At 40.4% G+C, this 71,130-nt stretch overlaps 6 protein-coding genes and 1 pseudogene across 9 annotated transcripts in view; 2 read left to right on the top strand and 5 right to left on the bottom strand.

Annotated features, from left to right (window-relative positions):
* Positions 1–196, bottom strand: part of LOC118241524 (globoside alpha-1,3-N-acetylgalactosaminyltransferase 1-like) — a 6,136-nt gene extending 5,940 nt beyond the window's left edge. Inside the window, exon 1 of the mRNA XM_081720134.1 lies at positions 50–196. Coding sequence (XP_081576260.1) covers positions 50–111 — 62 coding nt within the window. The 5' untranslated portion in view covers positions 112–196. The remainder of the gene's footprint in view (positions 1–49) is intronic.
* A 1,606-nt stretch (positions 197–1,802) lies between these two features.
* On the bottom strand, positions 1,803–2,913 carry LOC113569053 (globoside alpha-1,3-N-acetylgalactosaminyltransferase 1 pseudogene; annotated as a pseudogene).
* Positions 2,914–3,278: 365 nt separating this feature from the next.
* Positions 3,279–6,928, bottom strand: LOC113569052 (globoside alpha-1,3-N-acetylgalactosaminyltransferase 1-like). Its single transcript, XM_081719434.1, has 7 exons — positions 6,717–6,928; positions 5,884–5,919; positions 5,710–5,754; positions 5,445–5,489; positions 4,967–4,999; positions 4,732–4,866; positions 3,279–4,413 (listed from the first exon to the last, which is right to left on the bottom strand). The coding sequence occupies exons 1-7, from the start codon at positions 6,782–6,784 to the stop codon at positions 3,723–3,725; spliced, it is 1,053 nt and encodes a 350-aa protein (XP_081575560.1). The 5' UTR covers positions 6,785–6,928; the 3' UTR covers positions 3,279–3,722.
* A 12,962-nt stretch (positions 6,929–19,890) lies between these two features.
* Positions 19,891–31,941, bottom strand: LOC113567860 (globoside alpha-1,3-N-acetylgalactosaminyltransferase 1-like). The gene is made up of 7 exons (XM_026995980.3): positions 31,539–31,941; positions 22,124–22,159; positions 21,970–22,014; positions 21,733–21,777; positions 21,609–21,641; positions 21,243–21,377; positions 19,891–21,005 (listed from the first exon to the last, which is right to left on the bottom strand). The coding sequence occupies exons 1-7, from the start codon at positions 31,610–31,612 to the stop codon at positions 20,315–20,317; spliced, it is 1,059 nt and encodes a 352-aa protein (XP_026851781.2). The 5' UTR covers positions 31,613–31,941; the 3' UTR covers positions 19,891–20,314.
* Positions 31,942–32,152: 211 nt separating this feature from the next.
* LOC145659045 (arf-GAP with Rho-GAP domain, ANK repeat and PH domain-containing protein 1-like) lies at positions 32,153–51,491 on the bottom strand. Its single transcript, XM_081719814.1, has 27 exons — positions 51,286–51,491; positions 51,073–51,158; positions 50,772–50,879; positions 50,258–50,327; positions 49,904–50,024; positions 49,391–49,578; positions 49,176–49,279; positions 48,787–48,983; positions 48,498–48,583; positions 48,165–48,183; positions 45,380–45,469; positions 43,163–43,298; positions 42,956–43,058; positions 42,311–42,485; positions 41,524–41,733; positions 41,050–41,262; positions 40,477–40,582; positions 39,969–40,116; positions 39,575–39,643; positions 39,327–39,410; positions 38,654–38,765; positions 38,167–38,280; positions 37,526–37,656; positions 37,214–37,296; positions 36,689–36,724; positions 34,304–34,367; positions 32,153–34,174 (listed from the first exon to the last, which is right to left on the bottom strand). The coding sequence occupies exons 1-27, from the start codon at positions 51,298–51,300 to the stop codon at positions 34,154–34,156; spliced, it is 2,889 nt and encodes a 962-aa protein (XP_081575940.1). The 5' UTR covers positions 51,301–51,491; the 3' UTR covers positions 32,153–34,153.
* A 2,664-nt stretch (positions 51,492–54,155) lies between these two features.
* On the top strand, positions 54,156–61,134 carry LOC145659096 (DNA excision repair protein ERCC-6-like). Of its 3 annotated transcripts, none has more exons than XM_081720073.1 (4): positions 54,156–54,382; positions 55,488–55,529; positions 55,798–57,541; positions 58,093–61,134. In XM_081720073.1, exons 1-4 carry the CDS (start codon positions 54,354–54,356, stop codon positions 60,373–60,375), a joined length of 4,098 nt encoding a protein of 1,365 aa, XP_081576199.1. In that variant the 5' UTR covers positions 54,156–54,353; the 3' UTR covers positions 60,376–61,134. The 3 variants fall into 3 exon arrangements, with proteins under 3 accessions (XP_081576199.1, XP_081576200.1, XP_081576201.1); XM_081720075.1 differs by lacking the exon at positions 54,156–54,382 and adding an exon at positions 54,408–54,685; XM_081720074.1 differs by lacking the exon at positions 55,488–55,529.
* A 4,968-nt stretch (positions 61,135–66,102) lies between these two features.
* LOC145659116 (globoside alpha-1,3-N-acetylgalactosaminyltransferase 1-like) lies at positions 66,103–68,239 on the top strand. 2 transcript variants are annotated; one of them, XM_081720144.1, is made up of 5 exons: positions 66,103–66,156; positions 66,614–66,658; positions 66,874–66,906; positions 67,026–67,160; positions 67,371–68,239. In XM_081720144.1, exons 1-5 carry the CDS (start codon positions 66,137–66,139, stop codon positions 68,074–68,076), a joined length of 939 nt encoding a protein of 312 aa, XP_081576270.1. In that variant the 5' UTR covers positions 66,103–66,136; the 3' UTR covers positions 68,077–68,239. The 2 variants fall into 2 exon arrangements, with proteins under 2 accessions (XP_081576270.1, XP_081576271.1); XM_081720145.1 differs by lacking the exon at positions 66,614–66,658 and having other exon boundaries at positions 66,122–66,156.
* The last annotated feature ends 2,891 nt before the right edge of the window (positions 68,240–71,130 follow it).

Here is a 71,130-nt window from a genome sequence, read left to right as displayed (position 1 = left end):
GATACAGTCACCATTATTCCAGTAGTGTCAGTAAAAGGTAATTACATACCCAACCAGCAGCAATCCTACCAATGACAGGACAAACAAATGGGAGTTCTGTAGCAAGCGCATGGTGATGATTTTCCTCTGTGCAAAGCATAAAGAACAATGAAAATGAGAGACAGGAGTTATCCCATCATAATCAGAATAACATCATGGTGCAGGGGTGTGCAGAACTCCTCTTTGAAAATACCAATCTGTATTAGGCAAACAATATATTTAGTCTAAAGAACTCCACTATGCTACTTTATCTAATTATAGATGACCAACTGAAATACAATGCATGGAATTACTAGATACAGAACCATTTTCAAATGAATAAGTTTTGAATGACAGTTCTCCACCCCCGCATTTTGGACGGTCCCATGTTGAACAGGCTCTTACTCAGCCTGTTGAAGGTTGTGGTAGTATGTATTTAAAGAGACAGTAACCAAATTAACTAGACTAACTTTAGTTATGACTATGAGTATGCCTAGATAGTATTATTATTTCTATTTATTTATTTAGTTTGCATATGTCATGCCCACAAAGTGTGGTCACATTTATGTTCACATGTTTCTTTTATTTGCATTATTTAGTTACATATTTTTTTTAATTTCAAACTGTTATTTGAATCTGTTTCTTTAATTTTATTATTCTGCTACATTTTAAAATTTATTTCAATCTGCCATTTGAATCTGTTTGCCAGCGCACTTTACTCCTAAGATCTCCAATAGAATCCAAGTATACATACTGTTTGCTGGTGCTACCAGTAAGTGGCAGGGCAACTCTGGCTGTACCAAGCATCTGTACAATAATTTTAAATATGAAAAAGTATGGAAGCCCCCAAGGACTCGTCTTCTTTACCTTTAATTAACATGTGGAACATACTTGATACAGTTTTCAATGAATTTATATTTTTTAAGATATATTGCTTTCGCTCTGTTTTGAAACAAATTAAGTCTTTAAAAGATCTATTGAGGTTTGTGATTTTAAATTTTGGATGTCAAATTGGATGTCAGGTAGTGCTTCTCTGCTGATTCTGGGAATCCCTTCAGGAACTGCATATATATGAGGAATTGGGGGAACAAGTTGTCATTAATTATGTTAATAAGAGTTGCAGTCATCTTAGTCAATGATAACTTGATAACCAAACTATAGACCACATTAATTTGCATTTTTGTCGAGTGTGACAAGGGTTAATATAGTAACAACCAGCTTATTTGTCATTTTGTCCAGAGATGATCATTTCCTTAAAAAGTTAATATCATAGTTACACACCATCAGCCTGTGATAAGTACATATTTCCCCAGTGCAAACACAATATATAGTTAGTAAGAACCAGCTTATTTGTCATCATTTGTCAAAATGGAGTTGTCAATTTTTTATGATAATAAGTTTCAGTCCCCAGACAGTTTGTGCTTTTTCAGCAACTGGTTTAAGTCTGAACTTTGTAAACAAATTCTAGATTATAAAAACATAAACAATAGTACTATATAAAATAAAAATTATTATTTATTAACACACACACACACACACACACACACACTCACACACACACACACACACACACACACACACACACACACACACACACACACAAACACACACACACAGACAGAGAGAGGGAGAGAGAGAGATTTATTAGGGGCAAATCCAACATCAGAGTCGTTGTAGTAGTCCAAGGTCATATTACTAATACGGAGAGCACGGGATACATTATAAGCAAACAAAAACACACGAAAGCAAACGGGAAACAGGCTATAACAGATTCGAGGAAAAACTGGACATTTTGAAATAACAACTTAGAATACAACAATAAATCTGGCAAATACCTCACAAATCAACTTAAAAATTCGAAAAGCATGTGATTCCATTATCAAGCTAACAATTAATAGTATAGTCAATTCCTCATGTCTAAGTAGTCAATTATTTACTAAGTAACAGTTGATGGATAATGAGCAGTTAACTCACATAATAGTTAGCTGCCAGTAGTTAACATATATATATAATGTTTGATTAATGAGTTATTAATATGTAACTGATGATTAATTTGGGATCCCTGCTCAAAAGTATAGATCTTGATGACTTGAGAGAAGCGGCTGATTTTTATTTCATGAGTTTTGGATTTGAAGTCCTGCCAGAGGTACTCAGGTGACAGGATCTTGGTGGGTTTGTTGTACAGGAAGTACTTGTTCAGGTGAGACTCCTCCTGCCACGCTGCTTCAATAGAATTGGCCTTGTCCAAGTCCAGCTGCATGCGGCAAGTTTTAGCGAGTTTGTGCACCTCTTCCACTAGACCACCAATCACCGCACCACCATAGTAATAATCTCCCATCCCCTGAGGAATGTAGGCCTGTGACTCAGGCCTCCTCTCATATGGGAACTCATCACGTGGTGTACTGTAATAACCAGGGTGTATCACAGCAACAATATCACCCAGAGTCTCCGCCCCCCAGTGATCAGAGAATACGGTATCCACGTCGAGGTTGAAGATGTAGTTGACCTCATTGTTCAATTGGGTCTCAGTGAGTTTCTCGAGCTTCTCCATCTTGAGTAATGTGAGCTCTTGCCAGCGGTTTGAGCTTGGAAGTTTCAGTGTAGTCAAACTACGGTTGGCACCCAGTGTTAACATAGGAACTGCCTCTAGCTTGTCTGTAAAGATGTAATAATGTACACGGTAACCCTGCAGGTAGTGCTTCTCTGCTGATTCCAGGAATCCCTTCAGGAACTGTATAAGCAAAAACAAGCAAACAGTCACTGATCCTTAACAGTTTCTAAGTTCAACACAGCTCTGGTAGTCAGTGGCGCAATACGGGCGGCACTTGGCTCACACTCTTACTGTGTTGTCAACAGAGGTTGGATTCTGGATGACTGCTTACCACCCGTTAGCATAGACTCTCAAAAATGTCGCGGTGTCTGCTGTTGGCCCAAGGAGGATGGGCCACCCTTTCTTCCTTGTGCTCTCAGGGAGTTTTTCATTGCCACTGTTGCCTTTGACTTGTTCACTGGAGGCTTGGACCCTGACACATGTAAAGCTGCTTTTTGATAATGACTGTTGTAGAAAATGCTATATAAATACATTTGACTTTCAAATAAACTTGCCTTGCCTTGCTGGCTAACCTCAAGGCACATCAAGCTCAATAAATCACCCATAATATACATACATTCAAATATGACTATTCTTAAAGTATACAGTAATGACAAATCTATGTAATGATGTAATGTTAACAATGTAGCCAGACACTTGTGGATAAAAGTTGAGGCAGGTTTATTGTCAGAAGGGCAGTCCAAAATTGTAGTTATAGACAAAGCAATGGTCAACACCAGCATCATGATCACAGTGAGAGGACAGTCTAAGAAACAATAGATCAAACAAAAGGAAGGTCTATGTATGGTTATGGTGTGTCAGGGGAAAGCTCTCTCTCTCTCTCTCTCTCTCTCTCTCTCTCTCTCTCTCTCTCTCTCTCTCTCTCTCTCTCTCTGTGTGTGTGTGTGTGTGTGGGAGAAAGCTGATTTTGAGCAGCTAGAGATCAACCAACTTCTACTGGTTATATACAGGAAAGATTCTACTGAGACATGATGTTCTACTCACGGTCAAGATTTTACATGAACAAGAAGAATGTTATTTTTAAACCTGGAGAGAAGATTTCAACCTGATATGCACATTGTGACAATGCTGGGTGTAAAAACATGATGACTGATCAGGGGTTGGGGCGCACCTCAGCATAGTTCTTGATGACTTGAGAGAAGCGGATGATTTTTATGTCATCAGTTTTGGATTTGAAGTCCTGCCACAGGTACTCAGGTGACAGGATCTTGGTGGGTTTGTTGTACAGGAAGTACTTGTTCAGGTGAGACTCCTCCTGCCACGCTGCTTCAATAGAATTGGCCTTGTCCATGTCCAGCTGCATGCGGCAAATTTTAGCGAGTTTGTGCACCTCTTCCACTCGACCACCAATCACCGCACCACCATAGTAATAATCTCCCATCCCCTGAGGAATGTAGGCCTGTGACTCAGGCCTCCTCTCATATGGGAACTCATCACGTGGTGTACTGTAATAACCAGGGTGTATCACAGCAACAATATCACCCAGAGTCTCCGCCCCCCAGTGACCATAGAATTTGGTATCCACATCGAGGCTGAAGATGTAGTCGACTTCATTGATCATTTGGGTGTCAATGAGTTTCTCGAGTTTCTCCATCCTGCGTAGAGTGATCTCTTGCCAGCGGTTTGAGCTTGGAAGTTTCAGTGTAGTCAAACTACGGTTGGCACCCAGTGTTACCATAGGAACTGCCTCTGGCTGGTCCGTAAAGATGTAATAATGCACCCGGTAACCCTGCATGTAGTGCTTCTCTGCTGACTCTAGGAAGTCCTTTAGGAACTGCACATATCTGAATTAGGAATTGGGAATTCGGATTGGGGAAAAGAGTTGTCAATAATTATGCAAATAAGAGTTTCAGTCCATGTACAGTTTTCTGTCTGTTCTGCCACTGATTTTACTCACTGAAAGCTTACTGCAGACTTATAGTTAACCTAATAGTTTGCCTTTTTCTTGAGTATGACAAAGGTTTATTCAATAACTACCAGCTTATTTGGTCAGCTTAGTTGGCGTGAGAAGACGATTTTCTCAAACATTTAATATTATAGTTACACTCCACTGTTCACCAGTAAATGTTCTTAAACACCAGCATACTGTGATAAGTACATACTTCCCCAGAGCAAACACAGTGGTTGCCACAGTGATGTTCTGCATTTTGTAGAAAGAGTCAATCAGACTTGTGTCAAATGTTTCCTCCCACACCACTGGGGCTAGCCATGGGGTCACCGTCATGACATCTTTCCTTCTGTTGCACAAACATACGTTTGAATACACATATAAATAAATACATATGCATATACACGCACACACAGACACACATACTTACTACATCCATATCTACGTACCCATTTAGAACACTAGGCTGCTTGTAAAAAATCCTAAAACATATAAAAGAAAATTACATAAATGCCAATTAACTACAAATTAAGTAAACAAATTAAAACTAGATCAATAGTAACTAGATTTGTATTTCCTGAAGGAAATATACAATGCTTGCAACAAGCTGAAAGTAGGTGGTTGCTACATCATTGCTAGTCATTGCTAAGGTATTCTAGTTTGTTGCTATGCTTGTTTAAAGCAGTTGCTAAATGGCTGCTACAGTGGTACAAAACGCAATTTGAATTAAGTGGTTGGATCTGTATTAATTCCAAAAAAGTGGAGAATAAGTATAAGAACTATGAGGTATAACTATACAATGCTTTTTAAGTATTGTAACTAATCAGCAGTGAGTGTGAGTGAGTGTGTGTGTGTGTGTGTGTGTGTGTGTGTGTGTGTGTGTGTGTGTGTGTGTGTGTGTGTGTGTGTGTGTGAAGTTGTACATACGCCTGAGGGAGGAGTACATTCCTGGTTTTGTGCTGTTCTTTTTCCCTTGTGAAGTAAAAAACAATTACAAACCCAGAAAAGCTGATGAACCAACATGAAATATTGATGTTATTTTAAAATGACTGTTATGACTCTTTATTTATAACAGTAATAAAGACCATTGTTGTGACACCATAGTAAATCAGAACAAAAAAAACAGAATTTGGAACGTGTTGTCCTGGTGAAATGTGTGAATGTAAAACTCTGTAAATGTAACAGTACTCACTTCGCACTCAAGTACAATTTGAGTTCCTCTAGTTCTACATTCACACTATAAAACATAAAACATATATATTAGTGCTCGTACAGATTGTGTGTGTTTGTGCACGCATGTGTGTATGTGTGTGCGTGTGTATGTGTATGTGTGTGTGTGTGTGTGTGTGTGTGTGTAACAATTCACCTAAGCCAGGAGGAAGTGTAGCCCAGGTAAATGCACCTGATGAGAGAGAGGATACAGTCAGTAGCTGAACTGTGACCATTAACAGCATTGTGCATAAATTTCAGATACGTACACCAAAGTTGCACACTGTGAGTTGGACAACAAATTAACTTGACATGGGTGTGTCGGCAGTAAACCAACTACAATGGGTGATTCCTGCCTTACTCAGATGACCTTCAGTAAACTGCAGAATTAATCACTGTGTAGTTGCATTAGTAAATACAAGTATTTATTAGTGAACCAGTACAAGAAATGCCAAATAGTCTGAATTTCTGTTCCTACTGAGATTAATCCCATACTGTCCTACACAGACTAATCCCACACAGTGCTTTAATTGTATTCGTACAGCATATTTACTCAGTAACAACAGTAGGACATTTAAACCTCAAGCTTTTGTTTTTCAAAATTTTTTTTCTGTAATAGTCTCAGAAAATGTACACATTTTTAGTTGCTCATTATTCATGGTTGAATATCTCTCTCTCTCTCTCTCTCTCTCTCTCTCTCTCTCTCTCTCTCTCTCTCTATATATATATATATATATATATATATATATATATATATATATATATATAATTTTGATCAGAGGAGGCAGGGCCTCTAAAGTAATTACAGATCATTTAATCTAACATTAAAAAGTTTAATATTATCACCAACTGAAACAACAAAAACATTTCATTATGTGTCCTGAATCTGCATTCAGTTGGAGTAATTGTGAATGTATCAGAATAGTCAAAATTTCTATTGATTGTTAATCACCATCAATCCAGTAATGTCAGTAAAACATATTTACATACCCAACCAGCAGCACTCCTACCAGTGACAGTAAAAACAGGTGACAGTTCTGTAGTAATCGCATGGTCATATTTATTATCTGTCTTAGCTGGACGCCACTAGAGAAGTGGCAGGCAGGAGCTGTAGATAATCCCAAACCATCATAGCCATCAGAATGAAACCATCTTGGAAGGGTGTGCAGATCTCTTTTAAAATCATGTATGCTTAATGGTCAAAAAATTTATTTGCTACATACAGCTCAACTGAACTTAAAAAAAAAAAATTATTTAAAGATGTATTACTAGTTGAAGGACATCACATGGAATTATTAGATGTAGAATAATTTTAATCAACAACTGGCCACCCCTACATTCTGGACTTTCTTGAAACCCCGCTCTCAACCATTAGGGAGGGTAAATGTGTTTAAAGAAACAGCAACCCAATTAACAAGTGTAACTCCAGACTACAGATTAAACAAATTGATGAGTATGATTACAGATTATTAGTTTATTATTAATTTACAGTTTATTATTGTTGTTGATCATTGATTGATTGTTTGGTTAGTTATTTTATCATGTGATGATATTCTACACATTAGGATATTCCCATTCTCATGTAATGATATTCTTTACAGTGAAGTATAATCTTCATTCACCTCTCACTTAAAACATATTGATGTTTACCTCTGATGGAAGAAAATTCTCATCCAGTTTTAATATTACATTGGTTGTTGTATTATGCAGTTTCAGGGAACTGATTGGACTAAATAATTTGAGATGTCATTACTTTATCTTGAGCTTTTTGAATTTCTCTGTGAAGTTGTTTAGACTTCCTTATGTGTACCCAGTGCTGTCAGGATACGCTCTGCCCTCCCATGACCCTGAACTGGATTAAACGGTTTACAAGACAAATAATAAAAAAATGTAAAGGGTATTTGAAATGTGTGCATTTGCATGCGTATGTTGTATGCGCATACCTGCAGATGTGAACGTGATTAATGATTTGGAATGATTTATTAATTTTTTTCCCTATTTTAATTTTCAAGTTATATCTGAACATGATTACCAAAAATGCATGTTAATTATGGTGTAAATAGGCCCTTTGAAATATGTTGTTAGTGCTTTGTTTGTGAATGTGTCATGAATGACTGTGGTTACTGTTAACTGTTTATTGTTACTGTGACGGAGTTAATTCCAGACATTTTCACAAATTAATTTGTCATGAGCATTGCTGTGTATTAGATTCAGGCATTGAAAGACAATTGTCTGAACGTCATGAATGTAAGTCAGCTGAAAGGTACTGGCGTTTCAATGGTTGCTGCCATCAGATACAACACAGGCACTTCAGAGGCCTCTCCCCACCACACCCCAGAGAACTTGCCTTGCAAGGTGGTCAGCATTTAAGCAGACTACCATTAACCATTCACAGCTGTGAGCATTCTGAATAACCTGCTGGTTCAGCTGCCTCTCTCCACCTCACAGACCACAGAAATAAGCAGTGGATGCTTGGGCTACAGAACCCATGTGTTCACCTCAGAGAACTGATGAGCACTACGCAAAACTTCAGTTGACACTCTGAAAACATGCTGGTTATATATGTTAGATATGTAGATAAATATGGAAGTAACATGCAACACAAGGGCAAGAGCCATTATGTGAAGTCTCATATTTCTTTCAGAATAATTCTTTAAATATATACTTTTAAATAGTGTGTATATATATATATATCATCATATATATATCATCATATAAATATTGCACAGTCTCTTTATTAAGATACAAATATAAAATAAAATAAAGCAAATATGTACACAAAATTTAAAAATCCATAATTATCAGAACCAAATGGCTTCTACAGGTAAAGGTCAGTATTTGCTTTGGCACTAAGTTTATATTGAACTTTTTTGGGGAGACTGTCCTGAAGTTATACCAGGCTTCTTCCAGCCCTTCCCAGAGTCCATCTTTAGAATCCGGCTGTCTTTTCCTATTATTGCTAAGTATGAGATGAGGTCACACTAAATCCCACTGTAATCTATAGAAGCTGTTTTTTTTCCGATTTCTAAATATATTTGATTGATAATCATATTCATAATATATTTATATATGTATATGTGTGTGTGTGTGTGTGTGTGTGTGTGTGTGAGAGAGAGAGAGAGAAATCAGCATTTCTAAATGTATGACATTTCTTTCCAGTGTCTATTGAATTCCAACACAGTCACTACTGACCAGAAGAGTGCAAAAGAGTGTTATGCATCTATCCACCACCCCACACCCTGACCCCACCCCAACGCTTTTCTGCCTCTTAGTAGCAGCCATTACACATTTGGCATTCATGAGAAAAACCCAAGCAATATCACATTCTCAGTTGGGCAAGTCCAAATGAACAGTCGGTTCAGATGCCAGATCCAAAATGACATGAAAAGCCAGATTCCACAACAGTAACAGTTCTGTTTAGGCATGATTGCACAGCAAAAAGCAGAGACGTTTACACACCAAAGACAGTGTAACACCACAAGTCCAACCTTTCTGACATATTCCCTTTAAACTACAGACAGTGTTGAGACTAAAGAACTGGTTGAGCTAGACCTTTTCCATTCGAGATGCAACTCTGTGTGTGAACCCAGTCGTGACAGTGCCTAAGGACACTGGACCCATATCCAGTTCCTCCAGTTGAATTGTTGCAGTAGATGAATGGTTCTGTGATCTTCAATAGATTAAAACCTCAAGTGGGGGTATCACCCATCTGGAGGCGACCCCAGAAACCAGAGGTATCACGCAACGGTGCTGACAGGTACAAGATGCTGATTTTCAGATCGTTCATGACCAGAGGCTGCATGCTGTTGTCGACCCTAAATCCCCAATCAGCTAGTTTTAAAGTTAAACTTTCAAATAGAAAATAAAGATGCAGAGTTAAGAATTATTAGAAGAGAATAGCTGGTCCGTCCTTTATTGCAGGTTAACATTAACAAGCATTATTGGGCACCCTCCAGAGAATGTCTAACAATCACACAAAGTACCCACATTTTGATACATTTGTCATAAGTGATTATGTAATTACACCACCTTCTTTTACATATTAGTGTTTACATTCGCTACCATTACATCCAACCCATAAATTAGTCAATATAGGCAAAATTATGTATTCACCCACACCAGTTAGAACCCGTTAACACCACATTCCTAGAGAAGACTTCTCTTGAGCTCATCCTAAAGACGAATGTTTTTATATACGGTCCTGAGCCTGGTGGAAAGATGCATCTTACAATGAGGTCTGCTGAAGCCTACCCAGGATCCTTTGCACAAGCATGCAGAGGTCTACAGAGGCCTCCAGCCTGTACACAAATCATTCTGAAAGGACTTAGAATCACTATACTGACTGTTATTTTATATATATATATATATACTGTTATTAATATGTCTAATTCAATGTTTCAACCTCTTTCCCCAGTTTACACTATTTTTATTACCTCACTTTCTTCAATAGGTTTTACAGCTGTGAACTCACTCAGAATGGAGAAAAACGTCAGTTCACTGTGGACAAGTTAGTGTTCATGGGCATTCTGCTTTCCTGGAAAAGTGTTGGCCCTACATCTGAAAGAGTCCATAAGCTGCTAAATGTGTCCATCAGAATACCTGTTCCAGCATTATGCCTGACCATATGGCAAAACGTGCCTGCTGCATTGTGTTCTCGCAAATGTTCATGTCATGCCTATGACCAGCTGTGAGGTCAGCAAGGTCCAGACCTCGGTCATTTTAGAGCTAAAATATAAGATACAAAAACTGGATTTAAAAATCAGCAAAAATGACAACTTCTCTGATGAGACGAGTGCAAGCTTAACCTGGTTGAGACATTTGTTACTGAGTGTGTGCTGCATGTGAGAGAACGTGAGTGAAGTCCCTTGCATCATCACCACTTCCACTCACAGCAGCTGTAGATTACACAGCTTGTGTGTAACCTGGTAGGCATCAGAATACAGAAAGGCAAAGAAATGATTCTTAGGCCATTATCTGTAAGAAACACTCAAAACAGTAACCTGGCACAGTGTCTGGAATAAAGGCAACTGTGGGAAACATCATGTTAAATAAGCGAACTCTGCCCATGATGAAGACTAGGCTATTTATTTCATAGTAGTAGCCTAGCTAAATGAAAAAACAGCTTCTATAGGTGACGGTAACAATAAAAGTAGGCTTACAAAACATTTCAAGGTAAAATTTAAGTGTATAATGATTTTAATGTGTAATGTTGTAACACTCAAGCTTTTTAAAGTTCAAGCACGTAAACCTTGAAAACTTGGTGCAATTGTTGAAATTTTTCTTCTTCTTTCTCTTCTTCTTTTTCTTGGCTAAAACACAATGTACAGCAAAGACCATAAAGCCCAGAAACACTAAACTTGGTAACAAGGTACAGCGGGTGTGAAATAACATCAAGCAGAACGTCAAACTTTGCATGGGAGGGAGACGCGATTGTTGCAATGGAGTTTCTTTATTCTCCATAACAAAATTAAGTAGCTCAGTGTCGACTGTGCAAAAGCAAATAACAGAATGCAGAAGCCAATGCGCTGGCAGTACTGTCTCACAGTGTGACAAAATGGGAACACTAGTCTTGGAGCTGTGCCCAGCAAGCGTAGATAAGCGTCTCTAGGCTTTAAAGAGGGAGTAAGGCACAGGTGAAGGTGATAAATAAAATGAGGATTATGAATGAGGTAAGCGGGGCTGTCATGCTCCCCAGGCAGAACTCAACTCCCAGCATTCACCTGTTGCTTGCTCTCCTGTCACTCAGTCTGGTTACGTCAACCATCACACCCTCATCAGATCTGCATCCCCGGATAACTGGTTGTTCTCACCTGTTTCTCATTACTTCTGTAAATGTATACCTATCCATTTTCCTGTGTTCTTTGCATACCGAGCATTATCTCTCTCTGTCTTTTCCTGTTTATGACTTGTTCTGTTTTTGATCAACTTTACACTACTTCATAACGTTACACTACTTCATAACTTCATAAGGCTTGAAGTTAATTTGAAGCTTGACGTCTATTGTAACATGCTGACATGCTGTCGTCTCCAAGAGCATAACAACCACAAGAAAAATCTCTTGACATGAATCAGTCAGTGGAATATAGGTCAGTGCTGATAAATGTAGTCACATTTAAATGTTGCCCTTTTAATCACTTAATCCATTGAAAATGTAACTTTACACATTTGTCCAACATATCAAGTTGAATCCCTCAACTAAGTCTGCAGGGTATGAATCAATATGATTTAGGGTAACAGTGGAATTTAATGACATGTTATTACATTGGGCTTAATCTTTTTTGTGACAGTGAAACACAAAATACTAGAGCAGCAGCAGTAGCAGTCTAAAACTTTTAACACCTTAAAATGTCTATAAATTTGTTGCAAAGTGAAGGACTGCATGCATCTGGCACATATCTGACCACAAGATAATTTTACAACGCTAGATAAAAACAGTTCTTACTTCAATCTACAGTAAGATAGAGTTCCCCTATTTGTACATAACAATCCACTTCTTATATGTCAGTTATGCCCCACTATAGTGGTCAGTTTGATTAATCCCTAGTATAGTGGTCAGTTTGATTAATCCCTAGTATAGCGGTCAGTTTGATTAATGACTAGTATAGCGGTCAATTTGATTAATCCCTAGTATAGCGGTCAGTTTGATTAAACCTTAGTATAGCAGTTAGTTTGATTATGCCCCACTACAGCAGTCACAAACAGGCTTGCACTGCTTCTGCATATCTGCTGTGAACTGTTGATAGACAACTGTTGATAGACAAATGTTATATGTGCCATCAACTCATTCAAATTCGCAGTGCAACAGCAAAAACACTGAAACACCTCCCCATTGTCATGAAACCTCTAGATGAAATGGCAGACAAAGCCAGATTGTTGTGCATGCAGAGTGATTCATGGCTTGTCTGACTGTGCTTGGACCATGAATTGTTACTTGGGGATACATTAATATATTATTATTGGTTTAACTTTTGTCTGTGTCAAATATGGGAACAGATGTTAGATTGCTAACCTTAGCTTGCTGATTTTCTCCTTACTCACATACAAAAATACACACACACACAGCCAAAGACCCCCATCCAGATACAGAGTTAGATTTTCCTCCTCTAATACCATGAAAACTCAACACAACCGTTGTGGAAAATAGGAAAGAAAAAGGATAGGTAAAAGAAGATACACATAGAGAGAGCACAGAGTATCTGTGTGAAACATTTTTAGTGATACTGAATTAGTATATGAAACAGAGAGCAGTTGCCAGCTTGCTATGTATAACCTCCGAAAGTTATTACCCTCAACACCACTACACACACCACTTCCTCTTGCGCCTTCACACCTTGAATAAACACAAAGCAGGGCTCTAAACATTTTTACTTCAGCGCCACAGTGTTTCAGTGGGTGCTGAACTTCCCTGTACCAGATATATCTGACATACTTGTACTGCCTGCCCTTCATCTGGCTTGTATACCTGCACACACACACACACACACACACACACACACACACACACACACACACACACACACACACACACACACACACATACACACACACACAATCTCACAGACACACACACACATACACACACACACACACTCTCTCTCTCTCTCTCTCTCTCTCTCTCTCACACACACACACACACACACACACACACACACACACACACACACACACACACACACAATCTCACAGACACACACACACATACACACACACACACTCTCTCTCTCTCTCTCTCTCTCTCTCACACACACACACACACACACTCTTTCTCTCTCTCTCTCTCTCTCTCTCTCTCTCTCTCTCTCTCTCTCTCTCTCTCTCTCACACACACACACACACACACACGGACGATTTGGATGGACCTCCATGCTGGGTGAGGGAATGGGAGGCAGAGCTGCTACACTTCACTCCCCTGTGATGTAAATATTTAAATATTGTAACCATCTCACAAGTGTTCTAAAGTCCCAGTAGCAGCAGGAGAAGGTGTTTATGGAGTCAAACTGAATGAGAGTTTTATAGGCTGAAATATCTTGTTGGATGAAAATGACTTGTATGTCAACATCTGTTAATCAGACCCAAAGAGTCATTGCATGTACAGATTAGTATTTGTATGAACACAGTTCATTTGTATGAACACAGTTGCATATGTATGTATGTTTGGTGTGTGTATTTATTTGGAATTCTGAGTCTATGTATTTTGACTGAATAATATTAAAAACAATTGAATATCAGCAACAGGAAGCAGAGTCACTGTCACCTCTGAAACTCCCTTATCACACCCCCCAACACCGTCCCACTTCACAGCTGATTAGATACATGATAGGTAGTAACTGCTGTTATAATGTAATAGAGAGTAGTAAGAGATTGGACACTTGCTTGATGCCTCTTGTGGCAATCAGTGGTACTACATTTTATAGCCTCCTATTTTCCCACGGAATTTAGAGTAGTTCATAATTTTTATTTATTTTTGGGTCTCACCTCACATACAACAGTTAAAACAGAAATAGAATATAATATGACTGACAACGAGGAGAGCATTCAGTATTCTGTAGCTGTAGTCTTCCTGTGTACACACTATCATGCTGTCACAGAACACTTGGCTCCCGCGAGTCACAGGGTTTGGCCCGCCACGTGACTTGGGAGGATGTTTGTGGCCACGCCTGCACACACCTGCACCTTGTCTTGTCTGTGTATTTAAACCCGTGTCAATGTGTCCTGAGTGTTGGTCATTGTCAGTGTAGCGTGTTTGTAACTATGTATCAAGTCTTGACTGTTTGTTTAATATCGTGTTAAATGTTAAAAGTCGTTAGTGTTTAGTGTGTTCATGTTCATTGTTTTCACGTGAGTGCCACATTTGTCCTTTATGTTGTGTTTGAATAAATGTTCGGCCATGTCGAGGAAGTCTGTACATCCTGCTCCACGCCCTTCAGTACTCGGGCCTCCATGTTACACACACAGGTCAGTCTTATTTTCAGGGTGATAGCTGAATTTTGGAGGTTATTCATATCAGCCTGGGAACTACTTTGTTTCTGATACTAAATCAAATTTACACATTCAAAATGTGTAGAAGCAGATGCACACACTCACAGACAAGCATATGTCACTCTGTTCTCACTAATGTTGATGCTCATGTGTTCCTCCAGTACATCTTTTGGTCTTAAAGCTAGTTGCACCTCTGTGTGGTTAACATGGCATCATCCCTGCACGTAAGATGCTGAAAGCCAGAGAGAGAGAGAGAGAGAGAGAGAGAGAGAGAGAGAGAGAAAGACAGCCTTTCTTTTTTCTGCTGAGACATTGTGACAATACTGCAACGCTGTTAAAGTATAATGTTATTAACCTCAGCTCAGTGAAGGAAACAAGCTTATATATGCACTGATCATTTCCATCCATAGAGGGTGACATCAGACCACCAGTCCTAGTCAATCTGATGAAAGTGTTAGAGTTGAGTTGTTTTGTTTTTTAGGGATCAAAGTACTGAAGCTGTGGAAACTCTTGTTTTGTTAGGATTCTTAGGGTACAAGCTGTTTAGTGCTTGGAACACTTTTGTTTTTTAGGTTCCAGCATGTAGCACTAGGAACACTTTGGTAATTGTAAGGTTTTTTCTTATTATTTGTAGAGTTTCTTATTAACTGTTGTATTTCATTAAGGAGTTGTTGATGATAACAGAGATAAAAGGGAGCAGATCTCCGGAGATCATCTGGAACAGAGTAGAAGGAATGGGACATGTAGTTGGATTGCTGGAAGGCAGGAGATTATGAATTTTGTCTGAGGAGGGGGGAGAAAAAGAAGCGAGAGAGTTGGATGTAGGGGAATGAACACTGGTTGGAAGAGTGGGAAGAGAGGAAAAGCACTGGCAGATTGCTGCAACCTTCTCCTCAAAGAAGGTGATAAAATCATCACGAGTAAGATGAGGAAGGAAGGGAAGGATTACAGAGAAAAGAAAAAATAGTGAACTTGCATGGATCATATGCTGATGATTAAAATTTTCCTCTGTAGTAGGATGATTTTGCAGATGTTACTTCCAATGAGAACTTGGAAAGGAGCGACTGGTATGAGCTGAGGTCTGATTCTAGGTGAGTTTTCTCTACCACCTCTCTGCAGTCCTTAGTTCTCTTCTGTGGCAGCGGACTGTTTCTGTTAGACAGGGTTAGGTGTGGAAGATCTTGCAGGTCTAGAGGAGAGAGGGCACAGAAGATTCATTGATGGGGTGAGTTTAGAAAGTAAAGTATTTGTAACTGTATCCAGAGAGAGAGAAGACAGAGAGTCAGAGTGAGGAAGGGTGGACAAAATAGTAGAAGTAAGGGAAGTGGGAGTTATGGAGTACAGATTGCAATGGAAGGAGGAGGAGGAAGATGTTGGAGAGGTATGGATGGAAAGAGAAGGGAGGGAGAGAGAAGGATAGATTGTGATGAAATGAGAGGTGGAGTTGGGGGACTGCGATGTCCAATATTGTGGTGGTCCGGGTGAAAATCAGGTCCAGAACATTGCCCCTCTGTGAGTCGGAGGAGACTGCTTGAGGTCAAATTACGTCAACAGCAGAAGGCTGCAGCAGGAATGTAGCTTGTCTGATGGAAGGTTGAAGTCAGCAAGGAGAATGAATGGATTTCCTTGAATGGGAAATAGACTCAGGAGGACATCAAGAAGTTATTTAGGGAACCTGGAGGGCTGTAGATGACAATGATGTGAAGTTTGGTAGGCAAATACAGTATAATAGCATGAAATTCAAAAGAGGAGATGGAAACAGCAGAGAAGAAAAGAGGGGGGAAAAACGCCACTCTCGAGACAATAGTAAACCTGTGCCACCACCCCTGCCGAGATGACTTGTAGAATGTGTGAATGAAAAGGCAGAGGACAGGGCAGCCAGTGTCGCAGAGTTCTTAGGGGTGATCCAGCTCTCTATTAGAGCCAGGAAATGTAACGAGTGGAGGGATACTAGGGCTGAGATTAAGTCATCCTTCTGGACAGCAGATAGGCAATTCAATGTGATTGTGCTGAACGTTGGGAGTAAATGAGGCTGCCGAGATTGCAGCATCTACGATGATGATAGTGTCTCGGAGATCTGTGGGATATATAGACAGGAATTGCGAGACACATTTCAGATTGGAAAGATGCCTGGTTTGTAGATGTATGAGATGAAAGTATGAGAGAGTTTGAGAAAAAAGATACTTAGATGAGTTTGCGAGGTCCAGTCTCAGTGTAGATGAGGAACTAATTGAAAAGCACAACAAAGCCTTCTACGGGTGTTGATCACTGCTATAGACATATACGTCTGAAGCTAGAGTGGTCCTAATTTAACAGGTCAATAAGTGCTGAGTCTGCCCCCAAATTCACACTTATGGCCAAGGCGAAACTGCACCTACAGCGAGTGATTACAGCTAACAGCAAACAAGCAACTAGGTTCGGACAAAAAGCCCTGAATTATTTTGTGTTTGACCCTTTTCTTTGCCCAGAAATGTGAGTAAGTTCTTAAAATATAAGAAAAATTGCATACAATAACAACATAGTTGTTCCTCCAGAGTAAATCAGATTGTAAACTATAAAAACTCTTAACTCTAAAAAGCAGGCAAAGTTTGAAAATTCCACACCAGACTCCTATGCAGCCAGCGAATTTCAAACAAGACCAAACAGTGCAAGACAGTGCAAGGTTATATGCACCCAGTCATGGTTGCCTGGAGACGACTTTCCAATTAAAAGCCCTTTTACAAGGATATCCCAGCATTAAATGCAGCAATGATTTGAAGTTGTGACCAGCAATAGCTATGTATTACACATGTTTTGTGTGATTTCAGTGAGTACATTGGATTTGACAAGAAAATATCTTTGAGATAATGTAAAATCTTGAATCATTCCATATTTTTTTAAATATTGTTTTATATGCAGGAGTTGGAAGCATATTTTACCAGAACGGTAACTTTAGTTTGTCACAAGATTGATTATATGTGGAGACACAATCAAGTGCTTAACGTATTACTGTTTATTTGATAGCAAGCGCCTAGAGGTTAATGTGTTACTGAGTGGTGTTATTAATAAAGTGATAAGTTTGTGTGAGAGGGGCAACATGTTATAGAGCGAGTGCAGGCTATAAATATTGGTAGATGGGGTGAAGCACGAGATTGTGAATTGCTAGTGGACGTAGGCCGTTAACTATGCTGAGACCAGACATGGTGTTGTACTCTGAACGTAAATGGTGCCAGTGGCTTTACTCATTGGGGAGGCCAGGATAGATCTGCTGTGTTGGGGAACACTTGCTGATATAATATATATGTGGAACTGGTGGCACTGAGTACACAGTGGATGTGGGTATGACCTTAGTTGCTGGGAAGGCCAACATGGATTTTATGGGTTGTGATAGTGACATACTACGTAAAACTCATATGGAAAATGAGCATACGTGAACAGTGTCAGTGGGGCTGGGTACGGCCTTAGTCACCAGGAAGGCCAGTTTTGGTTTATGTTTAAAGAGGTGCAGCTTGGTTTAAAAGTGAGTTTTGAGGGGTGTGAGACTGCAACACCAGAATTCACTGTTGAGTCTTCTGGAGGTGTCATGTGCTTAATTTAACAAAACACAGATGAAGGGAGGTGCCCACCTTATGACCTCTGAGAAGAGTTTGAAATGTTGTGGTTGCTGGAATGAAGAGAGGTGGTAGGGCCCTATATGAAGTTCTACTGGATTAACATAGGATATTTTTACATCTTATCCTGTGTAGATATACAATGTACAATGCCCCAATTTACATCACTGAAAAGAAACAGTTACAAAAGAAACAGTTTTTATAAACCCTATTTTTAAATACTTTACTTTTCTTTACAGGTAGCATATACATTGTTTACAACCAGATTTTAAGCATCAAAATCAGTTATTTAAGTATTATATAACCACTATATGCACATTAGACCAACTTACCAAAGATGTAATCAAAAAGACATTCCATACCAATATATACCAATATATATCAATATATATTTCACGGTGTGCTGGTGTACCCAGAGGAATACACACACACACACACACACACACACACACACACACACACACACTCTCTCTCTCTCTCTCTCTCTCTCTCTCTCTCTCTCTCTCTCTCTCTCTGCGCTTATTTGCTGAGTATTTACTGCTGTTGACTTTACTTTCTCTTTTTAATTTCATAGCCAGCTTACCACTGCGCTCTTGTTTTGTATTGTTTTTATGCACTGGCTTCTCGCTCTCTCCCTACCACTGTCGCAAAAATATAGCAACATTTGTACAAAGATGAGCCTGTTCATTTATAATGTGGGTCTTATGCAAGAGCCACTGCATATTGGTTTCACCAATTTACCATCGTGCATTTACCATTTTTTCTCTCAGCATGAACAAAATTTACAATGGGTTTACAATGGGAAATTTACAATGGGAAAGATGTGTGTGTGTTTTCCAGGTTCACTGCCGGGATTTTCCCCCATTTGGGACTCTGCCCCATTTCTCATTCCTTTGTTTGGTACTTTGGTGTTAGACACTGGTGGTAGCGAGTGACTGCCATTTTTGCTGGGTGTGGGTTAGTGTGTACTTTTCTTTCATTAGTGTGGGTTTTGTTTGTTTTGGCCTGGGTCACTCCTGAAGACATTGCACCAGTAAGATTGTAGATAAATAATATCCTCGGTAAAATACACCAAAAACAAGAGACTTCCTTTTTGTGCTTCTGTTTTGCTGCTGTTCACGTTTCACAACTTCCATTACGTCAGCCGTTTGCACTCCTTTTTCCTTGTTACGGCCTCGCAGCCTAGACGGGGTCGTAACATGGGCCCAGACCTGTCATAGCTAATAAGTAATGTTGGCCTAGGGTTAGAGTCAGGGTTTACTCTGAAATAAAGTAAACCCTGATTCTGACATTAGAGTACACATTAATTACAACATCAAACATCAATGCTGTTTCAACATAACATGACAATATATCAACACTGGATAATATTGTTCCTTTACTCCAATTACTTCAATGTTATTTTGTTTATTCAGAATTTTTCTTTCAGATGAGTCAAAGTTAACAACCTCATAGCTATCTAGTTGGTGTCACTCTCTAGTCACAGCATGCCTTTCTTTTGCAGGTATGCCTTCTTTTTAATATACTCACCAATGACAGCATTTTTTTGGTTTTTATTCATGTAACATTAACTGAGAGAAAAAAGACCAAATAGATGAGGAAAACAAGTCTAGATCCCTTTAATCAGTCGACTCAAAGGACACAATCTTGCACATAAATGTACATGTTGACATTGTCAAGACACAGCAATGTTGAAACAGTGCTGCCATCATGATTTCAGTGTGATCTGAACGCTGAGTTCCTGCAGGATTACAGGCATGTGCTGAATCCTATGGCACAACTGTACAAACTGGCTTTACCACAAAACAAGCAGAAGTTTAAAAATATTATACACAAAATGTTTACTGCATGAGGCAATTTAATAAATATGTAAAAACCAAGAAAAGAAAAAATATTAAGAAAAGAAAGAATAATTAGAAAACAAAGAAAAAGCTTTAAGGGGTTTAGTGGATTATTTACCAATAAAAAAACGTGTGTGACTGAAAACAAGAAAAATATTACAGCCCACATGTGGTCTGATCAGGGGTTGGGGCGCACCTCAGCATAGTTCTTGATGACTTGAGAGAAGCGGATGATTTTTATGTCATCGGTTTTGGATTTGAAGTCCTGCCAGAGGTACTCAGGTGACAGGATCTTGCTGGGTTTGTTGTACAGGAAGTACTTGTTCAGGTGAGACTCCTCCTGCCACGCTGCTTCAATAGAATTGGCCTTGTCTACGTCCAGCTGCATGCGGCAAGTTTTAGCGAGTTTGTGCACCTCTTCCACTAGACCACCAATCACCGCACCACCATAGTAATAATCTCCCATCCCCTGAGGAATGTAGGCCTGTGACTCAGGCCTCCTCTCATATGGGAACTCATCACGTGGTGTACTGTAATAACCAGGGTGTATCACAGCAACAATATCACCCAGAGTCTCCGCCCCCCAGTGACCATAGAATTTGGTATCCACATCTAGGCTGAAGATGTAGTCGACTTCATTGATCATTTGGGTGTCAATGAGTTTCTCGAGCTTCTCCATCCTGCGTAGTGTGATCTCCTGCCAGCGGCTTGAACCTGGAATTTTCAGTGTAGTCAAATTGCGGTTGGCACCCAGTGTTACCATAGGAATTGCCTCTGGCTGGTCCGTAAAGATGTAATAATGCACACGGTAACCCTGCAGGTAGTGCCTCTCTGCTGACTCGAGGAAGTCCTTCAGGAACTGCACATATCTGAGGAATTGGGGGAAGAAGTTGTCATTAATTATGTTAATAAGAGCTGCAGTCCTGTAACAGTTGCTTTGTTTTATCAGCAGCTGGTTTTAGTCAATGCTCCTCTAGCTCGTCCAGTGCTGCTCATTTTTTCCTCGCTGCTGCAGACTCCAAACATGCGCTTCCATCTTGCTCACTCCCTGCTCACGTCACATTCATATTATAGTTACACACTATTGGTATATGAAAAGTACATACTTCCCCAGAGCAAACACAGTGGTTGCCACGGTGATGTTCTGCATTTTGTAGATGGCATCAATCAGAGTTTTGTCAAATGTTTCTTCCCACACCACTGGAGCAAGCCATGGGGTCACCGTTATGACATCTTTTCGGCTGTTGCACATACATACGCACATCCATACACGCATGCACACACACAAACACACAGACACACACACACACACACAAACACACACACACACACACACAAACACACACACAGTATCTTGATTAAGTTCAGTAACAGAAATCAGCTTTCTATAGACCATTCTCTCACTCTCTCCTTCCTGCCTACACACACACACACACACACACACACACACACACACACCAATATGTACTTACCCATTTAGCACACTGGGCTGCTTGTACAAAATCCTAAAACATATAAAAGCAAATACATTAAGTAACACAAGAAGTTGACCTAGTTAACAGTGTGTGTGTGCTGTTTGTGTGAGATTGTACATACGTTTGTGGGAGGAGTATATTCTTGGTTTTGTGCTGTTCTTTTTCCCTGATGAAGTAAAAATTTTACAAAACCAGAAAAGCTGATAAACCAACATGATGGTTGGTTATTGATGGTATTGATGGTAATAAAATGACTATTGTGTCTTTTGATTATTAATAATAATAATACAAGGCACAGACCATTGTTGTCCTTGGGAAATGTGAGAATGTAAAACTATGTAAATGTAACAGTACTCACTTCACACTCGAGTAAAGCGTCAGTTCTTCTAGCTCTACATTCACACTATAAAATGGAATCATATAAATTAGTGCTAGGACATATCAAAATAGGTATGCTTCTCTCTCTCTGAGTGTGTGTGTGTGTGTGTGTGTGTGTGTGTGTAACACTTCACCTAATCCAGGAGGAAGTGTAGCCCAGGTAAATGCACCTGATGGGAGAGAGGATACAGTCAGTAGCTGAACTGTGACCATTAACAACATTGTGTATAAATGTCACATATGCCCTTGTTCAGATGCTCTTTCGGCATGAAGCTGTACTTGCAGAACATGCACTAGCAAAAGATGTGAGGGTGTGGTCTTGCGGAATGAGGGTGTGGTCTTGCGGAATGAGGGTGTGGTCTTGCGGAATGAGGGTGTGGTCTTGCGGAATGAGAATGTGTTGATGGAATATTCAGATCCTCTTTTTACTATTACTTCTGTTCTCATTCTGTCTTTATGATACTCTCTGTCTCTCTCTCTCTATGTCTCTCTCTCTGTCTCTCTCTCTTTCTCTGTCTATCTCTGCACATCAGCAGCCCTTTTTTGTTTTTTTGTTAGTTGGTTTTTTATTTTTATGGCTCATTGTTGAATGTCGAACCAGGCTTTGAATTTCTACTCCTTCAGCTGAGCTTTTTAGAATACGTATTAGAGTGATCTATGATAATATCTAAGCGGGGGGGGGGTGTGGACAGACAGCTGACCTGTGTGTGTGCGGGTGTGTGAATTTGATTGTGTGTGGGGTATTGACGAGGTGGATATTTGTTTTTGTAGAATGCTTTTAAATGTGGTTATTCATTTGCTGGTGTTCATCCTGGTGTGTAATATTATACATAGCATTAGATGAGCTGTGAAAGAGAGCAAAAAAGAATAATAGTGTAAAAATATCAGTATTTTTTTTTATCAGACTAACATTTGGTTGCAGACACAGTGCAGTATGTGTTCTCTGAACCAGATTCTAGAACTGGATTGTAGTCCAATTAAAGGAATAGACCATAAATAAAACTGTTACATTAATTGCCTCTGATTCCCTGTCACTTGCTGAAGAATGTCCAATGTTAAACACACAGTTAATCCACAAAGTCAAAATATGTTCTATTCTTTGATCGTTCCTGTGATAAAAATGTGTTATGACTGTTCCTGCAATATCGGATGGTTTGTAAAGGCAAAAGACATGAACTTTTGCCTGTCTGCATAATGCTTGTGAAGTCATTTCCATGGGAGTTTAGTCAAAGGGCTATCCCAGTGCTTTCCCTGACCAGCAGTAGCCTTCTAACTAGGCTGTTTCTGCCAACCATTACTTTCTATCAATTACTTGGGAACTTTCTGCTTGCCAGATCGCTAGCGTGCCACTGACCGGTTCATCCAGTTCATCAGAAAAAGTTAAGTGGAAGTATTTGTTGACAAACAAATAAGTTCTGAGGAGAGTTCATTAGGAAAGATGCCTAAAAGTAACCATGATAAGGCACGACAGTCTACTGGGAGCAAAAATAGAGGGATGAATGAAGGGAAAGAAGCACAGAGATCAACCCAAGAACATTGAAGCTGGATCGGTTACAACATGGAAATGGGTGATAGGCCATGAAAGAGAAGGCACTGGATAGGAACTTGTAGACAAACTGAAGTCCTGGACAATCTTCTTCTATTGTTCTCTAAAAGACAGAGAACAATAGAAGAAGATATAACAGGTACAAAATGTGTGCACGCTCAGTTGTTTCGCTCTAGACCCAGCACTAGTTGTCATTAGTCTTTGCTCGATATGGGTGTCTTTTCTCCCTTTCCCTGTAAAAAAACCCCCTTTGTTTTCTTTTTGGAAATTTTAGACATCCACACTGTTTACTGATTATACTGTTGCATTTGTTCATCACTTTAGGAAAAATAAAACGTCATTTGTTCGTCATCTGCCTGACATTTACAGTAAGTTGTTTGAATATGGCTTACTTCTCAGCACCTACCTGTCAACTAAGGCTTTGGGGAAACGGCCACATCAGAAGCATCTGCATAACATACGTCTCACATTAATTTTTGTCTCAGAAGGTTAATCAGGTGTGATCATAGATTTATATGCCTGGGTTAAAATGGGCCCACAGGCAACTGCATGGCTGGAGGACATTCTTGTCTTATCATGTGTCATTTTGCTTACACGAAAATAAAGGGCAACTGGGGCAGAGACAAGTGCTGGCATGAGTCATCTAAATTTGAGAGCAGCACATGATTTCATAGGCCAGTACTAAGGTTGAGCAGCAGCTCTGGCACTGGAGGGGAAGGCACCACAAGTGCTCATGGCTCTGCCGTTGGAGCAGCATGACGACGCAGCACGACGATGCAGCACGAAGACGCAGCATGAAGACGCAGCCCGATGACCCTTGTACAAACTCTCTTTGCTAGTGTCTTGAATACATTACTAACTGGATGGGCCAAAACTTTCCTCAATTGAATAATGATAAAACAGAGATTATTATATTTGGGAACAGCAATTAGAAGCACAGACTAGCTGCCTTTGTGGATTCTTGTGGATTAAAATCTAAATAGGTGGCTCATAACTTTGGCATACTAATAGACTCTGATCTCACTTTTAGTGGTCACATCAAATCAGTTACTAAATCAGGATGTTTTCATCTTAAGAACATCAACAAGATCAGAGATTTCTTGACTAAACCAGATCTAGAAGAATTCATACATTCTTTTATCTCTAACAGGGTTGACTACTGTAATGGTCTCCTAACAGGACTCCCAAAATACCCCAATCAGTTTCAGTTGAGTCAAAATGCAGCTACTAGAGTTCTCAGTAGGAGAAAAAGTCAAGAACACATCCTGTTGGAGTTCCCTACAATGTGTCTCCTATTTCTGTAAAGAAATCTTTTAATCAATAGTGTTACATTTTTCTTTTGCTCTTATTTTTGCTATCATCTGTTTATTTTTAGATAATTGATAAGCCATGTCAAATATGGTCCAGAGTTGACAATAGACAAATGTCTCATTTTAGATCTGCATATCATATCATGCCTGACCATGTTGTACTTGCTATATCATTGACAAATTTCCAGTCATTGTATGATTTTGTTCTCTATATATGCACATGTATCTCTGAATAAAGTGTTTGTGCTTCTCAGCATCTCTGACTCTGTCACTCATTCTGAGAAATGTGCCCTCAGGGCACTGAGGAGGAACAACCAGACCCAGGCGAGGCTGACGGTGGCAGCAGAGGGACAGATTAAGGAAAACAGGGTATTTTTCTTAACAAATCCCCCTTTCCGAAGTCCTCACATTGGCTACAAGTATATTACAGAGTTGACTTTAAGGTATTATTGGTCGTTAAATCACTCATATGGTATGTAGCTGTGTTATATGACCTCTCAGCTCATTAGGAATTAGTCTTGCCAAAGGTAAAGTCTAAACATGGAGAGGGAGCATTTAGCTATTTTAGAGTATTTAAATTGAACCAGTTATCAGAGGATATTAGAAGAGCCCCAACACTAGATGTTTTAAAATCTAAACTAAAAATGTTCTTTTAGGCCAGTGTTGTACCACTCCGCGTGCTGCAGGGCCCGGTGTAGGACGCACAGTCTCCTTCGACGCAGGCAGACGTTTATTTACATATAACGCAGAAAACAGTGGCACTCACACAACGTAATCAGTGAACATGGATACACATAACCATCTCGATGTGGATATTAACAAGGCGACACGAACACAGACGTTTAACATAGATACTCATCAACACGAACAACGACCAACGACGAGGTGCACACTGACAGCGGTTTAGTCATGCAAACACTTCACGTCTAAACCCCGTGCAGGTGCGCACCCTCACAGAGGGCGTGGCTACACGTAAGGGCGAACCCCCCTGCACGCGGCAGGCCGGGCAGTAGCGTCCCGTGACAGCCAGCTTTCAACTCAGGTTAAGCACTGTCCCCACAGACAACTCGTATGCACTGTGGTGCTTTTCTATTTCTTTTAATCTTAATTTATGATGTCTTTATTTTCATCTTTATCTCAACACTTTATATGCACTGTACGCACTTTATATGTTTTATTAATCTTATTTTAATTCAACATTTATCTCTATTTAGTTTTTCATTTCTATACATCTAACTGTATTTAGCTTTATATTAATACATTGGTTTTGTGATGTTTTCTTTTTATTTTTGGCAAAAACCCTGCAGAGGTGATAGATCTCACGATGTAATTGTCACGGCACGGCCCCCTCATCCCAGACGTCTCCCTGTGTGTGTTTGTGTGTGTGTGTGTTCGTTTGCATGGCCAAGCCCTTCCCGTGTATCACCTGTTCCTCGTTTTACATCGTTACTGTGTATGTATATAAAGTCCTGTTTAGGTGTTGGTGTGTGAGCCCATATAAGCAGTGTGGTTCATTGTGCTCAGTTCAGAGTTCGTTCGTAGCAGTCTTCGTTGTGCTCGTTTTGTTAAGTGTATTAAATAAACGTCTGTGTGCGACACGGCTCATTTGTCCATCATGCCTCGCCTCCGGCGTCACAGTAATATGTTTTACTATTTTGCTATGTCTATGTGACACAGCACTTTGAATTGCCACTGTATATGAAGTGGCTTGCCTTGCCTATATATTGCACCATTATCTGTTAAGGTAAAGACACCTGCAGGAAACTTTGTAATCATTAAATAAATGACAACATCCTAGTTTTAGCATTTTTGACACTGGTTACATGGACATTTAGCCAGCACATAATCTAACAATCCTTTATTAGTCACAGGTTGATAAGGATAAAAGCAGAAACCCTTAAAATCGTAGCCGTGACATGGAAGAAGAGTCAAAAGATATCTTTTTTTTTGCAAAAGATGCTTTTAAAAAGGCTCACATGCATAAAATGGAACAGCATCTAAACAGGGAATAGGAGAAGCTAACTACAAAGACAGACATGAGGAGGCTGACAATAAACAAATGCTAATAACACTGAACTGAATATACAAATTCACACACAAATCAACAAATTCTAAACAACATTTAAACATTCACTGTAAGCTAAGTACAACGTTCACCATCTCTCTGTCTCTGGCAGTAGCCGTCATAATATAAACCTTGCATTCTTCCATTTACCTGACACTTATATACAAAATGACTTACAATTATTACCGAACACAACTTTAGGAATCAAGGGTTGAGGGTCCTGCTCAGGGGACCAACAGTGGCAAACTGGCAGTGGTGGACTTGAACTGGCAAACTTCAGATTACGAGTACCGTAACCAGCTAGCTTCCAATTACAAGTCGAGTATTAAGTCATCAGTGCCCCCACACTGCATTACATAAACACTGCACTAGAAGTACAACTCTGTTGAAAATACATACAAACAAACAAAGAAAATGTCCCACAGGGTCCTTCCAGAGCACATTTGGCTAAGAATGAAATATTTTCAGATATTATAAAAACACAAGCAGGTTTTGGACAGATTACGGTTGTTCAAGATGTACACGGATACAGTCAGAAGACTACTGTGTTTATGGTCCATACAAAGAGCTGTCTGTACACTTTACATCGGAATGGTCTCCTTCAGGCTGACAGCAGTCTAATGATGTGGGCCAGAAATGAGGGATTTGTGTGATGCGTCATCCTTTTTCATTTTTCCTTTCCTATTCTTATTCCTATCAAAATAAAAGTGGTATTGAAAAAAACATTTACAAGTATATTACAGAGTTGACTTTAAGGTATTATTAGTCGTTAAATCACTCATATGGTATGTAGCTGTGTTATATGAACTCTCAGCTCATTAGGAATTAATCTTGCCAAAGGTAAAGTCTAAACATGGAGAGGGAGCATTTAGCTATTTTAGAGTATTTAAATTGAACCAGTTATCAGAGGATATTAGAAGAGCCCCAACACTAGATGTTTTAAAATCTAAACTAAAAATGTTCTTTTAGGCCAGTGTTGTACCACCCCGCGTGCTGCAGGGCCCGGTGTAGGACGCACAGTCTGCTTCGACGCAGGCAGACGTTTATTTACATATAACGCAGAAAACAGTGGCACTCACACAACGTAATCAGTGAACATGGATACACATAACCATCTCGATGTGGATATTAACAAGGCGACACGAACACAGACGTTTAACATAGATACTCATCAACACGAACAACGACCAACGACGAGGTGCACACTGACAGCGGTTTAGTCATGCAAACACTTCACGTCTAAACCCCGTGCAGGTGCGCACCCTCACAGAGGGCGTGGCTACACGTAAGGGCGAACCCCCCCTGCACGCGGCAGGCCGGGCAGTAGCGTCCCGTGACAGCCAGCTTTCAACTCAGGTTAAGCACTGTCCCCACAGACAACTCTTATGCACTGTGGTGCTTTTCTATTTCTTTTAATCTTAATTTATTATGTCTTTATTTTCATCTTTATCTCAACACTTTATATGCACTGTACGCACTTTATATGTTTTATTAATCTTATTTTAATTCAACATTTATCTCTATTTAGTTTTTCATTTCTATACATCTAACTGTATTTAGCTTTATATTAATACATTGGTTTTGTGATGTTTTCTTTTTATTTTTGGCAAAAACCCTGCAGAGGTGATAGATCTCACGATGTAATTGTCACGGCACGGCCCCCTCATCCCAGACGTCTCCCTGTGTGTGTTTGTGTGTGTGTGTGTGTGTGTGTGTGTTCGTTTGCATGGCCAAGCCCTTCCCGTGTATCACCTGTTCCTCGTTTTACATCGTTACTGTGTATGTATATAAAGTCCTGTTTAGGTGTTGGTGTGTGAGCCCATATAAGCAGTGTGGTTCATTATGCTCAGTTCAGAGTTCGTTCGTAGCAGTCTTCGTTGTGCTCGTTTTGTTAAGTGTATTAAATAAACGTCTGTGTGCGACACGGCTCATTTGTCCATCATGCCTCGCCTCCGGCGTCACAGTAATATGTTTTACTATTTTGCTATGTCTATGTGACACAGCACTTTGAATTGCCACTGTATATGAAGTGGCTTGCCTTGCCTATATATTGCACCATTATCTGTTAAGGTAAAGACACCTGCAGGAAACTTTGTAATCATTAAATAAATGACAACATCCTAGTTTTAGCATTTTTGACACTGGTTACATGGACATTTAGCCAGCACATAATCTAACAATCCTTTATTAGTCACAGGTTGATAAGGATAAAAGCAGAAACCCTTAAAATCGTAGCCGTGACATGGAAGAAGAGTCAAAAGATATCTTTTTTTTTGCAAAAGATGCTTTTAAAAAGGCTCACATGCATAAAATGGAACAGCATCTAAACAGGGAATAGGAGAAGCTAACTACAAAGACAGACATGAGGAGGCTGACAATAAACAAATGCTAATAACACTGAACTGAATATACAAATTCACACACAAATCAACAAATTCTAAACAACATTTAAACATTCACTGTAAGCTAAGTACAACGTTCACCATCTCTCTGTCTCTGGCAGTAGCCGTCATAATATAAACCTTGCATTCTTCCATTTACCTGACACTTATATACAAAATGACTTACAATTATTACCGAACACAACTTTAGGAATCAAGGGTTGAGGGTCCTGCTCAGGGGACCAACAGTGGCAAACTGGCAGTGGTGGACTTGAACTGGCAAACTTCAGATTACGAGTACCGTAACCAGCTAGCTTCCAATTACAAGTCGAGTATTAAGTCATCAGTGCCCCCACACTGCATTACATAAACACTGCACTAGAAGTACAACTCTGTTGAAAATACATACAAACAAACAAAGAAAATGTCCCACAGGGTCCTTCCAGAGCACATTTGGCTAAGAATGAAATATTTTCAGATATTATAAAAACACAAGCAGGTTTTGGACAGATTACGGCTGTTCAAGATGTACACGGATACAGTCAGCAGACTACTGTGTTTATGGTCCATACAAAGAGCTGTCTGTACACTTTACATCGGAATGGTCTCCTTCAGGCTGACAGCAGTCTAATGATGTGGGCCAGAAATGAGGGATTTGTGTGATGCGTCATCCTTTTTCATTTTTCCTTTCCTATTCTTATTCCTATCAAAATAAAAGTGGTATTGAAAAAAACATTTACCTCATAACTCTAAATTTTAAAAACAGTATTATTTAGTTATTTTTTTGGCCAATTTTTTCCCCAATTATTTATTTTTTCCAATCAATATTCATTTTTTACAATCAATATTAAACTCTATTTATTTTCTGCATTAGGAAAAAGGAAAAAGCGTAATAAAAACAAACAGTGTTTGGGTTTGACTTTATAAGCGTTATATGCAATTAATCATCACAAATACAGACTGCCACTATAAGACACTGACGGGAAGGCACAAATTATCTACGGTGATATTTCCACCAGAATTAACTTATGGGTATGTGGGGGGTGGATTATTTAATGTTGGACCTTACTTAATACAATTGTGCTGGAAAGGAATAGCTTTTATCTAATGTTTACTATATGTGCAACATTTTGTGACTCATATGATTATATGATGAGACATTTCATTAAAATGAAAGAAATATTAAAAGAAATATTTGACTCACATGATACAATATTTGCATGCTCATCTTTTCTTAGAAATGTAATTCGCTGGATCTAATGGTTCAGGACTAGTGGTTCAGGAGTAATGGTTCAGGACAGATCCAGAGCTTTAAAGGTTTGGTTAAAGCATAAGTAGCAGATAATACTGCAGTGTTAGAAGGATCAGTATTGTGAAATAGAAGTCCCCAGTTCATGACTATGAATAGAAAATAGAAAAACTAAACTCAAGCAGTGAAACTTAAATGATTGTTGTCTGCCACCATTCTACCCTGATTTTTGGAATTTGTCATACATTTTCACTCTGTGATGTAGATGGCAGATACATGCTTATTAATAAACTTTAATGTTAAACTTTAACAGTTACTGACACAGTGGGTGTAAGGTCAGGTTCTGTAAACATCACCCTCCTTTGCTTACTTCTTCAGAATACGTTTATAGCACACTTTGGAAAGCCACATGGGAAACAACTGTACTACTTGTCAGCAGTATATGTCAGTACTACTTAAGTTACATGGCTTCTTACTTCTGGAATGTAAATGTGTCATTTTTAAGCATATAATAATAAAGGTTCAACATGATTAGGCTTGAAGCCACCAGTATTGACTTATCCAGTTTATCCGGGACAACACCCAGCACTGAGTGCCATCCATGTAGGAATACAATCATTCACACACACTTTTGCAACAGGCCAATTTTTACCTAACCTTCATGTTTTTGGACTATGGGATGGAAACCTGCACAGATACAGGGAAATGTTGAAATTCCGCCCAGCTGGGGACAAAAACATATTAACCACTAAGCCCCATTTGTAGGACCCTAGAACCTGAAGCTCTTGATCATAGCTTTTCTCACACTTCTGTACTGCCTGAACCTGTTGACTCTCACATGTGCAATCTTGTCCAGAGCAACTTACAAGCCCAATCATATTACAGAGGTAGACAAACAGGGTTAGGGGCCTGACCAGTAACTGCTATTACTATACGGTGATACACTAAACACTCTTTTGTTAGTATGAATGAACAGAGAAGGAAATATAATTACATACCCGACTAGCAGAACTCCTAGCAATGACAATAGAAACAGGTGACAGCTCTGTGTGGATCTCATGGTGATGATCATTCTGCAACCCGTGTTGAGGCATCTTGTAAATAATCCCAAACTTCAATCGTCAAAATAAAACCATTTGCGGGGGGGGTTTGCAGATCTCTCTTTTAAAATTATGTACGTTCAATGGGCAAACAAGATATTTGCTACAAACAGCTCCACTGTAAATCTTTATCTAAAGATATTAACATTTGAAATGCATCACGTGGAATTTTTAGATGCAGAATCATTTTAAATCAACAACTGTCCACCCCTACATATTGGACTTTCCCAGACTGTATCCCAGGCAGTAGAGGAGAAGGTGGGAAAAGAGTGGAAAAGAAGAAAAAAAGAGAAAGTGTTTAAAGAGACAGTAATCAAATTAATAAGTAAATCGAGACTAGAGTTAACTGAGTTATGAGTATGATTAGACATAAGCTCAATACTTTTATTATTTGTATTATTATTATTGTTATAATAATGAATAATAATAATAATAGTTATTATAGTTCTAATAATAATACTTATTATTATTAATGTTTTATGTAATACCAAGGACAGAGCAACCACAGCATTCAGACATACCAAAGCAAAAACTTGAGAAAACTGACAATGTACAAACAAGACATAAATGCTGACAACAGCATGCAAAACGCAAAGTAAAAAAATATTACTAATCACAAAATTCAAAAGGTAATACACTAAAGTGGAAGTGGAAGGAACAGAAAGAGGAAACCAGTTTATGTTCAAAGCAATAGATATTTATATCATAATGTTTACACTCTTACAACTTTAAAACTCCACAAGACAAAATGTTTTTTGTTGAATGTTGAAGCCCTTCTAAGAACTTCAAAACCTATATAGTGCTTTCACAACAGATGTAGCTGATCTCTGAATGTTTTCTTTCACTGGTAACATTGTGTATTAAACCTGACAACATAAAGAATGGTTATATCAGTGAAAAATGACTAAAACTAAAACCTGCGGTAAGGTCAGTACCAGTGACCTCCAGGCTTTCAGTTAAACTGCCGTCAGATACATAACAGGCTCCACAAACCCAACACATTTAAGCCTGACGCCTTTCTCCACCACACCTCAGAAGACTCACTTTGCAAGCTGTTCAACAGACTACTGTTTACCATTCACAGGTGCAAGCAATTTGGATAACCTGCTGGTATCGCCACCCCACAAACCATGGAACTAAGGAGAACACACTCAGGCTACAGAACCCCAGACCAGACATGTCCCCCTACAGGAACTGCTATGAGTGTGCTTCCAATCAATCTGTGGTATGGTTATGTATGCAGCCCAATGACAGACAAAAATGAGTATAGGATCTAAATGCAAGTTTAATCCAAAATCAGGGTCAATGCACAGTGTATTGTTCAAAAGCTAGATGACATGACAGCGTTTGAGGGAACCAAAATAGGAATAACCTGTAAGACAAACCCATCAACAGCAATAGATGAGATAACACTATGATAGCAAACAGGTCTAATGAAAACAGCAGGTGATCTGAGTTCCAACAGCGAGGGACAAATACAGCTCTTCTGAGAACACATGCAACTGTGCTCAGTTGTGTCACACCCAACTCGTGACCTCTGTTTTGACCTTAACATTTTTATGACATCAATGAATGCCAATTTATTCCTTTTTTCCTTTTCTAAAGCTCACATTTAAATTTTTTTTTTTTATGTCTGCTTTCATCCTTGCCAACATAAAGCACTCTTTTTTTGCGTGTGAAATGTATGCTGTAGGCCTACAAATAAATTTGCTTTGGCTTATGTATTGTCCACTAAGCTCCTCCGAGTACAACAGACATTATTGACAAGATTTTTAAAAGTTAATGATTCACTTCCACTATAGCCATACTGCTTTTGTCTATCTGCTGACATACATTATGATACAGGTAAGAGTCAATAGGCAGGGCAATCCCTCTCACTGATAAACCAGAGCGACTGCATGAAGTTCAGACATTTTCTGTCACCATCCATAACCCAGCAGCCACACTCATGGCCTTTTTTGTGAAAACAAAAACAAAAAAAAAACAATGTACACAAAAAAAAAAAAAAGGTTTAATGAGTATGACTGTGTGGGAAGGTCATTATCAAAATGTTTTCTGAATAAGAACAATTACTGGCATCAAAATGGTAAATCCATACATATACTGTAGGAATCCATTTCAAACTACAATCTTAATGTGTGTAGCTTTCATTACTGTTAGTGCAAACTAGTATGTGAAGAATTATATATGCAGTTATTTAAAGTTTAGCATTTGTGCATATTTGTGATTTTTTTTTTCAGTTGGTAAATACCTACATTTGCTGATTTTCTGGTAACAGTGTTCATTGTATGAAAACAAAGAAGTTAATCTGTTAGAACATAAAGGTGTAATATAATCTGTTAGTGCATAAAGCGTAAATATGTAATATAAATGCGAGTATACATGTTTATATATAGAAACCTGAGGAAGATCTAAAACATGACAAACATTTCTAGTTTGTTTGTTAAGGCCCCCTGTAAAAAATAGCAAAACAAAAAAAAACAGGATCCAACAGCATCCATCTTCCTCCTCCATCAGCCCAAGTCCCCACCATGCTGAGAAACAGAGACAGAGAAACAGGGAGAAACAGGGAGAAAAAAAGGAGAAACAGAGAAGCATATACAGTGGTACTGGTGTGGTACTGGTGTAGCATATCTATGGTACTGGTGTCATGAGGTAATCACCTGAAGGCACATAATAGTGGCAATCCACTCTATGAATTCATCTTCAGAATCACAGCAAAAGTACCTGGAGAGAAAGAAATGACTTTTATGTCTTAATGCTTACAGTGTATGGTTTACAGTGTATGGCACACACCCGAGCTTTGTAGTCTCTGTCATAAATAAATCTTATTAATGTGGATTGCCAGTGGAAACGGCAGCTTGACAAAGCCAAGCTATGTGTCAAATCTAACACAAACATTACACCTAAGGCAAATAGGTTTGATCACTCTCAGTCGTCACACTTCTTTCTCCATGGATGATTCAGGAGTGTAAATCCACACTAATATTCCAGGAGAGGGGCGGGGCCAGAGCTTTTTTTTGTCGCCTAGTGCTGTTATTTAACATATAAGCAACATACAACCCTCAATGTGGGTGCCAAAGTACTTTAGTCATGTACGAATTGTACTCTTAGCCTTGCTTGTATTTATTAAAAATGTATTTTGTAAGTTTAGCGTATTGTTGTAATGCCATAAATAGTATAAGTGCATAAATGATTGTAATTATTGTAATTAAATTATTGTAATTTATTATAATACTCATATAGATGGCACGAGTGTAATTTCTATTGTTTAAGTACAAGTTAAAGGCATAGGATGCTTTTCTTTATGTTTTGGATTATGTTCATAAACTTTTGCATATGGTCACTTTAATTAAGATACACGTTTTGATTCCTGGGAACAACACAGTTTTCGTACCTTGTTGCATTTCAAATTAGGAATAACTGTTTTAGAATGCCCCTTGAGATGTGATTTTGTTGCTAATCTGCAATAAACACCTTTATTGCTTGTACTTTTTACACTGACTCATGTGGACGTTTCTCTTTTCTTTTTACGAACACGTGTGACAAACACTGTGACTACTGCCGAATCCCGTATTTAACACAACCTAAACACGATTCCTACCCAAATGCAAACAGTTTAGACTCTCCGACCACATTAATGAAGAGAAATAGAGATTAAAAAACAAGAAGTGTAGAGATCAATAGGACGGACATATGCTGGATACAGCAATAGTTCAGGAGTCATCGTAGGTAAGGAACACAGAAACAGACAAGAGTTGTCACAATGCCCAGGCACCCAGAGAGAGGGACATGCCCACTGACACACACACACTTTAGTTCTGCCTTGCCTTTTGGCTTCTTAAAGAGTCTTCTCATCCACACTAACGTATCACTCTCTCACTGCCGCCATCACAGCAGTCTTGTAATCAAACCCATTTTTGCTGTAAGGCTTGGCAGACATACCTATAGCATCTCCTTTATTCCAACCAATGCTAAGTGCCCTGTGAGGGAATTATATTACGCTGTGATTATCTTCCCCAAATGAAGAGCATGTAAAATACATCAACATATGCAGAGAAAATGCATTTAACATAACTTAAAATCAACGCCTAATGAACTACCTGGATGCTATGGGATCCCACACTACCAAATCATGCCTACTATATCTATTTATAGGATTATAGGTAGGGACATGGGTACCTGTCATCTGTCTTGACATGACAACTGGTCCAGGCACTACCTTTCCACACATATATGAGTGACTCACTCAAGAAATGAGTCTACAGTCTTTGTTTGAAGACAGCCAGTGACTCAGCTGTAGGAACAGCCAGTGGAAGTTAATTCCACCACCTGGGGGCCAAGACACAGAACAGTTGGTGTCTTGAGGGATATGGTGCTTTGAGTCGATCAGTACTAGAGGCTCTAAGGCAGTGTGGGGAACAATGGCATTTGAGTAGTGCCTTTAGGTAGATGGGATCTGACCCTGTTCTGGCTTTGTAGGAGATTGTCACTGTTTTAATATGATGGAACTGCTACAGAGAGCCAGTGGAGGGAACACTGCAGGGGGGTAAGAGGTGAAAACTTTGGGAGATTAAAAACAAGCCAAGCGGCTGCGTTCTGGATGAGCTGCAGGAGTTTGATGGCACAGAGGAGAAGACCTGCCAGGAGTGAGTTGCAGTAGGCCAGTCTGACAAGGGCCCGAACAAACACCTGAGGGCCTTCTGTGGAGAGAAATGGATGGATTTCCCTGATATTATAGAGGAGGAACCTGCATAACTGAGTCAATTTAGCAACATGAACAGAGAATGATTGTCCTGAAGTATCCCAAGATTGTGTGCCTTGTCAGCTGGAGTGATCCAAAAATTCTAACAACATCCTAGAATCTTACATCTCTCATGATAATCAAAACTATGTATGATTGTTCTGGATTATGTGTATTATGTGAATTATGTGGATTATGTGGATTAAGTGGATTAAGGCATTATTGCCATGCCAATGGTGAATCAGTTCCAGGTTTTTTGTTGTCTTTGCTTAGTCTTAATCCAATAATTTGTACTGTTTCTCACCACTGCTGTTGGTCATGAAACACTGTTAAGCCCCACCTGCAAGCAAACAAATAAATTACAGTGCATTAACAATAACTTTCAGAAATATTACTCTTAAAAATTGTGTGTGTTATTTACAGTATATGTGGCTGTACTTTGTGTGTGAGGTGAGTGTGTGTGTAATTTCAGAGTAGGTAGCAGTAGTTTGTGTGTGTATATAATTATGTTGTAGGTGTCTGTAATCTGTGTAAATGTATATGTGTAATTATGGCATACGTGGCTGTAATTACAGTGTAGTTGGCTGTAGTTTGTATGTGTGTATATGCATGTGTGTGTCTGTGTGTGTAATATATTTACAATGAAGGTGTTTGAAGTTTGTGTGTCTGTGTGTATATATATATATATGTGTGTGTCTACGTGTCTGTACTTTCTGTGTGTGTGTATTTACTGCGTAGATGGCTGTAGTTTGTGTGTGTGTGTGAGTGTGTGTGTGTGTGTGTGTGTGTGTGTGTGTGTGTGTGTGTGTGTGTGTGTGTGTGTACCTACGGTGTCGGTGGCTGGAGTTTACTCATATAGCCTTGGTAGACCTTTATTTCTTGTACTGGCCATTCCTTCTCACACTGAGAGCCCTGCAATAAAAGTACACACACACACACACACACACACACACACACACACACACACACACACACACACACACACACACACACACACACACACACACACATAGAGCTGTCTTTATAGGGGCCTTAGACTGAACAACTCCTGATCAAATTAAGTTTATTCAGAGTATTTCTCCACTATTATATCACATATATTATGTCATATATTCAGGTTTATACCCATGTATAGACACACCTGCAGTTCTTTGTACAGCCTGAAGGTGGAGCCACTCAGCTCACAATGGCGGTTGGAAAAGCTCTTGCATTTGCCCCCTTTAACTTCACTCATGCGTAGTGCTCCCAGCTTGCACACTTCCTCTTTACCACCTGATTGAAGAAACAGAGGTGGGCTTGTGTAAAGAGTCAAGAGACAAAGTGTAAAGAGAAAGTGAGGTCACCACTATAATAATAATAATAATAATAATAATAATAATAATAATTTCAATGTATATAGTGCCTTTCACAAGTGGGAAACTTGGAAGACCCAAGAGCAGTGAAGAGGAAAGTTTTTAGTTCATATTTAAAGGAACCTTGGTTACATGTAGCTCAGTGGTGAAGGTACTGGACTTGTAATTGGAAACTTGCTGGTCCAAGCCCCACCACTGCCAAGTTAACACTGTTGGACACTGGATAAAAGTGTCATAAAAGTGCTAAATGCCATAAATGTAAGTCAAGTTTGTGGGACAGTAAAAAGAACAGAGCTAGAGGATCTATGGGAGTATGAGGGACCGTATAAGTGAATGAACTCAGAGACGCAGGTAGTAGCACTCTGAACTGTAGAAGGATCTTATACTTAATCTGGGAGATAACAGGAAGCTGATGCAGAATTGCACATACTCAAATACATATTGATGTCACTGGTGTAATGGCTTCTCTTGACCAGCAGGTGGCTCTGAGGGCTGAGGGAGTAACAGACTGGCAGCACTGCTTCCTTGTAGTGCAGCTCTCGCTCTGATAAACAGACATTTTTATGACTCTATTTTTAAATCTTTGAATCTGTATTTATACCTGTTTCATTAATGCTATTATCAGTTGGTTTTAAAGCAATGTGCAGGGTATAAAACAACAACCATATTCCAGTCACTGCAAATGTATCAAAATTTATCCATCTGTTTTCAGTCCTTCCACTTGTGTTACTGTGTGGACATGATTTAAGCTTAGAGATATATATTAATAGTTTATATTCTTAGACTATTTACATGCACTTCAGTCGGACCTTCATTTAAAAGAATATTTCATTTCAAAGAATATTTAAGAATATTGTTTTCTGCACTTAAATAAAGACAAACAGCTTGACAACTCTGTTTGAGGAATGTTTTCTGACCAATCTCTTCCTTGGTCTCATAACACCTCCAAAACTCTCCATCTGCTGGCTGGATTCCACGCATCTCTAAAACCTCCAGGACCAATTCCTCTACTGTTGTACTCATCCCGACCTCACACACACACACACACACACACACACATACACACACACAGAGAGAGAGAGAGAGAGAGAGAGAGAGAGAGAGAGCACTCTTTATTTCATCTGTGTATTCTACTTTAATTTTGCTTATGTATACTGAATCAGAATTAACTTAAATTCCAAGTCCCTTAGAGCTCCTGACCAGTGCTTTTGAGAAAAATGAAAATGAAAACATGCTTAAAGCTGAAGGCTTCTGTCAACATGGCTAAGTGGTATAATTTTTTGGGATATTAGCTAAGCTAACATGGGAATGTCTGGTTCAGTATGCGCAGCTCTGGTCAACAAATCCTTAAAACAGTGGACGTGCTTTGTTTCACAGGCTGGAGTGTACTGACAGTTGGTACAGGACTTGAAATACTGTCTGTGTAGTTACTAAATATTGCATTTTATATACAGATTACACTTTAAGGCCATGATGTAATTCTTGAATCCCTGGTAAAAAAAAAGCAAAAAAAAAAAGCCCATTGTCATATAGGAGCAGGTGAAGCTTCAAGCTCGAGCTTGAGCTGAACACTGCTGAAAGGTGACTCACCTGCACAAGGAGTTCTGCATCCTCCTCCCTCTTCTCCAGGTAAATGGCACAGACGGTGTGGGAGGGGACAGGTGTCAGAGAGGCCTGGTACACAGTGACAACATCAGCCATCCGAAGAAGGCAGGAAGTTGCACATGTGAACATGTTCAGACTGTGCCATGGGTTTCACCAAGGTGTGCACTGTGTGGAGATGCAAGGTGTTGAGCGTCTAAATTACCCAGAGGCCCTTTGAAACCTTGAACTCTCACCTGGTCTTTGAGCTTGTTTAGAATGAGAAGGGTCATGTCCATCTGCTTCTGAAGCTCTGCATCTGAGATCTGGGGAAAAACATTTGTTTAGCTGTGTGTTTAGCTGTCTTTCAAATGTCAGTGCAATGTCACAGCATCTATGACTGAGGTGCTTTCCATTTCTTCTGAGTATACAAGTAATTCTAGAGACTATTGGACTTGTGTCAGATGTGTAAAAAAGAAATTCTATTACTGCCACCATTGTAAAGAAAGATTATCTCATTATTCAGTGTGACGTTAACAATGACGCATGTGAACCATAGCAATTTTAACAAGCACTCAGGTCCTCATGGACAGTCAAGGAGACAGGCATTACTTTAAAGGTTGTGACCTGCTGGTTTCAGGCTGGACTCACATTAAAGATGGCACAGTAACTTCCAATCAAGTCCTCCACCACTTTGAAGGTCCTGGGGTCGGCTTTATCCGTCTGAAAGAGAGTCGGCCCGAACACGAGTCCCAGATTCCGTGTCGTCATGTGGTTTATGTTGGAGAAGTTCTGCACGCTAACAGAAAGTGGTTAGCACTTAGACACACAGTTCTTCAAAGCAAAGGGGAATATATATACCAGAAAGACTTTTCCCAGTCCTGAAATCTGAAAAACTTCCTTTTTTGGAAGAGTCCCAAAAGGCAGCGCATGTATAAGATAACACTTCTCTAATCCCTAACGGGAAATTAGACACAAAGGTCTGTCTGTCTTGAAAAAGGCAATGAAACCTCAGATGTTGGTGTTTGGTTTGTGGAAGTGAAAACAACAATGAAAATAATAATATGAATTTTTGTCTCCTTCACGTGCTTTCTTCCTGAATTGTGAACCTAACAAACAAAGCTTTTGAAAACATCTACAGCAAAGTAATGACGGGTACCAGTAGAGGTGGTTAAAGAGAGCTTTGAAGGTCTCTCTGTTGACTTCAGGCAAGCTGGACAGGAGTGTCTGGTATCTGCTGGTTTTGTTACAGTTATCTGTTAACTCTGCAGAAAGTATGACACAATGACACCAGGATTAAAACACCAAAAAACAAAAAACAAAAACAAACAAAAAAGCAATATTGGATGGAAGCAGCTTTATCTATGGCCTCCATATATGTGAGAAGAGGCTAAAAGTACTGACATTGCAAAGAAATGTAAATGTAAATGACACTGCAGTCCAGTGCAGGCAGCAGTGAGAAAGGTTTTACAGCACTGTTCTAATCTCACAGTAGTCTTCAATATTTCTACACTATTTCCCCACCACCAACACCATATCCCCCACAGTATCACAGAGGGCTGTACACACACACACACACACACACACACACACACACACACACACACACACACACACACACACACACCCTTGTTCTCATTGTCAACCTCTCGAACACTACCTCTCAAAGATTGTAGTTTTTTTTGGAAGAGGGATGATAACAGGTGCTTGTGTATGTGTGCATGTCATTAACCTGCAGTACAAAGCCAGTTCTGTGAGTTTTGCTGTCCATTAAACAATCCTTCTCTGACCTCTCGGAGAAAACGCTTCAGTGTGTTTGCCACATTGTCTACTGCAATATCTTCGGGAACACAAACACTCCGTGCATCACGCAGGAATTCTTCCAGCAGAGCTGACACATGGGAATGAACACCACACTTCCTGTAGATGCCAGTGGACATGAGACCTGACAGTACACACACACATCACACATCATGGTACACACACACACACACACACACACACACACACACACACACACACACACACACACACACACACACACATACACACACACACACAAACCCAATACACTTATGAACACTCTATTTATATGCAAGAAATACAGTATTTGAAAACAAGGTACTTGTTACAGTTTTGCTTATTTGGAAAATTGTGTGTGTGTGTGTGTGTGTGTGTGTGTGTGTGTGTGTGTGTGTGTGTGTACCATGACGTGTGATGTGGTCGAGACAGCGGTCAACAGCGATGGGGATGCCTGACTCGGTGAGCTGCTGCAGGGAGAGTGGCTGGTCTCCTGCCCCGCCACAGAGTCCGATGGACCGTACCCAGCCCGGAAAATGGGGCTTGTTCTCTGCTATGACATGTAGAGATCCACCTCTCCACGAAAACACCATATCCCCCACACTGTCACTGAGGGCTGTATACACACAGACATAAACACACATGCATGCACACCTGAATATCAGCAACCAGCAAAAAAATGATATGATTGTTTTTTAAAGCTGAATTATGTAGGCATATTGTGTGTGTGTGTGTGTGTGTGTGTGTGTGTGTGTGTGTGTGTGTGTGTGTACTGGTTTAATTATAATTGGTTGTAGAGTTACAGCTGCATCCTCTAGTAATGGCTGAAAGATGTTTTCCTCCAAAGAAGGAAAGTGGGTTTCTTTACTGTACACTTTGTTGATGCACAATAAAGAAAGCAGAGAAAAGAATGGCCCAATTAGACTACCAGTGCACCACGTCTGTCTGTATCCAGGCTGGCCTGCAATGCCAGTTGCTGATGGACAAATGGCAACCGTGTTTCAGACGTTGATGTGCAGAAGCCAAGATTCTCATTGGTGGGAAGTAGTGACCCGGCAAATAAACTGTCCAATCATGGAATAATAATGGGGCTGGACAACAGAGATTTTGAATGTGGTGCATAAATAAAGGTTCTTCATTACAGTGTACAAAATAAAAGCCCTTCATTACAGTGTGTGTGCTCTGTCACTCACTGAGTGTAAGTAGCTTGCGCAGGTCAACATTCTGTACTGAATCATGAAGAAGAACTTGCAGTCTAGAGCCACTAAGGCAGAACCAACCAATTCCAGAACTGCCTTCAGCACAGCGTAGGCGGCCCAGACGATCACAGAGTCCACAAACATCACTCAGAACAGCAGGAAGCAGTGCCTGGATGAACATACAGAGATACAGACAGACAGACAAAACTTTGGTTTGTCTCTCCAGAAGAAAATAATGGAATTTCCTTTCATCCTTTTAACCTCTCTTCAAGTAAAAATAATCCCTGGTTCCCTGAGAAAAGCATGTAGTGTCTGACTGGTTATCACTGGTTATCCATATTGTGATCATTGAATTCAGTCCAATTTAGAAGGGGGTAACTACATAGCCTCACAGTGCAGAGAGATAATCAACACTACAGTTTGAGTTTACCTTACACTTATATTGTAATAGTACAGTCATAATAGTACAGTCTCAGTTTGAGATGTTAAAAATGGCACAGTCTGAGTGTGAAAAAACAGTAATGGTACAGTCTGAGTTTGAGGTGATAGAAATGGTCCAGTATGAGTTTGAGATGGTAGTAAAGGTACAGTTTGTGTTTGAAGGAGCAGGGTGTGAGTAATATAAGTAATCTTGGTTACTATAGCAAATGCCCTGATCCACTCTTTGATAGTAACGATGTCATCAGCTCCAAAAAGATAGACCCGCCCACTATCAGTGTACAGCTCAAAGGTATGTTCATACCTGCCAACCAATCAAAAGAGACACCATAGCCATGTTGGACTAAACAACTGAAAGTACAGTCATTAAATAATGAAAAGTATCAGGCCAGAGCTGGAGAGTGTTACCCATGAATCCCTGGACTGTTGAAGGACAGGCAGATGATGTCACTCGTTTTTATGCAGCCACACCTGTTAGTGCTCTGCTCAGTCTTATAGTAACTGAACAGTCCGTTGCCCAGGCAACACCACCTCTGAGAAAAATCTACAAAACACAGATAAGAACATTACTTCTGTTTTATGAAAGCCTTCAAACTCATGGCTCCCCACAAACTCAAACAACACACAAGACATTTGCTGAGTAAATTAAATTAACATAACAATGACTTTTATGTGTATCTGTATTCTATGAGTAAATGACAAAGCACTTTTGTAAGTCGCTCTGGAAAAGAGCGTCTTTTAAATGCCATGAATGTAATTGTAAATGCATCTGTTTCACTTTGCCATATCTAACATGTCAGGTCAAAGACATGATTCACACACATCATCTACAGTCAAATTTAATGTGCATCATTAAAGGGGTCTGGGTGCTGCCATCCACTCCTCCTTACTTAAAGGATTTACTGACAAGATTGATTCTACATCAATACTTAAAATAAGCTTAAAATATGATATGAAAACCAACATCTTTATTGGGAAGCATACCATTCAGCACAACACAAATCAGCACGTAATGAATTGTTTACAAGTTTAGAATGTCCAATATGGATAAGACATCAGTCTTTAGAGCTGAAGACTGTGAGTTTAATTCCCACCTGGATTGCTTTATATCCTGAATTTCTGTTCAGGGATCAGTCAAGTCCACCTTTTGATGGGTGTTTGTGGTTGGCAGTAGCACAGGGGTGGGGATGGTGTCTCTGTAGAGGGCCAGTGTGGTAGGTGCATGATGCAGCTAAGACTGAACAAGTGTAATCAGGAACCTGTCTCATAAAGCAGGATTTACTGCTGCTTGTAGAGTGCTAAGGGTTAGGGTTAACCCTGTATAGAGTGGTATGGGTTAGAGTTAACCCTGTATAGAGTGGTAAGGGTTAGAGTTAACCTCTATAGAGTGGTAAGGGTTAGAGTTAACCTCTATAGAGTGGTAAGGGTTAGAGTTAACTTCTATAGAGTGGTAAGGGTTAGAGTTAACCCTGTATAGAGTGGTAAGGGTTAGAGTTAACCTCTATAGAGTGGTAAGGGTTAGAGTTAACCCTCATGTAGAGTGGTAAGGGTTAGGGTTAACCCTTATGTAGAGAGGTAAGCATTAGGGATAACCCTCATATAGAGTGGTAAGGGTTAGGGTTAACCCTCATGTAGACTGGTAAGGGTTAGGGTTAACCTTCATGTAGAGTGGTAAGGGTTAGGGTTAACCCTCATGTAGAGAGGTAAGGGTTAGGGTTAACTCTCATGTAGACTGGTAAGGGTTAGGATTAACCCTCATGTAGAGAGGTAAGGGTTAGGGTTAACCCTCATGTAGAGAGGTAAGGGTTAGGGATAACCCTCATGTAGAATGGTAAGGGTTAGGGTTAACCTTCATGTAGAGAGGTAAGGGTTAGGGTTAACCCTCATGTAGAGAGGTAAGGGTTAGGGATAACCCTCATGTAGAATGGTAAGGGTTAGGGTTAACGCTCATGTAGAGAGGTAAGGGTTAGGGTTAACCCTCATGTAGAATGGTAAGGGTTAGGGTTAACCCTCATGTAGAGTGGTAAGGGTTAGGGTTAACCCTCATGTAGAGAGGTAAGGATTAGGGTTAACTCTCATGTAGAGAGGTAAGGGTTAGGGTTAACTCTCATGTAGAGAGGTAAGGGTTAGGGTTAACTCTCATGTAGACTGGTAAGGGTTAGGATTAACCCTCATGTAGACTGGTAAGGGTTAGGGTTAACCTTCATGTAGAGTGATAAGGCTTAGGGTTAACCCTCATGTAGAGAGGTAAGGGTTAGGGTTAACCCTCATGTAGAGAGGTAAGGGTTAGGGATAACCCTCATATAGAATGGTAAGGGTTAGGGTTAACCCTCATGTAGAGAGGTAAGGGTTAGGGTTAACCCTCATGTAGAGAGGTAAGGGTTAGGGATAACCCTCATGTAGAGAGGTAAGGGTTAGGGATAACCCTCATATAGAATGGTAAGGGTTAGGGTTAACCCTCATGTAGAGAGGTAAGGGTTAGGGTTAACCCTCATGTAAAGAGGTAAGGGTTAGGGTTAACTCTCATGTAGCGAGGTAAGGGTTAGGGATAACCCTCATATAGAATGGTAAGGGTTAGGGTTAACCCTCATGTAGAGAGGTAAGGGTCAAGTCAGAGTCACCTACCTGCTTGCGGTTTGTAGTCAGTGATTGGCCTTGCAGAGGAAGCAACCTTGAATAGGTATCCATTATGACAGAGAACAGACGTGTGACCGACTGTGTGGAAAGAGGATATTGTGAGCATGCCTTAAAGGATAACCTAGTATTTAAACACCTTTATTATTATTATTATTATTATTATTATTATGTAGACTACAGACTGAAACATTTGTTATTTTTATCTTCACCTTGTGAATTTTGCCCTTGAGCACCATGTCTGGAAAATAATACCAGACTCAGTGTTGACAGATCTTTAACTGAGCTTTGACCGATCTTTGAGCTTTGACCAAGGTTTGACTGATCTTTGACTGATCTTTGACTTATCTTTGAGCGTTGACTGATCTTTGAATGACCTTTGAACTTTGATCTTTGAATAATTGTTGAGCTTTGACTAATCTTTGACTGATCATTGACTAATATTTGAGATTTGACCAAGGTTTGACTGATCTTTGACTGATCTTTGACTGATCTTTGAGCGTTGACTGATCTTTGAATGACCTTTGAACTTTGATCTTTGAATAATTGTTGAGCTTTGACTAATCTTTGACTGATCATTGACTAATATTTGAGCGTTGACTGATTTTTGACTGAGCTTTGACTGAACTCAGCTTGTTTGACATTTTGAATATCGTGGCATTTGTGACACTTTCTTTGAATGAGCCACCAGTTTTTTTTTTCTATGTTCTATGTTATGTTTACCTATGTACCTGTCATAACGGCAGATCCCAATGCAGGCTACAGAACCCAGCAGCCCATTCGTCACCCAGTCAACGACGCAACCAATCGGAGGCGTCCAATCAGATCTGTGTCTGGTAGTGTTCACTCCAACTATCCCTTTCCCCGTCCTGGATCGGAAGTCAGAGAAGAACCCATGGTGGAATCTATGCAATGTGACTCCTTTCGCTTATCTGGGGAGGAACGATGATGCTGGTTCCAAGGAGGTCTGTGTTTATACTGTGGATCAGCAGGCCATCTAGTCAGGGACTGTCGTCTCCTACCTAACCTAAATCATTCACATTGACAGTTTATATTGGGTCTCATACTCCGTCCTCTATGTTCACAGCCCTAGTTGATTGCGGGCCAGAGGGCAACTTCATTCATGCCCATCTGGTACACGACCTGATCATCCCATATCTCTCTGCACAACCCCTGTACAACTCACCACCAGTTCCCTCCACTCTGAACTCATATCCTTTCTAGTCTTGCAAGCTTCATCATTTCCAGTCATTCTGGGCCTGCTGTGGCTGGAGCAACATAACCCAAATATATTTCATGGCCCCAGAATGGAGATAACCCAGTGGTCGGCTTATTGTCAGAAGAACTGTTGGACTTTACCCACACTATGACTCTGCGCCACGATGATTGAGAGGCCTGCTGACGAACAAGTTTTCGTTCCCCCCCAGCAGGGCGAAGGCAACCCTGTTACTCCATCACCATTCATGTGATTGTTCTGTCAAACTCCTAGAGGGTACAACTTTACCAAAGGCATGCATCTATCCCCTCTCCCAAGAAGAGGAAAGAGCCATGGAACAATATATAGAGGAGGCACTAGGGCAGGGTTTCATTCAGCCATCCACTTCCCCCATGACATCAGGTTTTTTCTTCGTAAAGAAAAAGGACAGTGGCCTTCTTCTCTGCATTGATTACCGAAACCAAAACCTGATCTCAAGGAAGTATGCTTATCCACTACCACTCAGCCCCTGAAACAGCTAAGAGACAAAGGTCTTCACAGAATTGGACCTCTGTAACATGTATAATCTTATATGGATCAAGAAGGCAGATGAATGGAAAACCACCTTTGTCACCACAAGGGGCATTATGAGTACATGGTGATGCTGTATGGTCTCAGCATCACACCCTTGATATTCCTAGCATTCATCAATGATGTTCTTCGAACGGTAATAGGATGATATGTCATCACGTATATTGACAACATTCTTATTTACTCACCTGATCTTCCGATGCACATCCGACATGTGCGTTCAGTACTAGAGATTCTCCTGGAGAATGTACTGTATGTAAAGGGGGAGAAATGTAAATTCCATATCATGACCATGACCTTCCTGGGGTATGTAGTAAGCCATGGGGGAGTTACTATGGATGACAAAAAAATAGAAGCCATCCTTCATTGGCCGGTATCCACCACCGTCAAAAGGCTACAGAGTTTCCTGGGCTTCGTGAACTTCTATCCACACTTCATAAGAAACTTCAGTAGCATAGTGGCCCCCCTCACATCTGTCCTTAAATGGTCTTCTACTAAATGGGATTGGACTCTGGCAGCTGAGGATGCATTCGTCAAGTTAAAGGAGGCTTTCACCATGGCCCCCATCCTTTAACACCTGGATCCTACAGTCTTGTTTATTGTAGAAGCAGATGCATCTAATATTGGAGTCAGGGCCGTGCTCTCGCAGAGGCATCAAGGGGACAAACTTCATCCAGTGTCACCACACACTGCATTAGTCTCATCTAGACATTATGAAAGCACCTACTGGTTTCGCAGCAATGTATAGGATTATGTAATGTGTCATTCTGCATGGCTGTTGACAGCAGTTAGATGACAGTTATATGGGCCTTAAATTATAAGATAACACCAAGGTACTAAGCAGTACATTCAGATTGCTCAGAAAAAAGCGTCAAAGCCTGCTTTAAAAGTAGAGCTCTTATACTTGGTAGACATAGTAACTAATACCAGTATTTCTGTTTTAGTTTTATCAGAAAAAAATTCTGATCACATAGACTTTTTAAACTTTACAGTTTTCCGTTTTGTACATCTGTGTAGCGAAAAAATTATACACAAAAAAATAACAAGAAGTGGAGTGAATTTCTAACCATCTGAAAAACTGATTCAGACAGAATTAAGTTCATTCTAATGGAAACTGTATTATTATTATTATTATTATTACTATTAATATTATTATTATTAGTTACACATATATAGTATCTTTCTCATTCCCAATGATGCTTAGGAATTGCTTAGGCAATTCCTATAAATTATGTAAACTGAACACTAGAATGTTAAAAAAATACAGGTTTTAGTACACTTGAGCAGTGTAGAGTGTGGTTGTTAGATCAGAGCTCACTATACCTTAATGAGATCATCAGTCCACACACACTCATCTGACTTCAGATTGTAAACCTTGGATACAGATTGTCCTAAAGACTGGTGCACACCTGTCATCTCACACACACACACACACACACACACACATACACACACAAACACACACACACACACACACACACACACACACACACACACAGGGGCACGTGTAACTGTATTTACACAGACATGACTCTATAAGCAGTGGTATACCGTGTGTGTGTGTGTGTGTGTGTGTGTGTGTGTGAGTGTGTGTGTGTGTGTTTGTTTTTACCTGCACATTGTTCACACAGCAGCACACACAGGTTGACTGAGGCCCACTCTGGCATTACAGCACCACAGTCTGCACACGCACGATTTGTCTCCAAACTCCAAACCCTCTCACACACACTGTCTGATGATGACTGGCTCACACATGCCATCAGACAAGCATACCAATGCTGCCACTCCACTTGTGAGTCCACCATGAAACTACATTATAAAAGACAAGGAGAAAGGGTTTTTTTTTGTGTGTGTTTGTGAAAGAAAGAAATAAAAGAAATGTAAAAATGACACTTATAAAGTTCATTATACATGTCATTGAGCTATTATTATTATTATTATTATTATTATTATTATTATTATTATTATTATTGTGGTCGTTGTTGTTAAGTTAAAGTGTACCTGAAGGTCCGGTAAGGGGTGGTAATTTTGACAAATTTGCTGGTCTGTTTCACACTTGCTCTAGACATGTCAATGTCAGTGATTCCTATACCCTGCAAATACTCCTGCACACACATATACACATACACATGCCATGCAACATTTTCAAAGGTGTACGTTTACAGAAATGTGAGCATCCCATAACACTTATGAACACACATATACTGTACACACACCTCACGATTTCTGAACAGGTACACCTTGTGGTTATTAACCACTGTATAGAGTTTGTTGCGTGGTGATGTCATTTCCAGGTAGCCCTCAGTACTGACAACAGCAGTTTTAAAAAAGCCATTCCCACACTTTTTCTCTTGTCGACTATCTAGAACCTTCCATAGACAGCTCAGCCAGTCATCTCTCTGTTCTAAAACACACACACACACACACACACACACACACACACACACACACACACACACACACACACACACACACACACACATGCATGCACAAAGACACACATCAACACACACACAACCTTTGAGTATGTTCAGATTGCTTAATACATCATTTTTAAGAAGTATGTTAGTGCAATTTAGTGTAATGAGATTAGTGAGAAGTGAGATCAGAGTGTAGTGTTTAGTGAGTTTAGTGTATAATGGCATTGGTGTGTAGTCAAATTAGAGTGCAGGGAGTTAAGTGTGTAGTAGGCAGTTATAAGTGAGTTAAGCATGTAGTGAAAACTCAACTGCTATTTGGTGCACGGAAGAGAAAAGTTCGTCCCTGAGTTATGATCTCAAAACGCTTCTCACCCATACGCACTACCTCGCTCACACAAGCCAGGGCCACCATGCGCTTAGAGTACACCTCCTGCAGAGCATGATGAGGATAAGAGAGAGGGATGAGAGGGAGGGATGTAGAGAGAGAGGGATGGAGAGAGAGAGAGAGAGAGAGAGAGAGAGAGAGAGAGAGAGAGAGAGAGAGGTAGTGAATGATCAAAGGGAATATAGAGAGACACCAAATGGGAAGTTACAGGAATAGAAGGACATATACTCTGATACTCTGAACGTTTACTGAATGTTTGAACTGATGATTGGTTGAACCTTGTTGTTCTGAAAATATCTCAGATACTCCCAATCCAGGTGCACCCACCTCCTCTGAAACTGCCGGCCTCTGAAAAAAAAAAAATTGCCACTACACGTTCAACACTATTTGCAAATGAAGGTAAAAAGAATTATATTGCTATGTATAAATGAAGAATACACAATACACAGTATTTGGTCACATTACCAAAAATGTGTTGCTTAATTATGAATTGATTCCTAAGTATTTGTTCATTTTAGCTCTTCCAAAGAAAATTCTGATTTCCTGACTACAGACTGATGAGCTGAATCAGATGGGCTGAATCTCGAGTTCCTGAAATTACAAGTACAGCTGAAGCTTTGCAGATATGGTTGTGAAAATAAAATGCCAACATGTTTCTGAAACACACACACACCCACACACAAACACTATGGTTGTGAAAAGAAAATGCTAAAAATTAAATTCAATACACAGACACACAAACAAACACACAAACACACATACACCCTGTTTCCCAAACTCACACATACTTACCCATTAGGGGGAGTTTTATCAAGCCAACCTGATTTAATTATCAGTTGCAGATTCAGATCCTCTGGATGATCAGGAAAACCCACACAGTGTATATCAATACTCTCGTCACTACATACATCACACACACACACACACACACACACACACACACACACACAGACCAATAGACACACAAATATGCAGAGATAGTGTTAAATGTTCATACTCTTCAATACACAGGCCATGTTGCCCATCATTTACTACTATATGTAGACATCAGTTAATCCTTAAAACCACACACATCACACACACACAAACACACCGCTCTCTTTTAAAAAAATTGTGTGTCCCGCCTTCTTCTACAGAAAGACTTCGAATACTCTTTAGGCCCGCCACTGCAATGGACCCCTATTGGACAAACAAATAAATACATAACAATGTAAAGAGACAAAATGTCAGTAATGCAGTAGCTCGATTCTACTCAATATATGTGTATTGAATATACACAAGCACACAGAAAGAGACAAGAACTCACCTTTTTATCCACCATGTCAGTCTGTGTGTAAATCCTTAATGGAGATATAAGGAGATATATGCTAAGACTATGTCCTGACTACATTTACTGTAGTCTGCAGCCAAGCATAAATACCTGCTCTGTAACTTTGCTATTTATTTCTAATAATACTACTCTACACAGTACTCTGACATGAGGTCAAGAACCACCACACACTGGTCCCAGCTCAAAAGCTTCTGTCCGATGAATTTCCAACACACACTTCTTTATATGAACAATGAGGAAGCTATGCTGTTGTTTTGTATGTGTGGTTATGTGTGTGTGTGTGTGTGTGTGTTTGTTTGTGTGTGTGTGTGTGTGTGTGTGTGTGTGTGTGTGTGTGTGTGTGTGTGTGTGTGTGTGTGTGTGTGTGTGCAAAACTCTGATGGAGTTTTAATTTTTACTGGCATGCAGAACATATGATGTGAATGATGTGCAGTATACTATCACAGGTTATAACACATTTACATACATCTGCATACACTTTAGCTTTCATATGCTGTTTAATTGACAAGAGAGAGATTTGTCTATATATGAGCTGTTTATGACAGGTTATAATCTGGCAGAGCTAGAAGAACATGAACCCAGAACCAGCCTAACCTGACATGAGTCTGTTCGGTCACACATACCATGCATGACTTTTTGCCAAGTACTAAAGCCTGCTTTAAATGTCACTAATTGTCTCTAGATGATGCCATGTGCTAATTAGCATATCTATGACATCATTGTCATATTTGCCTGCTGCCTAGTGTCAGATGGTGTCAGCCTTTCACATCTGGTTGCTTCTCTCCTACTCTGTGTTAACATACATTGTATTTTAATATAGCCAAATTCCCAGGAAAGCTGTTCTTATTTCCATATGTTATTTGGGAGAAATATGAAATAGTGACTAAAAGGTGTCCCATTTACGCTACACGTTAACCAGCACTCACTTCCAAGCCATTTATAAGATGCTGCTCATAACATGATTCTTGTTCAAGTTATGGAACAGCCATTATACTGACATCTAGTAACCTGGTTGTTTCAGAGATGTTTCACAGTCTTAAATTTATTTTAAACATGGTCACCTCCATGTGGAAGACCTGCTCTATGGAGAATAAACTGGTTCATTTAAGGACTACAAAGCAATCTGATTCTTAATGTGAACTGCACATTATATTTTTACAAAATGTAAAAATATTATATTTTACAAAATGTAAAAATATTACAATATTAAAAATAACTTTTTTGCTAATTTTTGGTGGTAAATTATTTTTTTTTCCCCTCTGTTCTCAACCTTCTTTTGGTGTAGAGTGCCAAGTCAACACAGTGTTTTGTTCTTTTTTCAGTTTAGTTGAGAGTCTATACAGATCTCCAAAACTGTCCATATACCGTGACCAAGACTGTGAATTTAAAAGGCTGTCTAACACTCAGTGGGCATGCAGAAATGATACACTGAGATCCCTGAAGGTTCTTTCTGCCATGATGAAGCTACTCCAGAACATGGCTGAGCATGACCCACCAGACCCTATATGAGGTGATGCCTGGATGCTCTTGTGTAGCATAGATTATAAATGTATTCTGTGCATGGACATTGCCACACCCATTGTCAATGAGACTGCCATTGCATCTGCTTCACTTCTGAGCAAAGACCTTTGATCTGATGGTGTATGATGATGGTGCATCCTACACCATTGTGGAGGGTGTCATGCAATGAATGAAAGCAATAAGGAAGGATGAAGAGTTCAAGGTAATTTTTTCAGAAGCAAAAGGACAAGCAGAGGCAATAGGCACTGAGGGTCCAGATGAAATACCTGGACAAGCATAACACAGGAAGGTACCTCAAAGGTACAAGTACAGCTCCCTGTTTGATACAGAGGATAGCCAAGCCCAAGGCTTAGAGGAGCACTACCAGGAAAAGGTGTTCTCTGCCTTTCTTGACATATTCTCCCAGGAGCCACACTGGAGATTCAAGGGGCAGGATGACACACCAACTAGATCAAGCCTATCACATCTTCACTGCCTTACCACCTCAGATAACGATATGAGCATGACAACTGACAGAGATGCCCTATCTGTCAGAGACATGTGCCAGTTTTATGATATGAAAGATGAAAATTATGTCACTGAATACCGAAGGTATTCCACTCATCATGTGCTCTCACATCCAGAAAGGTCAAAGCTGTGCTAAGGTGCCTTAAAGACAACAACATGGAATCTGACTATGCTCCTCGAAACATATGCTACAGTCCCAGTGACAGCTGCTTTAGGAGAGTGATAATTCTTTAAACGAAAGTTGATCAAACCTCATGTCAGAAACCAATGTGGGGAAAGAAGTTTCTTTGATCTTCTGCTACTGTCAATTGAGGGGGATATTGAGGTTGATCACAGTGAGGTCACTGACAGAAACACAATTCTGCTATTCCCACCAGCTCTCTTTCCTGAGTATAAGCTCCCTAATCATAGCTTTCTTTTTTAACATCATCACATCTGTGTGTGTGTGTGTGTGTGTGTGTATGTGTGTGTGTGTGTGTGTGTGTGTGTGTGTGTGTGTGTGTGTGTGTGTGAAACAAATGTTAATAGTTCCCCTCTGTGTTTTACTTTGGAGGTGTTTGTGAAATACATATTTTAAAGGTTTTAATTCCCCTCGTGTTTTTAACATAGAGAAACGATTATAATTTAATAGTATTACCTAATAACATAATGATAAACTAATGAAGAATGAAAACTATACATGATGCATCACGTGTGGCCACGTGTCGTGCAGTAGATGCCTTTTTTAATGCTTCCTTTTTGTTTTTTCACCTTTGCCCTTCAAACACTTCCCCTGCAGATTAATATTCTTTCTCCACCATGTTGAAGGCTCCGAAACTCTCGCGTCTCGATAGTGGGTAGTAGCGCGGTGTGAGTGTTCGCCGCCAGCGAATAAGAAAAAGAGCCGCTGGTCAGCCTTGTCACTGATTGGTCAGCATCATGGCGGGAAAAAAACCCCAAACTAGTTTAAGCGCTTTGCCCGTGTTTACCTCGGCTCGAGCGTTGCCTTTGGACGTTCGGTGTGTTTGACAGTAAATATGGACTTATTGTCGGAGAAGTTTGATCAGTAAGTGATTAATAAAGTTGTTTACTTGTAGGAGATGTAGTTAGAGATAAGTAGTTAGCTCGTTCTCCGTTTCTGATGTCGAGTCACGAGTATTTAGACTAGCTAAGCTGTCTTGGCTAACCTAGCATAGGCGTGTTGGGCAGAATGAAGGCAAATGCCGAGTTGCTGTTTAGTCAAGCTTGTTGAAAATGATCGCATTTGATGCGCTAACTTCGCTGCTTGCTTGTTATTTATGGTTTCAACAAAAAAGGTAGCTAGCTAGCTAGTGATTGTTGTCTCCAGAAGTTGGATATTGAAACTTGGGTAAGTTGATTTCTAGCTACGACTGCTGGCGTCGAGTGTACGTTTTACTCGACTGGCGTCGGACTGTAATGATGAACCTGGCTACCTAATTTTAATGCTGTGTGCCAGTATAGAAATGAATAACGCAAGACTACATTTTCATGATGAGTGCTGCTTCTGTGGTTTTCTGTTTTCGCCCCTCACCCGGCATCTCTGGTCTCAAAAGCAAAAGTGGTTTTGAAAAAAAAATACCTGATTAAAATGAAACCAACAACAGGACCTCAGAAATGAAAGGAACGGAGAGAGCGAAAGTGGGGTAGACAACTGAAACATTTATATTTACGGAATTTAGCAGACGCTCGTATCCAGAGGGACTTACAAAAGTGTTTTGCCGTTTGCTCATAGAACACGTCCTAGCCAGTAGATTAGGTTTAAGTCCAATATACCAATGAACTAGAATACTGTAGAAATACAGGGATCACTGCTGATGCCTAGAAGTACAAAATGCATAATCTCACACAACAATAAGTGCAATAAAGAGGTACTAGAGTTTGTTAGTCAACAAAGGAGCAGTCAACATCAGTGTAATAAACAATACTCCACAATAAGTACTAGTCTCAGTCAACATAGGATCAGTGGTCATTTAAATATTCTACAAATATATGGGTCTTTAGTCTGCATTTGAAGTGTTTGAAACATAAGTTGTTCGATTTGCTACAATGGATAGGTGAAATAGATAACGAGTAAAATTATTATTCTTGTTATTCACTGACTCAGAGTGGAAAAGTGGGCATGATGTAATGCTGTATTGCTTCTTGTGTAGGTCCCTCAACATTAATGCAGACAACCTGGAAAAATACTACAGGTATGTGTTTTGAAGTTAGGAGAACATCAGTTTACAGTCAAAGCACAACATGCATGGTAGTTGTCATTAGGGTTTTGTTTTTGAGGTGTTGGCCTAACACACTTTACAGTCAAAGCATTACATTCATTGCATGTCACTAGTGTTAGTTCCTTGTGTTATACAGATATTTGAATTCAGCAGCAGCATCACTAACAATGTGAAAGTTGTCTAATGTATGCTTGCATTTGTGTGTATGTATGTGCATTTGTGCATGCATGCGTGCGCTCAGGTACAGGCAGGAGGGGAAGGAGGCTGCCCAGCGGGGCGAGTTGGAGCGCTCTCTGGAACTCTTCCGCCTGGCCTTCGAGATCCAGCCCAGCGCCAAGCTGCAGAACCGAATACAGCGCCTACAGGAGGCCATCCAGGACCTTGCAGCGTCCCCAGAAGACGAAGCCTTTGTGAATGTAAACAACAGCGGCTTGATGCTATATAAAGGCCTGTACGATAAACTGTATGAGCATCAGAAGGAGGGCGTGGCCTTCCTCTACAGCCTGCATCGCGACAGGCGCAAAGGGGGGATCTTGGCTGATGACATGGGACTGGGTAAGACCATCCAGGTGATCTTCTTCTTGTCAGGCATGTATGACACTGGGCTGGCCATTCACACGCTGCTGGTCATGCCCACCTCCTTGATCAAGAACTGGGTGCAGGAGTTTAGCAAGTGGACGCCAGGCATGCGGGTTAAGGAGTTCCATGGTACCAGTATAGCAGAGCGCAACCGAAAACTGGAGCGGGTCCAGCGCAAAGGGGGCGTGGTCATCACCACCTACCAGATGCTCATCAACAACTGGCAACAGCTGGCATCATCTGCCAGACAGGAGTTCATTTGGGACTATGTCATCCTGGACGAAGGGCACAAGATCAAGACTTCGTCCACCAAGACGTCAAAGTGCGCCCACGCCATTCCGGCCCGGCACCGCCTGCTGCTCACCGGCACGCCTGTGCAGAACAACCTGCGTGAGATGTGGGCGCTCTTTGACTTCACCTGCAAGGGCTCACTGCTGGGCACTGCCAAGACGTTCAAGGCTGAGTACGAGAACCCGATCACGCGGGCCCGGAAGAAAGACGCCACACCTGGGGAGAAGGCGCTTGGCCTGAAGATCTCCCAGAACCTGATGGAGCTCATCAAACCCTACTTCCTGAGGAGGACCAAGGCTGAGGTGCAGAGCAGGAAACGGGTGATGAAGAGGGCAGGCGATGAAGAGGAGGACAAATGCCTGAATGCAGGTGAGACCGCCAAGATGCCGTCCCTGACACGCAAGAACGATTTGATAGTGTGGACCTACCTGAGCCCAATCCAGGAGGACATCTACAACCAGTTCATCTCCCTGGATCACATTAAACAGCTGCTGACAACAACGCGCTCACCACTGGCTGAGCTCACCGTGCTGAAGAAGCTCTGTGACCACCCCAGGCTGCTCTCCACTCGAGCAGTCACTCAGCTGGGCCTGGAGAAGGGCTCTGCCGCTAACCCTGCCCTTGAAGAGGAGGAGCAGAGCGAGTCGGCAGCCAGCCGCATCGACCACGTGCCGGACGAGACTCTGGTGGAGGAGTCTGGGAAGCTGCGCTTCCTGGTGTCTCTGCTGGAGCGGTTGAGGGAGGACGGGCACCGCACGCTCGTCTTCTCGCAGTCCAGGAAGATGCTGGACATCATGGAGCGCGTGCTGCATAACAGGAGCTTCCAGCTGCTCCGCGTGGATGGTACGGTCACCCAGCTGTCCGAGAGGGAGAAGCGCATCACTCTGTTCCAGACAGACAGGCGCTACTCCATTTTTCTCCTCACCACGCAGGTCGGCGGGGTCGGCCTCACTCTGACGGCTGCTAATAGGGTCGTGATCTTTGACCCCAGCTGGAACCCGGCGACTGATGCCCAAGCGGTGGACCGCGCTTATCGAATCGGCCAAACGGACAATGTTGTCATCTATCGGCTCATCACCTGTGGAACTGTTGAGGAGAAAATTTACCGCCGGCAGGTAAATGGGGTGCAAATTGAATCTCAAATGGTTAAACAAGTCTCACATCCCATGATGATCAGTATAAAGAGGCAAATGTAATGTTGTGTTTATAAATATTTACACTGAGCAAAGCCCGCTTTGATTAATTGAATTCATATTGTGTGACAAAGTACTGGCTTGAAATTGTTACTTTACTGGAAAATGCAGGCTATGGTGTGAACACTTATGTTTAGTGGTTGGATATTTTATAGCCACTGATTAATTCTGTAAAAATAATCATATTACAGCATAGTTTAGTCAAAAGTAGTCTGCACCATCTTTAATTGTAAAGATGTAATCCAGAGTGAGAGAGAGAGAGAGAGAGAGAGAGAGAGAGAGAGAGAGAGTGAGAGAGAGTGAGTGAGTAAATACTGCACAATCATTACCTCTGCATTGCCTCTGTAGTTACATAGAAGGTTTACTGTTCATCACTGTAACTTCTTCCATTAAGCATTTTTTTTTTTAGGTCTTTTAAGCTTTGTCTTTAAAATAAGTGTGATCCATTATGTCGCATCTTGTCACTCTTGCAGGTGTTTAAAGACTCTCTGATCTGCCAGAAAACAGGCGACAAGAAGAACCCTTTCCGTTATTTCAGCAAACAGGAGCTGAAGGAGCTGTTCATCCTGGAGGACACACGCAGCTCCTCCACACAGCAGCAGCTGCAGTCTATGCATGGGCAGCACCGCCACTCGGACCCCGCTTTGGACCGCCACATCGCCTGCCTGCACACCATGGAGATGTTCGGCATCTCCGACCACGACTTGCTGTTCTCCAGGGAGGCCGGGGTGGATGCACCGCAGGATGCAGAGTTGCATCGCTACATCGAGACGCGCGTGCAGAAGGCCCAGGAGCTGGTGCGGGCCGAGTCAGAGCTACATGGGCAGCTACTGGAGAGCATTGCACATGACACAGAGCCTGCATGGCTTGCCCGGAACCGTGATGGAGATGAGGCTGACGTGAGAGCGCGTAGGGCACCATCCACTCCCCAAAGTCCCCCACCCACGGTGGATCTGACGCAGTCCAGGTCTGACGACCCCACTCAGAGCGAGAGTGAGCAGGACGTGGAGGTGCTGCATCGTGACGGTAGTGTGGAGATTGTTGCCGAGGGCGGGGGAATGGAAACCAGGAATGAGTCTGTTCTGTCTGCTGGAGTAATAGAGCTGTCCTCCCAGCCGGTGGAGGAGAATGCAGCTGCAGAGAGCTCAAGAATCAGTGGGTGTAGATATCACGATGGTGAGTCTGAGATGGTCCCCGAGGATGGGGGAACGGAAGGCAGGGATGAGTCTATGCTGTCTGCTGGGACAATAGAGCTGTCTTCCCGGCCGGTGGAAGAGAATGCAGCTGCAGAGAGCTCAAGAATCGGTGGGTGTAGATATCACGATGGTGAGTCTGAGATGGCCCCCGAGGATGGGGGAACGGAAGGCAGGGATGAGTCTGTGCTGTCTGCTGGGGCAATAGAGCTGTCCTCCCGGCTGGTGGAGGAGAATGCAGCTGCAGAGAGCTCAAGAATCAGCGGGCGCGTGCTAGCGGTGGGAGACAATGTGGCCCTGCTGGCAGAATCCTGCAGCCAGGACCTGAAGGAGCAGCACCCTGATCCGAAGAACCTCTATCCAGAGAGTGGAGAAAGCTCCATGGTGCTGACCACTAGCATAAAAGCTCAGCTCCTCCCCCAGCACTTCTCCCTCCTTGGCCAGTTAGATTCATCCAAAGCCCTGCTTGGGGCGGAGCTAGATTCATCAGTAGCATCTGTGGAGGCAGAGCCTTTCCAGGGCAACTTTAACCTGCAGTTAGACGACAGTGCAGACATGTTTGAGGAGGGCGAGGAGAAGTCGTCTATAGACGAGGAAGGCTTCCTGCTGCAGATGGAAGTAAGTGGCAGTGAGCTGAACGAGGCTGCTAAGCTGGAGAACACCAGCCCCTGTGGCTCTCCTGTGATGACGCATTCTGTCGTGTCCATGTCAGCAGACGACTCTCTCCTGTGCTTGGGCAGCAGGAAGAAAAGGGCCCAAGTCATCTATGACAGCGAGGAGGATGAGCTGAAGGAAGAGGAGGCAGAGAAGCCGTGTTTAGCGAGCAGCCCGTTGGCTAGTAGCTTTAGGAGTTCCTCCACACCCAAATCCATTTTGACCAGCAGTGCCCCCCGAAGGCACAGTATGAATACTTCGGTAGCAGCACGTCGCTCGTTTGTGGAGTCTCTGCTGGAGGACTTGGAAGAAGAAGAGATAGAAGAGGAAGAGGACTGCAGTTCTGATGGGGCAGAGCTTAGCCAGACATCAGAGGCCAATGGAACATCTGTTGATGAATCAGTTGAAGAGGAGAAGGAAGAAGGGTGCTGTAGCTCTGGAGGGATGTGTCTTAGCCAGGCATCAAATGCCAATGGAACATCTGTTGATGAATCGGTTGAAGAGGAAGAGGTCAATGGAGAGATGCTGAGTTCAGAGAACATGGGTGAGGAAGTGACTTGTGAGGAGCATGAAAGTGAAGAAGGAGAGGAAGAGCAGAGTGCTTTTGAGGAATCGACAGGCAATGTGGAACTAGACTCCAGTGAAGCCATGGAACAGTTTGCACCAGTACCCACTCCAGAAACCTGTTTGCAATTGGTCAGCCCATCTGAGAGCACTGTAGAAGTCCCTCAGGAGCCAGAGGAAACATACGAGGCACTGGTGCATTCTGGGAAACGCTGTCTGGCAGAGGGCAAGAAGAAACAAGCCTTGGATCTATTCCTGAAGGCAATAGACATTAATAGTGGAGATGGTGAAGTCCAATTGCTCATCATTCAGCTTTACAGAATACTTAGCCAACCAATATCGTAGCAGCATGTAACCCAGTGTTACATGCTGGAAGCACCTGCTCATCTAAAGATCGGGACCCAGATTCATCCCCCACATACCCCCACTCACAGATCTTCACCATGTCATAGTGTCTCAAAGCTATTAGTGTTGGCCCTGCTTTCCACAAAGCCCCGATGAAGCATCGGGCATTGATGTTCATTCATGGAACCTGATTACTACTTTCATATCCCATGGTTTATCGGTACAGTTTAACAGACACTACCAATACAGAATGCACAGAAAAGAGAGTACCTTTTGATGTTTCCTGTTTGACAGACAGGCCAAGCCTGACTAACCGAGCACACTTTTAGTTTTTCTGAGAGTGAGCGTCACTCGTAGTGAAGGCAAAGTACCAAAGGGGAATTGGGCCAGTCTCGCTCTCTCTCTTGCTCTCTCTCTCGCTCATACACACGATGCAAATCTGTCCATTTCTTCTGTTTTTTATATTCAATTCAAGCTCTGTCAATCAAGTGCACTTTTGTAAATTCTTCATTTTTTGAAAATACAAAAAATACAATAAAAACATTCTAAAGTAAGCCACAGAAGATTAGTTTTGAGGCTTATTTACAGTCTGAAATGTCAGTTTGAGATGAAAAGGAAAATTGTTGCTTTCATTTGTATAATTTTTTATTAAACCTTTGCAGACTCTTCTGTATGTTTGTCAGTTCTAACTTATACAAGTAACAAAGGATTTGATATAGACAGTCAAATAAAATTAGAAGAAATTATTTTTGATCTTTATTTCATGTATGAATCATCCTTTTCAATTTGTCATTTGTCTAAATGGATCAGACTGCCCCCTGCAGTCTGAGCTGTGTACACGTTTTATTACAAACTCCAATTGCCTTTTATTGACATTAACATAAATACATGCTCAGCAAAGAGTTTAACCACAATGTGAATGGGATAACAACACTCCAAAATGGCTTAAGGGGAGAGGAGAAAAACAAAGCAAGATCAGACTAGCGATGGCCACTTTAGGCCTCTGACCATACTGCTTTGGTAAGGGTCTTCATTAAAACATTTACTGTTCTTTTAGATATCTGAGGGAGTCAGACTGACCTGGACTTTAGCTCTTTAGGTAAGGCACTGCTGCACATCACAAAATCTTTCCCATGTTTTTGGTAGTACTGCAGCAGGATTATAAAATTGTTCAAATGCTGAATTTTTTTTTAATTAATTACTTTTTTTTTTTTTTTGAGCAAATGTAGCCTGAATTGTTTACACTTTTGGGGGTTTGGCAGCCACTCTAATCCAGTGCTTTACCTATTTACGAGTATGATGGTACATGAGCTCCCTAAGAATCAGACCCATAACCAGCTGCTACTTAACTCCTTTACCTGGTGAGCTTCATGGCCACATTTTGAAAGGACTAGTTTTTGTTAGGGAATATGCCACTTTGAACAGTGAATGGGTCTCCTTTAATAAAGCTGACTGCATGCAGACTATTTCTCAGATCACTCTTGGTGCCACAACTGTACTCTGACATCAGCTGACTATCAGAGGCCTGTATCTTTTAAGTGTCAACTTTTATTTGGCCTTTTTTGTCCAAAGGGCAGATGTCCAGTGGATGCGTTTAATATAATTTTACACTGTATGCACTCGTAAACGCATGCAAACGTTTATGCAAAAGTAGATGTTTCTGATGAATGTATGAGTGTATACAACACTATAAAACCAGTATCCCCAACCCCGATTTAGGCTACAGGGATGCTACATAAAACCAATTTCCAAGACACAGACTAATCCTAAATCGGATTTAAAAGTATTTCTAAAATTAGAACAGATCTAATAGGTGTCACGGAAACCACCGTACGTCCGAAAAAGCCCCAAAAGTCCCGAATGAGAACAGTCGCTAATGTAACAGGCCGCTTCTCCACGCCCTCGCCCACGTGATTGTTAGCGTGTCACCACGTACCTTGTGTTTACATTCCCCCCACATGTTGCCCTGCCTCGGGTTAGTAGTGTTAACCGCTTCACCTGCGTCTTGTTTCGTCCCTTAATCATCGTGTATATATGCTTTCCTGTTCTCTCCCTTTGTTCGTGCGTATGGACGAATGGCATTGGGGAGGAGTTGTCTTGTACCTGTTATTAAATAAATTTTTAGGTTACAGGTTACAACTGTAGGTTACAGTTTGGTGTCCTCCTGGCCACACTACATTAGTAAGAACCTAATACTTAAGCTTTACTATCAGGTTCACTACAGTTAGTTAAAACTTCCACAAATGTATATAAACAATGTTGCTATAAGTATTGGACATGCATTTTGCACCTTGTCAGTGGAAAGTATAAACGCTAACGCCATGGTCCATGATAGAATAGTGTACAATGATCACATTCCCTATTGAGCAACGAACAAGTTAAGGTGGGTTGACGCGGCTCTGCGCACAGCACTTGTTTCCCCTTCGCTTCTGTTTTTAACAGATACAGGACTTGCTAATTTACGACCAGGTTGATTTAGGCATGTCGAGATCAAGAGAGGTATAGAAATGTGCATTGCATGGGGTCACCAAGGCCAGGATTTGGGAAACGCCAACTTAAATGCTCACATATTATATTTTTAGTCTGTCTATGACGCCTTCTAGTGGTATGACCATATTTATTTACAGTATTACCACAATGGTATTACAACTAAATATTGAGTGGAACTTTGCAATATTAAGGAAATTAAGAACACTATGTTTTAAAAATGTCATGTAAAAAGAACTGTAATTACCATGAAAGAATCCTTGAAGTCAAAATAAATAATAATGAGAAGAGCTAGGTTTGGCAAAACCCATCTTTTTGGTTAAACCTCTGTGTGTCTGAGTACAATTTTCAAAATTTCAAATTGAAAATGGCTACTGTAAATCAGAGTTTTCTCAGGAGGTTTGGCTCGGACAGTCCAATTTTTTCCAAATAAACAGTCAATTTCTCTCTGATTTCAGATCCTTTTGAAATGGAGGCTCACATTTTCTCCTTTTACAACTTTGCAACCAAATAAATTGCTAAATACGAAACATAGTTTGGCTTCTCCAATACCCCTTGTTATACTGTAGTATTATACTAATAATAGCATAAGTACCACACCACAAGTACCACACCACAAGTTGATGGTATTGGTTGGTTTGTGACTTATGAATAGCTGGCTCTTTGAATCCATGTTTTTGGTACAGTGCAGTTCCAAATATATATATATATATATATATAAATGAAATGTTAGTTTGACAAATTAATGATTGCACCATGATGTGTGCTTGTCGATTCATGCAAATTGAGTATTAAGAGTTATGAATCATGTAAACTCACTTAAAGTTTAATTGCATTGCAGCATTCTATACTGTTGATAATATGTAGTATGAAGTATACAGTATGTTGATAGCTACAATACTCAATGTTTCTCATATTTAGAACTTATTTACACAGTAGATGGTAATTGACTGTGCTATGTTGGCTTGTCTTCCTATTACTATTCTTTTATTATGGGATAATGTTACTTTAAAAATTGTTCACAGTAATATGGATGTCTTGAACTGAAGCTGTGTTTTTAAAATTATCTGGTTGGATTTAAGTATGAGAGTTTTTCTCTCAGCTAAGTGTTCTTAAGACTTTAAAAAATTGTCTCTTCCATGTGTCCAGTTTTACAGTTCTGTAACAGCGTGACATGTTCACATTTGCAATAAATTGAAAAGGTTGAGTTACATGACTAACTAACTTAATGTTGTAAATAAAGTTTGAGTTTGTTTACAAAACAGTTGTTGCTTATGCAGACTTGAGTAGCCTCAGTCTCAAAAGTCACACTAGTGCCTTTGTAGGTTATATGTTATAAGTATTACATTCATCCAAACCATTATAAGACATATGCTTGATCACAGAACAAAATCTAAAATATTTGATACATTTTATTGCTTGATGACAAAAGCATATATGCTTTGAGTTCATTGTTTGCCCTTTTGTGGCTGGATTGTGCTCATTAACACAGGATCTGCTCACTTCTGTGTGTTTTGTGGTTCATGTCTATGCTCATAAACCATGTGAGATCTTATTAACACTCATTAGGTCATATCTTTTTAAGGATAAAAAGCAAGGTATATATTTCCATAACATAAAAGTGAAAACACTGATTTGAACTTGGATACATCTCCAACAGGTTTAAATCATTTTTTGGGAATTACATGCACATCACTGTCATAAATGGAAAGCTACTGAATCAGGTTACCCAGGCACTATGCTTGTGTGGCTGTGATTACTGGAAGAGAAAAATAGAAACTGGAATTTAAATAGGGTGTGGGCAACAAGACAACCAGTTTAATTTCTGGCCTTACTTAAAAGTTAAATTTGTCAAAGATGTCTTCATTTTGATTTACAAACTCGAATATTTACAGTATAAAGTGAAAGTTGCTTACAGATTTAGCTTTTCTGTTGATCACTGAAATAATATTTAGTTTATAACCTTTATTTCTGATAACTGCTTTACATCTGTGTGGCATGGAGTCAACTAACATCTGACACCTGAAAACATGTTCCTGCCCAAGCTGACTGGACTACATTCCCCAGTTCTTCTGCATTCTTGGGTTTTGCAACAAAAACAGAATTTTTGATGTCACTCCACAAATTCTCAATCAGATTGAGCCCTGGGGATTGGGCTGGCCACTTCATAACATCAATCTTGTTGGTCTGGAACCAGGATGTTGCCCGCTTGCTGGTGTGTTTGGGGTTGTTGCACTGCTTAAACACCCATTTCAAGGGCGTTTCTTCTTCAGCATAAGGCAACATGATGTCTTCCAGTATTTGATATATTCAAACTGGTCCATGGTGCCGGGTATGTGATAAATGGGTCCGACTCCAAAGTATGAGAAACATCCCCAAACCATTATACTTGCACCTCCATGTTTTACAGTCTTCAAAGTGTACTGTGGCTTGAATTCATTGTTTATGGGTCTGCAGACCCCTGCAAGACGGTTTCACTCTGACGGTCATGATGGTTTGGGATAATATGCAATCTGCCACTTCTCTTGTTGCATGGTGCTTGTAAATCCAGTTACGTATGTTGACTCATGGTTTATCAGTTTATTTATTCTGAAGTCACTTTAGCTGAAGAGGCTGCGGTTGTACAACTTGACAATGCAAAGAATGTACCAGACAGAAGAATGGACATTATTTTTTTTATGGATTCTATTCAGGATTCATGTTTAAGAATCTGCTGGTGTAATAAGAGTGTAAGAGTAATGTATAAGAGTAATGCTTTTCTAGGCTAGAGTCCCTAAAAATAAAAATGTCATTTAGCACAGAAAGAGAGAGAAAGGGAAGACTTTGCAATGTTTGTTTTTGCAAAAACTTTTTTAAAAACATGTCTCTTGTCTCCTGGTTGGAGAGTAACAGTTAAATCTAGATTTCTTATGGTTTCTACATCCAAAGCATGCAACTGAAATAAATATTTATTTTAGTTTTAAAACACACCCTTACTGATCACAGTTCAGATACTGACTGTATACTCTCTCCCTTCAGGTGCATTTACCTGGGCTACACTTCCTCCTGGATCAGGTGAAGTGTTAATACACACACACACACACACACACACACACACACACACACACACACACACACACACACACACACACACACACACACACATATATATATATATGCACAATATAAACAGAATCATATACACAATCATGCTTAGGTTACTATGCATTTCTCTGTACTAGCTAATTTACATGTGTTGTATGTTTACAGAGTGGATGTACAGCTAAAGGAATTCATGTGCTACTCGAGTGTGAAGTAAGTCGTGTTATTATTACATTTAGCGGGTACAAAGTGGCTCCCTCTCATGCTTGCATCATCTGGGATCTTGGCTCCCATGGCTACAAGTGCTATGTGCTCTATGTTTTTTTTTCTTCAGTTTCTGTCTTGGGCATTGTCACATCATGTGTATCCCTGCCCTTGATTTCATGTTTCGTGTTTCATGTTGAATTGTAATCGTCTTGTGCAGTGCTCAAAGTGGGCTGGTACTGATTTTTATGCAATACTGACACTTCAGCATTTTCCAGTACTATATGTTAAGCTAATGTTAGTGCCACTCCAATCAGCAAGAGCCTGGTAATGCAAAATCAGCAAAAACACCTAAAGCTATTGCTACCGCAGACAGCTATGACCTTAACAATAGCGCCAGTAAAGATGAACGGCCTGATTGTTGGTCAAAGGGTCAAATAATGTATTGATGTTTGTTTTTCCTCAGGGAAGATGTACAGTACAAAAATATGGAATTGCTCTCTCATCAGGGGTACAGACCATACACAGACACACACACACACACACACACACACACACACACACACACACACACACACACAGACACTATGCAATCACTGCTAACTAATTACTGTTTATCTAGATATAATTTGGTAATTTGTAGTGATTTGGCAATCATATATATTGAATTAGTGACCTCTGTAGGTTTTCTTTCTCTAGTTCATTGGCTTTTATGTGTTTTAATAGGCTTTTGTACAAGCAGCCCAGTTTGCTAAATGGGTAAGTACATACGGAGTAATGTGTGAGTGTGTGTTTGTGTGTGTATGTGTGTGTGTGCATGTGTGTGTACATGTACTTACATATGTGTGTGTGTGTGTGTGTGTGTGTGTGTGCAACAGAAGGAAAGATGTCATCACGGTGACCCCATGGCTTGCTCCGGTGGTGTGGGAGGAAACATTTGACACAACTCTGATTGATGCCATCTACAAAATGCAGAACATCACCGTGGCAACCACTGTGTTTGCTCCCGGGAAGTATGTATCTACTACAGGCTGATGGTCTTTTACTGTGTGCAGTAATGTGTAATTAACTTTAATATTGCATTGATTAATGTTTTTGGAAAAACATCTCAGAGCAGCATGAAAAAATAAGATACTTTCTGGCAAATAATAGAAACTAATGCTACTCTAATATAACAAACAGGCACAAAACCTAATTAACAACTCCTTCCCCCAATTCCTCAGATACGTATGGTTCCTTAAGGACTTCCTGGAGTCAGCAGAGAGGCACTACATGCAGGGTTACCATGTGCATTATTACATCTTTACGGACCAGCCAGAGGCAGTTCCTATGGTAACACTGGGTGCCAACCGTAGTTTGACTACATTGAAAATTCCAAGCTCAAACCGCTGGCAGGAGATCACATTACACAGGATGGAGAAGCTCCAGAAACTCATTAAGACCCAACTGACCAATGAGGTCGACTACATGTTCAGCCTCAATGTGGATACCAAATTCTCTGGTCACTGGGGTGCGGAGACTCTGGGTGATATTGTTGCTGTGATACACCCTGGTTATTACAGTAGACCATACGATGAGTTCCCATATGAGAGGAGGCCTGAGTCACAGGCCTACATTCCTCAGGGGATGGGAGATTATTACTATGGTGGTGCGGTGTTTGGTGGTCGAGTGGAAGAGGTGCACAGACTCGTTAAAACTTGCCTCATGCAGCTGGACTTGGACAAGGCCAATTCTATTGAAGCAATGTGGCATGAGGAGTCTCACCTGAACAAGTACTTCCTGTACAACAAACCCACCAAGATCCTGTCACCTGAGTACCAGTGGCAGGAATTTAAATTCAAAATCAATGATATAAAAATCATTCGTGTTTCACAAGTCACTCCAAACCTCACTGAGATGAACCCTGACTTCTTATCCAACTCCATGTGAGCATCGACTTCTTAGCACACACTAACCCACACACACACACACACACACACATACACACACACACACACACACACACATATGTAAGTACATGTACACACACATGCACACACACACACACACACACACACACACACACACACACACACACACACACACACACACACACACACACACACACACACACATGCACCTTTTTCCCCTAATGTTTACCTATTGCAAATGACCCCTTAAACTTAGGGTTGATGTTTTTGTGCTTTGTTATGTAGTTGAGTTTACTTATTTATTTATTTAACCTGCATTTTATGTAGTTAATAGTGAGCCCCATGAAACCCTCATACTTTTGTCATAAAGTCAGTTTGTACTATTGTCCTCCATTTGAACAGCGATTTAGGCATCATTCATGAGAACTGTGAATTACAATATTTAACAGCCCAAAAATGACGTATGATTATAAGTTCTCTGTACAATTGCTCCACAAGAGTCATTTATCTAAAGGTGAAAAGACCCTTTTTTTTAACTTTCAGAGATCTGTAAACAAAAACATGATAACTTTAGCATCAGTAGTACAATTGCTAAAGCCAAGGAATGAGAAACAAAAAGTAGCTCATTTTACTTGAGCTGTCATTTATGGTCCATACTGCAACATAAGTAAAGAAGAAACAGTATAAAGAAATACTGGGACTGTGGACGCGCACTGTCAATGAATGGGCACACCATAGAGCTGGAGCCATCCAGGGCAGCTGGTGAACTGGTACATGGCTGCAGGAGAGGTACATTAGAGGGCTGTATAGGTCACTGGGATTGCTGTCCTTTAAGGGAAAGTAATATGCCATCCGCCACTGGCCAGAGAAAGAGAGCGCAGGGAGCTCGGCTAGGTTTCCCAGGTTACCATTGCCGTGCACGTCGACGCAGCTTGTAATTTTAAATTGTAAAGTTTAAAAGGAATGTTGTTAATGTATTTATCTGTTGTGTCAATGTTGTGTATTTGTTTTAGGTAGCTTTACGGTCTCCTTTGAGACAATGAGTGGGGGCTCTGTAATGATGAGGATGCACGCAGTACAAGTGGTGAAATCAGAGGAGTCAGAGGAGTTGAAATATTTGGGGTCAACAGCGAGTGTGGAAGAGAGGTGTAGAGAATGCAGGTATTGTGGAGTGAGTGTTTTTGTTGAGGTAGAACAATTATTTGTATTTGTGGTTGAATAAAAGGGGAAGAAGCATAATCTAAAAAATAGTGAAGTTGGACAGGGGGTTGTTAGGTTTTGTCAAAATTACACATAATTACACATAAAAATATTGCATTCATAAAAAGAGAACTGTTGCTGTTTACAATAAACGAATTTTATTCCACCCAGTTCTGTACTTCTTGTTTTCTGTGGGGATAGGCTTTGTTAATCAGACCTATTATAAGTGTGTTGATAGTTTACTGTAATGTATGTGTGGAACTATGTTAATATGCACTGCTGAATGAATAAGTCAAGAACATCAAAATACATGTGTAACGCGGAGTGAACACGAGGCAGATGCTGACAAGAGTGAGATTTATTAAGGGCAGATCCAGAATCATAGTCATAGTGGATGCTAGAACTCTGGAATGAGAATAAGGAGATTTAAAGGTTCTATTTATGGCTTTCTTGTGTGTTGTAAATGTTTTTTTTTCTTCTTTTTCCGTGTTTGGTGTTGTAGCGGTGGTATTTTATTTTCCTTCATTTTTAAGGGAAGTTAGTGGTCGGTTGGCTTTAGTTCATTTTTGCTTGTTGTGCTGGCGTAAGCACACCCAGAAGAAATATCATTTGGTTTGGTTTATATTGTGATTATGTTTTTTGATGCATTACACAGATAAAACAAAATGTGATTGAAGCGAGTCCATGATTTTTGTTTTATATTGTGCCCTTTTTGATTCTAGACTAGTGAGTAGTTGAGAGTTGTGTGCAATCATACAGTCAGTTTGTACAGCTGTGCCATTTAGGATTCAGCATATGCCAGTAACTCAGCAGGAATGTCACGCTGTGCAGATCACAATGAATCAGCATTGCTGTCTTGAGGATGTCAACATGTACATTTATGTGCAAGATCCTCTGAGTTGACAAATTAAAGGCATCTAGACATGTTTTCCTCATCTATTTGGACTTTTTCTCTCAGCTAATGTTACATTAATGATCAAAAATGTTTTTGTCATAGTTGAGTATATTAAAAAGAAGACATACTTCCAAAGGAAAGGCATGCTGTCACATGCACTACAGGGTGATGCCAACTTGATAGCTATCAGGTTGTTCATTTTGATTCATTTGAAAAAAGATTCTGAACAAACAAAATTACATTGAAGTAATTGGAGTAAAGGACCAATATTATCCAGTGTTGATATGTTGCCACGTCACGTTGAAACAACATGGATGTTTGATGCTGTAATTAACGTCTACTCTAAGGACAGAGCTGAAACTTAACGCTAACCCTCGGCCATGAATTGAAAGCTATGAAGGGTCTGGATCACTTGTAAATTTTGTTCATGCTGAGAGAAAATCCTGATATACTTGGACTGTAATAAATCTCTTCCGCCACTCTTCCTCTCGTCAGCAGATCTCTCACAATCTGTTCTTAGTAGGTTCTTGCATACGGCCCAATGTAAAATGAATAGGCTCATCATTTTTTTTTCCAAATGTTGCTATATCTTAATGACAGTATATCTTATTCTCATCATCTCCTTGTAGATTTATATATTAGTTTAATATTGGCATATATCGGTAAGTTGGTCTAATGTGCATTGGTGGTTATATAATACTTCAACAGCTGATGTAATATTTTCATCTTAGCTTTGCGTTTATGTATAAGATAAAAAAAATCAACCCTTTAGTGTAAAATCTCAAGAAATGGAATGTGCCATATCAATCTCTTTCAGTAACTTATTTATTTTTGCTGTTATTCTGTTCAGCTCTTACAGTGAATTCAGGAACCTCAAGGCATTAAAATTTCATGACTCGTCTGTTTATAACATCAGTATCACTTAAATGGGGTTACAACACCTTTCTCTTACTGTACAGTTATTTATTTTTAATAAAT

The sequence above is a fragment of the Electrophorus electricus genome, chromosome 8, assembly GCF_041902795.1.
Source record: "Electrophorus electricus isolate QZ-2024a chromosome 8, ASM4190279v1, whole genome shotgun sequence".
Taxonomy (NCBI): domain Eukaryota; kingdom Metazoa; phylum Chordata; class Actinopteri; order Gymnotiformes; family Gymnotidae; genus Electrophorus; species Electrophorus electricus.
Note: the sequence above shows the minus strand (reverse complement) of the source record. Positions and strands in the feature narration are given on the sequence as shown.

Coding starts and splice junctions, on each gene's coding strand:
- LOC145659096 (XM_081720073.1), top strand. CDS start 54,354: ATGGACTTATTGTCGGAGAAGTTTGATCA. Junction 55,530..55,797: donor AACCTGGAAAAATACTACAG/GTATGTGTTTTG, acceptor GCGTGCGCTCAG/GTACAGGCAGGAGGGGAAGG. Junction 57,542..58,092: donor AGAAAATTTACCGCCGGCAG/GTAAATGGGGTG, acceptor TCACTCTTGCAG/GTGTTTAAAGACTCTCTGAT.
- LOC113569052 (XM_081719434.1), bottom strand. CDS start 6,784: ATGACCATGCGATTACTACAGAACTGTCACCTGTTTTTACTGTCACTG. Junction 5,920..6,716: donor GTAGGAGTGCTGCTGGTTGG/GTATGTAAATAT, acceptor CTCTCTCATCAG/GTGCATTTACCTGGGCTACA. Junction 5,755..5,883: donor TACACTTCCTCCTGGCTTAG/GTGAATTGTTAC, acceptor TATGTTTTATAG/TGTGAATGTAGAACTAGAGG.
- LOC145659116 (XM_081720144.1), top strand. CDS start 66,137: ATGTGCTACTCGAGTGTGAA. Junction 66,157..66,613: donor ATGTGCTACTCGAGTGTGAA/GTAAGTCGTGTT, acceptor GTTTTTCCTCAG/GGAAGATGTACAGTACAAAA. Junction 66,907..67,025: donor CAGCCCAGTTTGCTAAATGG/GTAAGTACATAC, acceptor TGTGTGCAACAG/AAGGAAAGATGTCATCACGG.
- LOC113567860 (XM_026995980.3), bottom strand. CDS start 31,612: ATGATCATCACCATGAGATCCACACAGAGCTGTCACCTGTTTCTATTG. Junction 22,160..31,538: donor CTAGGAGTTCTGCTAGTCGG/GTATGTAATTAT, acceptor CTCTCCCATCAG/GTGCATTTACCTGGGCTACA. Junction 21,642..21,732: donor AATATACTCCTCCCACAAAC/GTATGTACAATC, acceptor TATATGTTTTAG/GATTTTGTACAAGCAGCCCA.
- LOC145659045 (XM_081719814.1), bottom strand. Junction 50,880..51,072: donor AATTTTTTTAAAAGAGAGCG/GTGTGTTTGTGT, acceptor TGATGTATGTAG/TGACGAGAGTATTGATATAC. Junction 41,734..42,310: donor GCGCAAGCTACTTACACTCA/GTGAGTGACAGA, acceptor GTGTGTATACAG/CCCTCAGTGACAGTGTGGGG.